The sequence below is a fragment of the Glycine soja genome, chromosome 18 (assembly GCF_004193775.1).
Source record: "Glycine soja cultivar W05 chromosome 18, ASM419377v2, whole genome shotgun sequence".
Taxonomy (NCBI): Eukaryota; Viridiplantae; Streptophyta; class Magnoliopsida; order Fabales; family Fabaceae; genus Glycine; species Glycine soja.
The window spans coordinates 5,669,451-5,741,539 of NC_041019.1; the positions used below are offsets into that span (position 1 = coordinate 5,669,451).

Sequence of the window (72,089 nt, forward strand, 5' to 3'; positions counted from 1 at the left end):
CCATAAATTTTAGAATATGTTCTACGAGGTATGCCTTTGCCTTGTTGCCATTTAACCTTAATATATCATACCATATATTATAATTTATACACATTGATTAACGTTTCATATTAAGAAATATGACTCAAGCACTGCTTGTTATACAGCTTTTGTGCTTTCTCCGAAGCTACAAGTAGAACTGTTTCTCCTTCAATTCGTTTGTCTATTTCTACTATTCCACTATTATTGTCGTAAGCAATGTTGTATAGTCAAATGATCCACATGGAAATCACGGGAAGTGGTCATGTTATTCCGAATAAATCAAGGCATGGAATTAATTGGACTACAAGACCAAATTTAACAAACCATGTTATAGAGCAATTAATATTTGATATTTGATAAGTACAACTCAACAAATTGGAATTCATTGTCAACTAATTTTGTTCCCTTCCATTTAAATTCGTTTTAATAATTCTTTTAGCTGAATGTTTTGATTGGTGCAAAATTGTTGTGGTTCGCAAATCGCAAGTAGGAATTTTTCAGAATACAAGTTTCGGTTTAGTATTTAGTATTTTCTATTAAGATTCCATAAAATATAATAAAAAATAGGGAAAATAAATCTATAAAAGCGAGTCAAAAGACTTAACAAACCATTTTGAAAATTGGTTAAAGATCACAAATAAAACATGTAACAAAAGGGTTGCCGTTTTTATTCCTAAAATATTGAGATATAAGACCTAAAAGAGTTTTTAGATCTCTTATTCTAGCAAGAAATGCAATACAAAATATCTTTTAAATAGGAAGTTGAAAAGAACGACCAACAACGATAAATGATGTGATTCGTGAGACATTGTTGACAATAGATCAACAATAATAATGGAAACAACAAATGAGGATTAGAGTTGAAACTTTTTTATTGGAAAATATAGTGAATTATTTTTAATGAATTCTTCTTTTTAATCATTTTTTTTGTCATAAAATTTGAATCTAAAACCTTTCTTACAAAAATAGATCTTTATACCTACACCATCATAATATTAGGTTATGTTTCAAAAGTTATTTCAACTAATTACAATTTTTTTTATTTGTTAAAAAATTATTTGACTATTTGATAAAGAATTTTTTTAATAATTTTTAATATTTTTTGAAATACTATTTAATTGAGGTAATGTTTTTTAAACTACATTTTTATATTTTATTTCCTTTTTTATCTTTAAAATATTTATTAAATTTTCTTATTATACCCTTTTAAATAAAACATTTTTATTATGTATTTTTTTTTACTCAATCACCTTATACTTCAAAAAATTGACATAAACAAATGTTCCATTTAATTATTTTATTTCTCTATTATTTTTTGAATAATTTTACATTAGATAATTTATTTTAATTATTACACTAATTAACATAATAAAAGTATAATATATGCGTAAGTGTATTTTTTTTATCACTTTAAATTGTTTTAAATTTGATTAAAAATATTTTAAGATATAATATTAGATTAATAGTAGAATACATAATATGAAAAAAATGTAATTGTTGAAACAAAAAAATTAAAATAAATTGATTTACCTGTAAATAAAAATTACAAGAGTTTAAAATTAATTAAAATAAATAAATTATAGTTCTATTAAACACTTATATAATTTAATAAGTTAACTTAATAACTTTCAACTATCAACTATAAACTAACTTTTCTATTTCTAGTTAATTTTTTAACTAGCTAGTTTTACCAAACATAATTTTAGTAAAGGAAACTTTGAAAATGAAAATAAATTAACCACTCAAAACAAACTCAAAAAAAGTAAAAAAATATGCTTATTTTGTCAAGAAAGGTTGGTCTAATAAGGATGGAATCTAGGTGTCAATGTGAGGACTTTGTTAATGAATAATATATATAAGTACCTCTATAAATACTATTTGAACCTTGAGGGCTGAGACATTCCTTGATCCCAATGAACTTTTAAAACCCAATTGACCTACACTTTTTTTTTTTTTTGTAAAAAGAGAGAGATGCTCATTTTGGTTCAAATTTCACTAGACATTGATTTTATGAAATTTAATACCCAAATTGAATGTCTTAAGTTTGACATATGATTTAGTGACCATAACTAACCTAAATTTGTAGGTTCAATTAGTTTGAATTTATCAAATTTGTAAGTTGATTCTACATATCCATAATTGGTTATAAGATTTTCTTTTTATATATAAATGATAGTAGTAAAATATACTTCTAATAAAAAATATGATTAAAAATAAGTCGAATTGAGTTAAATTCCTTTCAATTAACACTTGACAATAATAACTTCAATTCCAACTTAATTTAGATTTGAAATTAGCCATTATTATTTTTTAAAAAAAAAAATTAGGTTCCATTCAATTTAAGTTTACAAAGTATTTGCATCAACTCACAAGTTTAAATTAGACAACCAAGAGTCAAAATAAAGTAATTTACAAAAATGTCATAATACATATTCATATATTTACATACTTTATATATGCATATTTTAGACATGTATATCTGTATATAATAAGCTAGTTCATGAACAAAATTAATCAAATTAAATAATATTTTATTCAAGTTCTACTCATTCAATCAATGAGGTTAATTTTAAGTTTTACTTCAACTTTTTTTAGTTAACATCTCTCAATATATTAAATCAGAGACTAATTTCATTCATAATATAGGACTATTGTTGGCTTAACAAAATTTTGTACACAGAAAAAATTAAATACAAATTTTTCTACTATACAAATCATTCTTCACATATACAAATCATTCTCCAGATATGAATCAACCTAATGAATAACCTCGTTTAATTTATGAGTCGATGAAGTTTATTATTGAATCTTTAATTAATTTTGCTTTCTCTAGGACTTCTTTATATATTTACTGTTGATGGATTGAATCCCATCTTATACCAAACAAAATTCCATCTTATACCAATAAGAAGGCGTTTGCTTGAAGCTTTACTTTTATATATTCCCGAATGAAACATTCCTACGTTTTATTTTATGTTATGAAAAAATATTCCTGCATAAAATTTATTCCTAGGAATATTTTTTTTAAGGTTATTCTCATGTTTTGACTTTCATCAATCAAGTTGGGACAGTTGCATTCCCAATTCCACCGTACAGGAATAAATTTTTTCCTATTAAACCCCAATCGTACCCACCTCTGCAATTGCATTCTTTTGGAATTTAAACAATAAAGCATCGACTATTTTTGAATAGATTAAAATAGAAAACGATATAATCTACCAAACGATATACATTCCCAATTGATCGAATCCTTTTAGTTTTTCACGAAGAAAATAGCACAAAGCCTTAGAATTAGTTAGTGAATAATATTTTAAGCAACGATGGCCGTTTGGCTGGGGAAGTGAAAGAAATCAATAGGCAAGAAGGCATGGTAGGAAGGCATAAATGTATCATAGAGTGAATATACAGTTAATTAAGTTAAATATTCAGACGAAGAATTTTGTCATTTATAATAATTATATTTCATTTAACAAAATTGTTTTTTTTTTAAATACTTTTAATCTCTAAAAAGATGTGAGTGAAAGAGGTTATCACAATGCAATTGATATCAATAATTTCTCATATGATAGCTATCCATTACTTCCTTTTTAGGAATTCATGACAATTTGACTTGAAAATTGCTTTCAACTACATCCCATATTAAGGCTTTGCTTCTGACTTTTACTTCTTCCAAATTGATTATGGTTATAAGACACCTTAGGTCTATTTGTGTTGGACCCTAATAAGTCATTTAAAAAATGAATAAATCAATCATTATATCTTATATTTGTATCCTTGAGTCCCTTATCGAAATGTCTTTTGCCTCCTATTCCAAAACCAAGTTACTTTATGAGGCATTTAGTTATCAATCAATAGGTGTCAAATTCTAGATGTTGAATATTGGTAATTAATAATCACCTATCAATTAAGCATTAATTTAATGTTTAAATATCTTTCTTGGTAATATGTTACTTTTTGTTTTAATATTTGTATTTCTTTTTAGCCTTTACAAATATATCTTATATGTTGTTTTTAATTAGTCCTTGAAAATATAACACTTCTAATTTTAGTCTTTAAAAATATGGCATTTTTTTATTTAAGTTACTAATAATTTCATCAGGATAACATAACAATTTTTATTACATCATCAAGTAACGATGTGATCATTTGTTCATATCATTTTTTGTTTCGTATTTATAGTAATTGTTTATTATGTATATCATTATAAAAATATTAAACTAAGTAAAAAATTTGATAGCATTGTAACATCTTGTTCCAAAACATAATCTTAAGCAATATGCAAATTATTGTCCTATTAAATAATCATTTCTTTACGTAAAAATAATTATTTTATTAAACATTGGAAAGACAATAAAATAAAAACATTTTTAGAGAAAAATAAATATTTTGTTTGCTATAAATCACATTTATTCTTCACAAAAGAGATATGGATTTTTGTTCAAGCCAGATACTTGAACTCAAAATCTTTGATTAAAATAAAATAATCTTATATAAGTTAATTCTCATGCATTATGGTTGAAGAAAAAATGAAAATAATAATGATACGTATATAATATGAGAACTGAAAATCAAAATGATACAAATTATTATTATTGATATCTTTAATATTATTTTTGTTTATTTGATTAAATACTCAATGAACTATAATATAATGGATGCTTTTTTTAAAAAAAAAAATTATTACTAATCAATTATATTTTGTATAAGCTTTATAATTTGATTGTGAAATTTTCAATAGTAAAAAAATTGATTTTTAACATAAATTTGAATATATTGAGTAGAAAATTATGAGTATACACCATCTATAATTTAATATAATTAATACAATATAAATTATTATTTATACCTTATACTTCGAAGAAAAGTGATATGTATATATATATATATATATATATATATATTATTTTTAGTTTAATGTAATTTTTGTCTCTAATATAAGTTGAAACAAATTTAAATCACTTTAATCTAATCAAGATAATTTAAAAAATATTTTTTTCATAACTTATTTGTTATGTTAAATTTCTTAATTTAGGGGCATATTGAATATAATTAAGATTTTTAAAAACTTTTTAACCATAAAAAATCCTGTGTATTTTAAAAGATTTTGTGAGAATGTTACGACTTCAATAATTTTTTAAAAAGTTTTTTGTCATTTAGATTTTGTAGTTTAGATTTTAATGGATCTATAAAACATGAATTCATATAATTTGGAAGGACTTTATGACTTTGCAAGATTTTAAAGGACTTCATGAATTTTTAGAACATTCAAAATGATAAGAGTCTATTAAAAAATTTATAATATGAACATCCTTTTTTTCACTCATAAAATCCAACGAACCTTCAACATCGTTAATTTTTCCATGAAAATAAATACGTGAGTCACACATGATCATTTTTTATCTTATTTGATTCAACTTTTGAACACAATAAATTTTATTTAATTAACAATTGAAACTAGTAAATTAGGTTTTCATAATCTTATTTTCATAACAAATGATTCTTTTTAAGGCAAAACAAATAAGAGTGCTGGTTATCAAAACAAAAAACAACAATCATAAGTCATGAGAGAAGACACACTCAAGGACAAATAAATCATGAGGAATACAAGATTTCTAGTTGAGTTCCAAATTTGTATAATAACCACTTCTATGAACAATTAAGTTGTAACAGAGGAGATGAGTGTCAGATAACTCGACCTACCATTGTCAAAAATGACAAATTTGCCTCTCAGTGTTAAAGTAAACCCTCATTTAAGTATATATATCATTAGATTTATATTAATAATGAAAAGTTAAATAAGCCACAAGAAGTGTCATAAATAATTACATATACAAAAAGATAGAGCCCTCACAAGCAAAATGTTTATGTGCCCATAATATGTAGTAAATGATTGTATTTATATTTTAATAATAATAAAAAGTTGTTATGAAGAAACAAGAGAAAGGAGAAGCAACTTGTACATAAGAGTGGTAAAAACATGCGGTTATTGAATATTATCATAATATTGAAGGTTATAAATTGTTATATATAAATGTCTATATTGTCTTTAAGGAAAGAAGAAGGAATTATGAGAAACAAGAGAAAAAAAAAAAGAATCGAGTCTCAAGAGTATTTATGAGATTGTCTAATATATATTTTTTATTGAAAAATCAAATTAAAATCATCAAAATTTATACTAACAAAGAATCCATCAAAATCTTTATATTTTTGAATATTGGATAACTTTTTTTAAGTTGTAAAAAATCTTAATTAAATACTATTAGATTTCATTATACTCCTAACAAAATCTTAATAATTTTAATTAAATACAACAAAACTTATTCATGTCATTTAAAAGTCTTGATTGAATACATCATATCAACACTGTTTTTATAATTTTTTTTTAAATCCTTCAAAATCCTAATTCAATATACCTCATATATATATATATATATATAATTGTATGAGACTTGTAATTTGATTGTGATGTTTTGACTATTAGTAAATACTACAGGGCCCATTTTTTCACCAAATAATCACTTTTCTTTTAAACGAATTATGTGATTGTTAAAACATTTTGAAAATAATCGGAAGTTGAAAAGAGATAGAAATATTTTTTTTAAAAGGGGAAAAAATTGATTTTTGTTGAAACTTTTTAAAATAATCGGAAGTTGAAAAGAGTTAGAAATCTGATTATAGTCGTAAGCTATTTAAAACAACTTATAATAAAATCAATTACTTCTTAAAAAAGTGGGTTTTCTAATTATAAAAAGCATGATTTTATTTTTTTAAATCTCTAAAAAATAATCACTAGATTATTCTGTCTATAATCACTGTTTTTTTTACATCCCTCAATATTTTTTTATATATGAATCACTGATTTTTTAATCTTAAACAAATTGACACATAATTAGATAACAATAATTCGACGAAAAGAAAAGATAACAATAATTAATTATTTTAAAAAAGGAATGGTTGAATTTTCAACGCACACATATATAAATTAATGTTGCCATAACATCTGTATTTAAGGTAAATAATTACTCTAAAAAAAGTTACAGTAATAATTTATTATCATTATAATTCATATTTACCATAAATAACTATAAAATCATAATAATAAACAAAAATTACTTTAACTGTAAAAAAATTCATAAAATCTAGAAATTGATTATAATATTATATAAAATGAAAATTTATTTAAAATTTTGTGATTTAATTGATTGGTTTAATTGGAATGTGCAATTATTATAGTCACCTTTATTACTATTACTATGATTAATATAATTATATAGTTTTATGAATTAAAAAAAAAAGTGATAAAATTTGTTGCAATAAAAAAATAATATGGTACTATGACATGAAAAAATATTATTTTAAAATAATATAATTGATTAATATAAAACATTATGTTATTTTAAATCCAATTAAAACACAAGAAAACCCTTCAATTCACGTTTTTTAACGACCAGTACAAAAAATAATGAGAATAGTGTTGTTTTCATGATTTTCTGTATAATGTTTTAAAAATAATATAATATTTTTAATTATGAATAAACAGGATATATTTTTTTTTTAAAAAAAAATCTGAATTAACACTCTTCTGTAAAATATCCAGATTAGTGAGAGGCCAAAGTAATCGAACTAGCTAGGTACGACATTCGTGGTTGTTAAAATTATCACTAATCTAGATCTTTAATCATATAACTTTTTTTTTTGTTAGGGCTAATAATATAAACACATAAATTTAATATCAGAATTTTCAGTTAATTAGAAAATTATCATGTGTTTCGACATGGACAAAAATCTTTTGATGTGTTGGGCTTGGATTTGGACTTGGGCTTGGGCCTTTTTTGGTTCTGGATTGTTCAGTGAAGTTCCATTTCCTTCTCCGCTCCATTCTTCTCCCTCCCTTGCTTCTTTCTCTTTCGCTTCCACCGTAACACAACCCTCGTTGTTCCGTGTTCTGGCACAGGTTAGCTTCTCAATTGTTGTGATTTTCTTCTCCGCACTTTTTTTTCATTTTTTTTTTATCTTTAGCTTTTATCGTTTGCTGAATAGTACATAGGAAGAAAGAAAACGTAACCCTAGAATCGGTCCAGTATTGATCAGTTTCTTGGAATGTGGTTTTAATTGAGATTTGTAGGAAAATTTTTATGGCAATCCTTGGCATTTTGGATAACTTATTAGTAGCATTGTTGGGTGGTATTCTCATGTTCTATGTAAAACCCTGAAGTAATTTGAACTTGATGTTTGTATATTGCTGTTATTGTTATTGTACTCAAAAGGAAAAGATACCTTGTATGTTTTACCTGATACAAAAAAATAGAATACCAATTTCTCTCAGAGTTGGTTATCTGCATCCTTAAAAACTAGGAAATTCCATTTTAATTATTACTATTTACTAGTATCTATGATCTTAACCAAAGTCCTATTATATAGGACTTAGAGTTCAGAAACACTTTTTATTCTTTCAAACCCCCACCCCCCTTCCAAAGTTCTTATTGGACAGTCCTCTGGCGAGAATGTTTACCACTTGCTCTTCTGTGAGGACATAGGGCATGCATATCTGTCCATTTTTCTTTCTTGTAAAATTTTTATCTACTTCCAATTGATTCATTCCATCATAGAGAACAGGATTGTGAGCTATGGAGGTTGCTGACCTTTTGTCACTGTAGAGCTTTCATTCCATCACAGCCATTTTCCAATTCGGAGGTAGAGCTTTTCTTGGCATCAAACAGATTGGAAATTCTAGGGCAAAATCTTTATGGTTACTTGACAGATTTTTGTAGGACATATATTTTGAAATGGAATAAGGAGCACAAGTCCTAACTCTTTCCTAAGGCCTATAGGAGTGTTATTTTACTGAAGTCAATTTAGGGGCACAATCTCTATTGACTATTGTTATTTTCATATCAATTTGTCTCAGTAAAATATTGAAATTCATATTATGTCCTTTTGATACTTGTCTATCAACTGTTATGTCCTGCACCACATGATATCTCTATTCTTATTACCTTGATGTGTTCATTTCTGTTTCTGTTTTCTATCAACTGTTATTTCTGTTTTCTTAAGTTAACTTTCTTTTATGGAATATAGTGCATCATTATATTTGTCAGAATGATTGGTCAGGATCCCATATAAGTCTATGTCAGGTTTTATCAGATGATAATGGTCCTTATTTATGCTGAATCACTTGTCAAGATAAATATTGAATGTTTGCTTTTCTCTTTTTCCAGCTACGTAATTGTTGTTGAACATGATCTCAGTGTCTTGGACTGGCTTTTGAATTTCAGTTCTAGCATGAGTTCTAGATTTGTTATGATGTTAATTTCTGAAGATTATGAAGACTTGAATCTCTTACATCATGTTTCTATGCATCTATCCCTTGCATGTCATAATTTCTTAGAATGATTGAGTGAATATATGTTGAGTCATTGAGTGACTTAAGACTGAGAACAGCTATTAGCAAATAGCAAGTTTAATTGTTATATATCAAGTACAGCAAAAAATAAATTGCTGGATATCTGGAGTTGATATGTGAATAATATTGGATAGCTTCCTTTGTATACCTAATAAGTTATTAAGTATACAATGAAGCTATCCAATATGTGTTGTGTAATTTTGTGCTATAACTTGATTTGATAGAATCACTGGTTTACTGTGATAGGAACTGGAATTCTCTATAGAAGTTATAGTAAAATTCAGAGGACAGACCTCTGTTTTTAGTATTAAAATGTAGAAAAAGAAAATGTCAGAAAAGGTGCCCTTCCTCCATCATCCCTATCTTTCCCTTAATCCTTGCGTCTAACTGTTTCCCCTTCCCTCGCCACCACTAGCAAGGTTTTTACAACCAAAATCTCTCGCCTGCCTTTTACTCATATTTCCCAGTTCCCACATGGCCTAGCATGAGTGCCTAACATACTGATTTACTTTATATTTTGTTCAACTTTCAAATGTAGACAGTACTTACTAGTTATATATGTATGTTCAGCATCTAGCAGGTTGTTGAAAATATGGCCAAGCATCATCCTGATTTGATTATGTGCCGGAAGCAGCCAGGGATTGCCATTGGACGACTGTGCGAGAAATGTGATGGCAAGTGTGTGATATGTGACTCTTATGTGCGTCCTTGTACACTTGTCCGAGTTTGTGATGAATGCAACTACGGATCATTTCAGGGTCGATGTGTCATATGCGGAGGAGTTGGAATATCTGATGCCTACTACTGCAAGGAATGCACACAGCAGGAGAAAGATAGAGATGGTTGCCCCAAAATTGTTAACTTAGGGAGTGCCAAGACTGATTTATTTTATGAACGCAAAAAGTATGGTTTTAAGAAGAGATGATGAAGGTAGAATACGGAGGCATTTGTATTTCTCTAAAACTTTTTTGTACGTGTATTGTTTGGATATAAGAACCATAGGATGTGAAACCTTGAGCTCGTAAACTTTTTTATGGTACAATTATGATATAAATGCTTGACTAGTTTGCTACTGATCAAAGAATTAGCCAATAGCCATTATGGAAGTATCAACTTGAACTATAATGACAACATCGATTGGTAATCGTAGCTGGTTTTGGATTATTACAACGAATGGCCGTTAACATTGAAATTTGGCTAGCATTTGTGCTTGTTGAGGGGGGCAATTGTCCAGTATTTTATTTTCTCACCTGGTGCAGGGTGAATAGTTCTGTTCCTTAGTCATAGTGTGTGGGTTGTTTAATTGGTAACAAGACTAAATATTGGTTTAAGAGCCCATTGAGTGTATGTTTGAATTCACATTGAGTAATCCAAAATTATTTTAAAATAGCAGCTATCTTGTTTTTATATAAGTTAATTGTATATTTGTTCCTATTGATTTGAAGATTGGAATGCAATGTGTTTTGTTCTGTGAAGTAGGGTTTATAGAGATGAATTTTAAAGTTGGGAAATGACTTACGCATGTATGGTGTTTGATGAAATTCTTGACCCAAAGCTTATGCTTAGTCGGTGTAAATTTTTTGTTCCTCCATGTGATACTGCGCCTGAGATAAGAAAGGGGATTCTTTTTCTTCTATAAATTGCGTGTTGCTGAAAATGGATTAATGAATTTGTTAGCGTGGTTAGTTCTTGAAATTTTCTCCAAAAGGATGCTCAACTCAGAATTGAGGAAGGAATCATTTTTTTTATGCTTCATATTAAGTTAACTATGAATGATAAACACAGACTAAGAAATTAATACATTGGGTTTCAATTGTGAAATTGTTTTTCTTGAATTGATGATTAGCTTTTAGCTTTTGTAACTCTAACTAAGTATCCTTCAATTCTATGATGTTGTCATTCCAGTTGTAGAATTTGTTAATATCGGTCAATGAGGACACAATATACTTTACTTTAAAATATACTTTTAATCTGTTATATATGTTTTCAATTATTATTAGTTTGATGTTTTATTTTCTAAAAAGTTCCATTTAGTCAATTATAATTAGTTTGATGTTATTGATCCTTTTTTTTTAATATATCTCTAGTCAAGTGATCCTCATCTGACTTCTCTTTTGTTCTTAATTAAGTAGGACATGTAGATGTTGGTGTTACCAACTTGGTTTGAAATTTTAGTTGCTTCTTCTTACTTATTTTGTTGAGGAAGATCGAGTCCCTCTATCCATCCAGATTATAGCACCACATGTGGGGTCAATATTTAATTTAATTTGACACAAAGACCATTAATAATTTTTTTATTATTTTGCATTAGACTTAATATGAACTTGCTAATGCTGATTTTGCAAGAGCAACAGTACCCTAAAAATATTTCTTTCCTTGTTAATCATGGTTAGTTGACTACTGGACTTTATTTCCAATTATTGAAACACTTTTTATTTAAAAAAATTCAAATTTTTTTATTCATTTATATGTTAATTTAATTTAAAAATTAGGATTAATATATCACGTATGTCAAGTCCGTTGAGGTCAACTTTTCCTTATTTCAATTGGTCAATACAAATGGTAATTTTTTATTGTAGCGTTCAGTCATTTGATTATTTTTAAGCCACTCGTGCACACATAGGCACGTCATTTTAGTATGTAGTGCCGAAAAAAGAAAAAGATAAATTTAATATAATAAAAAGGAAATATATATACGAAACATGTTTAATTATAATTTTTCTTAAAAAAGACTTAATTATATTTTAATGTTGAGGAAATTCAAACCAGAGTAGTGATTTTAGTTTTCCATACGTGATTGATATAGTACACTTGAATTGAATTCTTTAGAGAACATTTTAAATTTAAACTTTATCAATTAATATATATACATATATATATTAATATGATTAGAAAAATATTTCACTAAACATAATTAATTAATTTTTGTCGAAAATTACTAATTGGCAGTATGAGCAAATATATTTGTCTATGTAACTAAATATAAGACTATTTATTCAATAAATGTATCAATTCTAATTTTTACTGTCAATAATAAAAATACAAATAATTGCTAAATCAATTGAAATATTAAATTACCTATAAAATGAGATTTTCTGTGAGTAATTTTTGACCAAAAAATTTGTCGAAAATAATCCATAAAAAATTTCTGACAGATTTTTCAGTCAAATGTTTGCGACGGAAACATCCATTGAAAATATTTTGTGGGAAATTTTTGACGGCCAGTATCCGTTAGAAATTTTCGATAAAAAATATCCGTTGAAAATTACCCACAGACGATATCCGACGGATAAAAAAAATCCGTCAGTTAAAATTTCCTACGAGCATTTTTTCGATGGATTTTTGTTTGTCGGAAATGTTCAATAACCAACGGATTTTTAACGTTTCCAATGGATTTTGGACGTCAAAAATATGTTTTTTTATAGTGACCCAATCTCGATTACAATGTTTTAATCTCAATGCAATATGTTATCACACCTCATGAATCATATAAACATCACACGGTATTAATATTTACATTGCACAAAACATGTATATATTAAATCGAACTATATTATTTTCAATTAAAAAGAGTTAATAAATAATTAAACTAAAAATGCATTGAAAATATTTATGTGTTTATGTGTGTTATAATCATCAACACATAATAAGCTTATGAGATCAAAATATGACAAAGAACGTTTCCAATAATTTAATTCTCATGCTAATCTAGTCAATCTTGTCCAAAACACAAACAACCTATACAGAAATGCTTCTCATAACATGGGGAGTAAAATCCCTCAAACAATTTCACATAATCATATCAAAATAAGAGGAATCAAAATCATAGGTTCAAAAACACGAAAACACCAAAAGCACTCAATTTTAGCAACCAATTTGCATTAGGACATCAATTAACCTGTCAAACATAATAATATCGTGATTATAGTTATAAAGGCATAATTACAATACAATAAACATCATAAAATAAACTCCAATTTGATCCTTTAAAGATCTCTACACATGTTTATTCTAATCCCAGTTGCGATAAACTCATTCTTTATCTCTAAGTGGGCTCACGTGTGTAGCCGGATAGGGATAACGACGTCTCTAGGAGTACCCAAAGATTCCTAAGCTTTTTCCTCTTGTTGCTCTAGTAGAGTTTTCAAGCGCTAGAGAGAATGAGAAGAGATTAGAGCCTCAATTTCACTGTCTTTGTGCGATGAATATTTCTCTTTTTACAGACATTGTTTCGCAAATCCAAATGATGGAAATGTGTAAAAATGAGTTTCGAAGGTGTTGTCTAAATTTCAGACAATCCAACGGTCAACGAATCCAAGATCGTAGTTTTACTGGGATATGTTTAGGTGTATACGAGAAAAAGAGGATTTTTGGAGAGGAAAAACCATATCATAAACATAAAAATTGACCTAATATGTCTCTATTTATAATTAGGGTACTTTAAACATATTATTTAATTTATTTTTATTTATTTTATTATTGTATAAAAATGAACTCTATTTTACTCCCTGAATAAATAAAACATCTTTTTTGTTTTCTAAAAACACATATTTATTTTGTTTACCTTAAAACCATTATTTTAATTAATAAAATTATTTATCTTTATTTATTTAATTACAAAAGTCTCATTATTTTTCTAAAAATCTATTTATTTTTAAATCTTTTTAATTTTTTTTAATGAAAAACGGGGTGTTACACACAAGTATTTATTTTTTTAATGAAAATTGAAATTAAAGAGTGGACCCAAGCATCTTCCCACATAAGCTTCCATTTATCATTGGTCAGCATTCTTCAATATGGTCCGGTTGCATTCTGAAAGAGCAACATTGTAATGGGTTCATTACATGTTAAGTTACGAGTTAGAAAGTAAAAAAAAAGAAAGTAAAAATTTATTTTACATGAATTTATATATGTAACACATCAAGAAAAAAAACTAACAACTAAGAAAATAATATTTTCTAATCATATTTCATGTTTTAAAATTAGATATTAAAAAAATATAAAAAAAACATGAAAGAGGACAACTATTTCAATCAACTTATAATAATTGGTATAAAATAATATAGAAAATACTGTTATGTAGTTAAGTATATATATATATATATATATATATATATATATATATATATATATATATATATATATATTTTTTTTTTTTTTTTTTGTGAAAGTTTTTTTGACCCTTCCAACTTAGAATCCTAAACCACCGCTCCTTTGACCTAGGCCTAGATTGATCCTTACAATGTGTTTCGATGGGGATTTAATTTTTTTTAGAAAATTCAAATACACAACATTTTGATTGTCTTAATTTAAATTCCTTTCATTTTATAAATATTTTGTTTGGATGAGGCAATTCAATTTCTTCTATTTTAATTTCCTTATTTGGATAAAGTAATTTAATTTCAATAAAATTCAAATTAAATAGGAAATTATAAATTGTAAGGAACAAAAAAAAAAGTAACATTATTTAATTTAATTAATGGGTATTGAAACAACAAGGATATCACCATGTTGATAGCACTGCTTCCCATGGCATTAACATTCATCAAATCAGTGAGAGTGATGAAGTACCTAGCAGCAACGACAACGAGGGTATCAACGGGGCGAACAACATAAGAGAGGTAAATCGCAGGGAGAGAGTTATCGGAGCCGTTGAAGCAGGTGCAAGGGAGAGGAACGATGAGATTTTGGCCCACATCAGGATCGAAAATGGAGTTAACCTCGCGGAGCTGGTCGGAGGAGACGAGGCCGGCGTAGACGACGTCGACGATGGAGGAGGGTGTCGGAGGGACGGGTCTTGTAGTGAATAGCGACGGATTTGCAAATATCGTTGACGCAAGAGTAGGAGATGGGAACTTTGAGGAAGAGCTTCGAGGGGAGAATGTGGTGCTCCACGTCGGGGTAAGAGATGTCGATGGCGTTCGTGGTGAGAAGCGCGATGAGATCGATTTGGAAGAATGAGTAGGCTCTGAGAAAATTGAAATTCTTTGATTTTTAAGAAAATTTCATATTACTTATTTTTTGTTAATTAAAATTTCCTATTAAAATTTCAGATATTCAATTTCTCTTTAAATTATCATCCAAACATTAAATTTAAAATGACAGATATTTAATGTCTCATTTAAAATGAATTATTTTGTTAAAAGTAGGATTAAAGTATCCTATGAGCGTGATATAATCAGATTGAGGGATATTTTATCAAGGAAGGATTTGAGACACAGCTATGCGCCTAGCTACTGAAGAAATATGTGAAATCCTTGTTGTAAGCCTTTTTGTTGATGACGTGATATTTACATTGAATGATTTTGGCATGTGTTAATGTGTTACATGTTAAAAAAAGTTTATGAAACTAGAGTAATGCGGTAATTCGTGCTTCTTTGACATGAAAAGTACATGTTTCAAAATGAAACTAACTTTATTTTAAAATAATTATTCAAATTATAAAATATAATTAAATATAAAGCCTATATTAAAATTGAGTTATAATGTTTATTTGGTGGTGCATGGAGAAGGAAGAGAAATGGTAATTTCAAATTCTTTTATTAACAAAATTAATAAAAATAATATTATTTTTTTCACTGCATACTATTGACCTATTGGAATCACATTTTCAATGATTATTAAAAAAATAATCAGATATCTGGTGTCAGGTTTTATGCAACTGAACAAGTAATTAAGACGTATATATATTATTGATCAGGTAGTTGGAGCCAGCTGTATAAGTTTGAAGTCCCAATTCAATTTGAGATAAATTCGGATTCCATGACAGTATAAATAATTTATTTTCGTTTAAGTATATATTTGAAATTTGGATTTAATTGCTCAAAATTGAGTAAAAGTAAAATAAGTAATTTAGGTATTTTATGGAAATGGTTAATGATTAATATTTTAAGACGTGTATAGATAATGTTATGTTATGTTTTATAATATTCAACAACTGAAATTATTAATTTATTTTCTAAAATTAAACAAGAAACTTATTTTGGAAGAGTCAAATATATAATTTAATTATGCTTATTTATATAAAAAAGTATTTAGTGTATGAAAAATATATTTAAACATTTAATATTCTTAATGATGAAATTTCAAAACATTTAAAATAATATATTTAAAGTAACTTAATTTATTATGTACCTAATGTATAAGATAAAAAGGCCATATATTTAAGATCATCATAATATATATTAACAAGCAATAGAAATCCAATCACACAAAAAAAAAATCAAAGTCTCTCATTTCGAAAATAAAAATTCAAGTGCTAGAGCAATGTTATTTTTTAAACATAAACATTAAGATCGATTTCTTAATTTTTTTAAACTTTTTTTGGATTCACATCTTAAATATGTATTTTTAAATTGAAACTAACTTTTTATTATCTCACTTTAACGTTAAAAAAATATTTTCTGAACAGGAATGCACCTTACGTGTGTTGTGAGCCCGTTGACCTTACGTGAACGTCGTGTGATATTGTCATGTTTGGTAGTTTGTGAACCCAACGCAACACAACTTGTACATTGTAATTCGCATTAAGGAGAGTCAACTTCTTCCTCCAATAGTATTTATACAAGTGTCCCGAAACTTTAGGCATAGTTTTCTCTCCTCTATAAATAGTTAAATACAACGTTGGACTAGCACTGCCCTTCACTCAGTTGACCTAATTAATATAGGATAGAGAGATTGGAAAGTTAAAATGGCATTTGGAGCTAAGAATGGCGTGTGTTTTCCCTTCTTTTTTTTCATAACTTTCTTGGTTATATGTTCTGCCACTGCTCGGAGCCCTATTTTCTTCTCAAGTGAGTTTCCTTTTCATTTCATCTTATTTTGTGTATCTCCCTTTAATTTTTTAGGTAATTAGTAATATCTAGCTAGGAGAGAAAACACTAAATGGAAGACTTTGATATATTTGTTCATCATCCTTTTTTTTTTGTGGTTGTTATTAGTTTAAAGAACTAAAGTCTCGTTGGAATATTATATTTTGCCTTTGAAAGGATAGATTTAAAGGAAAGAAACTAACCAAAGCACATAAACTTCTCTTGTTATGGCTGCCCCATTTTCTTTTTCTTTAACAGTTTTAGTAGTGTTCTCTCTTTTCCTTAACAAGCAGTTTTAGTTGTGATGTTTAGAATATATAGAATTTTCATGGAAGAAATTTATCACATTGGTTTGTGCTAAATTTGGCATGTATAAAAAAAAGAGAAAAGTTTAAAGGGACTTTTTAAGCTTTACATCTATTATTACAATATTATTACAACAATGTTTAAAGATGAAATAGAAGGTAGGCAGTTATTACTCAATTATTAGGAGTGTATACTACATATATCTCGAAGCTTCGTGTGTTCATGTTGCCACGATTTATGACCTCTCATTTCCAAGTTTTAGATTATGTCTTATTGACTTTTTGCCAAGAGACAAAATTATATATATTATAAGAGTTTCTCTTAATGTAATTCTTTTACTGCATCAATAAAACCAGTTAAAAATATTTTGAATATGAATTTTAAATTAATTATTACAAGATCAATATTTTCTATTATATGACAATTTAAATGATACTATAAAAAATCTTTACTTGTCATGTATTCCAATTAAATTTTAAAATTAATTGTGCGGATGTAGTTTTAAATTTTTAATTTTCCTTATACTGTTATATTAATTATCAATACTGTCAACTAGAAGTTTGAAATTCTGTACAAAAAAATAGTAATTAGAAATAATCTTATATGCAACCTTTTAAATAATTACTAAAAAAACAAACAATCTTTCCTTGTACATGACATCTTATAATAATATATATAAAAAACTTTTATATTATCAATACATTATACTTAAATTCTAATTTTCAATTATTTGACTTTTATTAATATCACAATAATAATTTCTTGGTTAATTTTAATGTTGTTTATGAGAAATGATAAACATCAAAGTGATTAAATTTCATCTCTCTTTTCATATGTTTTGTGATAAGCAAAATATTGTTTTACTTGGGATTATTACACACAGATGATGAAGCTTCGAGCATGGTGGGGAGGTCATTAAAGGTAATAAACCTTCAAGACTATGGTGAACCAACTGCAAATCATGGGCACGATCCATGGAAGGGGGCTAGTTGGGGAGGTAATGGAGGGCGAAAAGGCTGAGCCATGAGAGATTATTGGAAATGCAATACTTTATAGTTTACATTATTTCAGTTAACGCAGTTAATGCAATATTTAGCCTTTCATTTTATAAACATATGTATCTTTTAGAGGAAGAACGAGCAAAGTTGCTAAGATGAATGAGAAGACAAAGAGAGCTTTATGTATATATGTTGATCATTAAAAAATAAAAGTCACGTGCACTGTCCTGTTGTATTTGTAAATAGCATCGAAAGAAACTACATAGACAGTGTTGACAATACAATAAATGAGGGAATACATAAGAAGAATAAATTAAATTACTACTATCGATTCATACGCGTCTTTTTCTACATGTCACGTGTATGAACCAATATTAGCCAACATCAATTGCTTAGAGACTCGTTAATTGATCAGTAGCTGCGATTAACATAAATAAAACTACTTACGGTTGAGGCCTTTGCAATGATCTTCTAACTTCTAAGTGTCTCTTTGTTAATTAGCAGTCTCAACATGTGATTCGTGTCCTACCTCATGAGGTTCTCTCTATTTTACTACTTTTATACATAAAAGAAATTACTTATATCTACCAATCACGATTAATCAGTAGCCTAATTAGTAATTATGCATGATACGAACAAAATTTGAGTCAAATATAATCTCCATAGGAAAAAGAATCTTGATCCCACACTCTGCTCAGCAGCTCCGAAGCACAGTTGATATGCTTTGCAATTTCATTACATTTGGGTTTTCTCACTCTTTCTTATTGTTTATTCATTTTAATTTAAAAATAATTTATATTAGTACAGGTTAACTCCTTGTGTATATATATTTAAGAATTTTCGTGTAGATAATTCTTATTATCCTTCACGAAAATTCATATGAAGACATTTGTCAAATAACATGAGGTGCCAATGCCACCTTACTTGCTACAAGTCTACAACTAAATCCAAACATCATCAGCACACAAACCTGTCCCACCTTATATCAAGTTAATAAACTCAAAACAAAGCCCACGTGCATGGAACTTAATTTCTTACACTTATTTCAGTTTCCACCCCAATCTAAATTTTGTGATGCATATCTACTTATACATATTCTTTCAAAAAATCCACTGAAACCCATTTGAGGTCGAGACCAAACTAACTAACAACAAGGATCATTCATGGCTTGGTTAAGAAACCTCTCAAAGTTTGCCACCAAGAGAGCATCATCATCTCAAAGACCCAAAAACACTGACCCATTTTGTCTTTTACCCTCCTTCACTTTTCTCTCCCACTTCAGCAGCACCAACACCATTGAGGAGAAACCTTGTGTGAAGCCTGTTGAGTACAATTATTCGGGCTTGGAGCCAACAAGGCCCCATGAGAAGCCACGTGTGGTGGTGCTGGGTTCTGGTTGGGCCGGGTGCAGGCTCATGAAGGGCTTGGACCCTCGTGTGTATGACATTGTTTGTGTCTCACCTCGCAACCACATGGTCTTCACCCCTCTATTGGCCTCTACTTGTGTTGGAACTCTTGAGTTTAGATCCGTTGCTGAACCCATTGGGAGGATCCAACCAGCTATTTCTAGAGAGCCTGGTTCTTATTTCTTCCTCGCCAATTGTACACAAATTGATGCACATAACCATATGGTGTGTTAAGTTATTTTGTTTGGTTGCAAGTGTTTTCTTTTTGGTTCAATAATCACTCTAATTAGGATTTTTTGGTTTCTTGGTGGGACCCAAGGTTATTCCACAAGTTTCATTTCTTTGAATTGACTATAAAACTAATCATTTAACCACACTTAAAATTCATCATCACTTCTCAAGAGTGTATTATGCAGGATCAAATTCAATTCCTGTTACAAGTTTTTCTAGCCCTAAAATATTATCCGATTTCTAAGTTTGCACATGAAGGGCATGTGCACACTCCTTTTTGGAAATGTTAACATATGACATAATTTACAATTATTGTTGGATTGATGTACCTCAAACAAATAAAAAATAAAAAGGACTTTGAGGGGGGTGATGAATGATTTTGGAGTGGACATGTTTAGATGACTTTAGAGTGGACATGTTTGCCTATTTTTTTTTTTATTTTTTTTTATTTTGTGTTCACACCTATGTGTACGTTACAACTTCGGGACTAGCAGTGTGAGCTACACTCTACTTTTAACAAGCAACTTCATGATTTTGTTATGTAGAAATTTTCTAAAACTGAAAAAGACAATTGACTTATAGGATATACAGAATTTGAAATGTCTGGAGTATCTTAAGTGATGAAGAATTTGTCACTTCTAGATTTAATTTTTTTGTGCCATTTAATTGGAATTTGGGACTCAAATTAACTTTCTAAGGCAGTGTCTATTGGCCCGAATGAAAAAACAATTTGATACTATTATTGGTTGAACTTGGAAGATAGGTGCCATAGCAGTGTGGCTTAATTATGGAGAATTTGGCGCTTTATTTTGAAGGTGCACTGTGAGACTGTAACCGAAGGAGTAGAGACAATAGCTCCCTGGAAATTCACAATCTCATATGATAAGCTGGTAATTGCATTAGGATCACAACCTTCCACTTTTGGAATTCAAGGAGTCAAAGAACATGCCATCTTTCTTCGTGAAGTTCACCATGCACAGGAAATTCGTAGGAAGCTGCTCCTGAACTTGATGCTGTCAGATGTTCCAGGTTTGCTAAACAATAATAGGTTTACTAAGTTCCACAAATATTGAGTCATCATAATTTTTCTATTTTTAGACTTTAATTTGTATGCAATGTTAGTCGTAACTAATTAGAAATCATGTTGGTATGATTTTTAAGATAATTATTATAAAAGTTAACAAACTTATTATACATATAATGATTTTAGATTAGATGACAATGAAAAAACACTTTACACTAACGGTGCATAGACTATTGACTCTATTTTTTTGGTTGTGCATCACTTTTGTGCTTTATTTGTATGCAGGGATTTCAGAAGAGGAGAAGCAAAGGCTTTTGCACTGTGTGGTTGTCGGGGGTGGTCCTACTGGAGTAGAATTCAGTGGTGAGCTTAGCGATTTTATTACGAGAGATGTTCGTCAAAGATATGTCCATGTAAAGGATTACATCCGTGTCACTCTAATCGAGGTATGCTAAGTGCCATCAGATATGTGATATGTGAACTTATGAAAGCCAAAATTGTCTATTAAGGTAGTTTATGTTGTTAAACAAATTTATTCATGCCTTGTTAGGCAAATGAGATATTGTCTTCCTTTGATGATCGGCTTAGGCGCTATGCTACCAAGCAATTGACAAAGGTGAGTTACATATTGATCTAAAGGCATTTCATCTTTAATTTGGAAATTTTCATTTACAAGATGACACTCTTCATCATTGTTGTATTGTCTGAAACTGGTTGATAAGCTAGCTAGCTGTTAAAACTTTTCTGTATTAGTTTCGTTATATTTTGCCAATGTTGTAGTCTCTCTCAGTCAGGAGTTCGTCTTGTTCGTGGCATTGTGAAAGATGTTAAACCTCAGAAGATTGTCCTTAATGATGGTTCTGAGGTTCCATATGGGTTGTTGGTATGGTCCACTGGTGTTGGTCCATTGCCTATAATTCAATCTTTGGATCTCCCCAAAGCTCCTGGTGGGAGGTTAGTCTTGTTATTCAACATTGTTACATTCACTTCCCACGCCCTGTTCGGATAATCTTCTCCGTTAGTACTTATAGCTGAAGAATATAAGAAAGTAAAATGAATTCTCTCATAAATTAAATCAACTGAGCACTTTAATTGAAGCTTTCTCATCTAACTTCTTGAAAAGCTGAGGTGATAAGTTGATTTTAGCTTATTAGAGAAGTTCAATTCATTTTACTTTCTTTTTCTATTAGTGCTTATAGAGAACTTTATAAACCAACAAATTAGAAGCTGATTTATGAATAGGCTGAGTTTTTTTTTTATCTGTCATATAAGGAAATCTGGATCAGGTATATATAAGTTCTCTACAGTAAACTATCCCAAAGAAAGTTCTGAATGTTTTTGTTTCATAGGATTGGTGTTGATGAGTGGCTCCGTGTTTCTTCGGTACAAGATGTGTTCTCTATAGGAGACTGCAGTGGATTTGTTGAAAGTACTGGAAGACAAACACTTCCTGCATTAGCCCAAGTAAGTGATATTAGGTTCATTAATTTTCTCAGCTCATTTCTTGATTCCTATTTGGTTTTCGGCTAATAAGAGACATTTCATAGTGACTTTGTTTCTTTTGTTCTTATTTGTAATGGTTCATCAGTGAAGTAGTGTTGCTTGTTTCTTCTTAACCAGAAAGCTTGTTATTGTCCATTTGATACATTGCCATTTGAATTCAACAGGTTGCAGAGAGGCAAGGTAAATATTTAGCAGCTCTATTAAACAAAATTGGTAAAGCAGGTGCAGGCCATGCGAACAGTGCAAAAGAAATAGAGTTTGGGGATCCATTTGTTTATAGGCACCTTGGAAGTATGGCATCTATTGGTAGATACAAGGCTCTTGTTGACCTTAGACAGAGCAAGGTAATATTTATCATTCCTGAGATACTACTGGTACTTCAAAAACATAGTGTGATTCACTTACCATGCTCTTACAGGAGGCAAAAGGGTTGGCTCTGGCAGGATTTCTGAGTTTTTTTATTTGGCGCTCGGCATACATCACACGTGTTATCAGCTGGAGGAACAGATTCTATGTATTTGTCAACTGGATTACAACTGTGGTATTTGGCCGTGATATAAGCAGATTATGAAAATCTTAAGGTAATCTCTTGCAGCATGATTAATTGTTGTTCCCCAAGGTTTTATGGAATTTTATTCGGGTTTGGACTTGTTGGTACTTGGTAGGATCTTTATATGACAGTACTTGTGCTTGGTTTCATTGAGGGTTCTTCATAGAAGCAAGTAACTATCATGAGATGAATATAGTGGACTTGGACAGCATGGAACTGCATTAGTTCATGACATTTGCCGCATGTTCCATTTGATAAAAACAGTGGCAGATAAAGGTGGATATTGAGGAACGGGCCAGAGGGACAAGGCAATGAAACTTGCATCTTGAAACCAATGCAGACTATTTGTACACATTTTTTCTCCTGTAGCTTCTCTCATCAATTAGAAATGTAGCCATCCTAAGTCTTTTTGTACATATTGAAAACCAAGAAAGCAATTTTCATTTTCATCTACTGTTCATGAGCATCTTTATTGCACACAAAAGTTTCAAAACAATATTGAGGGAGGTTGTTATTAGTATTGCCTACTTGGTTAAAATTTACCCTCTAGACTCTTCAAAATAACAGTCCCATTCAATAGTCCCATTCAATTTCTCTCCAAGTTTTACCCACACTTTAAAACTTTAAATAATCTATAAAAAAATATGTTGGTTAAACAAAGTTGAAATTTATTTATTTTTAACATTAATCTGTAAAAAATATATCTCACATCAACTTTAACTATTACAAATATAAATTTATTTACTATCTTCAATATTACATATCACAAAATGCAATTTTTTAACATTAAATTACTTTAAACAAATTTTGTATTGATTAAATTTATTTAATACTTTTAATTTTAATTCGATTTGCACTTTTAAATATATTGCAACAGGAAACTCCACTACATGTAGGGATACGAGATAATATGATTTCAAAATTCAATAATATTTTACAAGAGGAGAACTTATACACTATACATAATTTATGAATTGTCTCAACAAATGATGTACACAAACCTATCAAAGAAACATTCAAAGGATAATGTATAAAAGCTGAGTTCCTCACTGTTACGTCGTCACGTCAACAAAATTGATGATTTGGAAAAGAGAAATTGAAATTATTTTTTAAATTTAATTTTTATATTAAGTTATATATATATATATATATATATATATATAAAATCTTTAAATAAAAATTGATCCATAATTTTCTATCCCTTTATTTTTATATTAGCATGTTTATTTAATTTGATATTTATTTATTTATTTGAGATATTTTTTTACTATCTTAATTATTGTTTTCAATTCAACTTATTTAATAAATAAATAATTCTAATTCAATTAAGTCTCTATCATACTTTTTGCTTACAATAAATTTTTTATATTTTATTTACTGTAATAATTTTAATTTACTAACAATTATATTTTAATAATTATTTTTCAGATGAGTATTCAATCAACTCAACTTCAAGTATAAGGATTTATATCAACCTAGACAATTCTGATTTTGCAAAGTTCAAGACAGGATAAAATGAACTTCATTCTTTTATTTTATTTTATTATACATATTTTGTAACATTCAACAAACAAAATCGTTAGTTTATTCTAATTCTTTGATTGATGTAGTTAAAATATATATATATAAAAATAGAAGATCTTTGCAAGATATAATATTCATGAAATGAACATGAGAATCACAGGTATGCTAACCTACCATGACTTTCGTATTCATAATATTCAATAATACTTTATTATTTCTTAGTTTTAACATATGTAAAATAATAGGATATTGTGTTCACATTTCATGCAACAATCAATGAGATCAACGATACATTTGATTGGAATTATGTTGCATGTAAGAAATGCCAAAAGAAAGTTACAAATGATGGAAATTATTACACCTCTATAGAATGCAAACAGTCATCCAAGTATCCAACAACAAGGTTTAATGTTTTGTATATAATGAATTATTTTTTGTAACATAATTAAATAAATATTAAAAAATTTAAAATCTTTTTTAGATTCAGGATACAATTGAAAGTCTCTGATGACATCGGTGTAGCAACATTCATAATATTCGATCGAGATAACTCTTTCACACCCAAAATGCAAATAAGGCTGACATACCCCAATATTATATACCCTTTGCAAACACACTTTTGTTTTTGAAATCATTCATGTTCACAGCTCACAACTTGAAGGAAGGATTTCAAACCTATACTGTCACAAGGACTTTTATTCAGCATGATCCTCTCCTCAAAGAAATTAAACACATAATCATGTTTATAATTTATTTTTATTTTTAATTCTTGTACAAAATATTAATAGTTTCATCCACTAATTAATATTTTTATTAAAAAAAGGAGCCCATTTCACCACAAAAAATATCATATCAGGTGAAGAATCAATTATAAGTGAAAGTCTAAAGTTACAAGCATCCAACAAGTCAAAAGGTGCATTTTCATTGTAACATCTGTGCCTTTTGGGTTTTTCATTTAAATAAAATAAATAAATAAATTAGGTCATCAATTTCCTCATTATATAAATTAACTTTTAACCAAGAGCAGCTTTTACAAAAACATCTTGTGTTCTTTTTTTTCTTCTTTTGATGCACAAAAACCCTAACAGAACAATCAGAGGATGAGCTATAGAGAATACTAGAAATGTCACCATTGCTAACGGAGAATGCTTGAGCAACTACATTGAGGTAAGGAATGAGTTACTCAAGCTTGGGGATTAAACTGAACATGTATAGAGATCTCTAGAGGATCAATTTGGGATTATTTTGGGTTGTTTTTATAAATTTTTAATTCATTACACACACACACACAATGAAGTTATAGAAATTATTGCTTAATAGTGATTATTTTTGCTACATTTTAAATTAATTGTTGTAGAAGTTCTTTTTAATTGAAAACAATATAGTTCGATTTAATTTATTCATGTTTTGTGTCACGTAAATATTACTATTGAGTGATATGTGTATGATTCATGAGATGTGATAAATTGTTTTATTAGGATTATGAAATTGTGATTGAGATTGTGTGTAAGTGATAACCATTTGGTATGTAATGAATTGTGAATTACACAGGTGTTGAGATGTTGTATGTATTGAGTTGTGAGTTATGAATTATGCAATTACACAACTGTAAGACCCTTGCGATGAATTAATGCGCGATGAGTTGTGGTGGGTTCCACGGTGGGAATCCAACGAGTTTAATCACTTAAGGCACGACGAGTTAAAATAATTTTGAAAAATAATTGAGATTTTGTAAAAAAATTGAGTAGTTGTGTGTATTGCATAATTCATAGGTAGAGTCTGTGTGTTAAAATATTTTTTGGGTTGGACTTGAATCAGGAGAGAGAGGCCCTGATGGACTCCTTGGAGTCTAGGCCTTGAGGGTAAATACACTCGGTTTGAGTGCTTCTTTAAGCCCGTGTTAATCCCACATGGTTGGAACATTCTCGCAAAATAGAGTCACCCTAAATGGTTTCCTTATGATTTCATTTAGTGAGAGTGACCTGACTTACCCATTGTGAGGCATGTCCCGTCATGTACTCTTAGGCACCCGACAAGGTTTTTCATTGAAAAATGGTACCACATTACATCTAGGTTTGAGTCTAGTGTATTTGTTACATAATGCTTGTGTTTGGCTTTCATTGAGTTAACAATTGCGGTTTGAGGTTATTTTCTGGAGTGTGTGAACTTGAGTGAGTGTGAATAATGTGTGTGATTTTGTGAAGTGATATTTTTTATATAAATTTAGCTCTAAGTATTATATGTTTCACATGCTCTAGTGTTTTATTATATACAAATGTGATAACTCATTCCCGGTGAGTGCTTGTGTTTGGGCTGAATGTCATTTTGTTTCAGGTGAGTCAGATGAGTTTCATACTAGAGATAGAGTGGTTTAGTCTGTGCCAGGGAAATGCTCTGATAAATATGACATCGGGGCATATGATTTTATTTCATATTTATAATTCCAAGAATAATATAGTTATTTTATGTTTTCCTCTTTAGTGTGTATTCTTTTCATTTCGAAAGAACGACCTTGTTTTGAGTGAAGATGATTTTATTAGATGAAGAAGTTGATCAAATATCACAAAGTCCATAAAAAAAGCAAATAAACAAATTGTCACACATCAAAGTTCAAAGTTACAACTATCCAAGAAGTCAAAAGATGTATCTTCATTATCATTATCAAAAGAAAGTCCATTAAAGAAAAATGTGAAAAAAAATCTGTCATAAATAAAAGCTCAAAACTACAAGCATCCAATAAGTTAAAAAATGTATCTTCATCATCAAATGAAGTTTATTTAATCTTAGAAAGTTTATTAAGGAGAAAGGAAACTATTCTGACATCCTTTCGTGAAGAGTCAATCTTACTTCAAAGTTTAAAAATGAGTATACCAAAAAAAACAAAATTCAACAATAGGTCACCAGCAAAAGAAAATAAATACAAAAAATCTATTTAAATGAATAATTTTCGGTGTTTTATTCACATCATTTTTATATTTTTAACCATTATGGTTGACTATTTTTCTTTCATTAAATATATTTCTTTGGTTACTTTATTATGTCAATTTCACTTTATTCTTACATTGTTTTTAAAAAATTTATACATAATGTTTATTTTCATCTTCACGTTAATCAACTTTAGTTGAGTGGTCAATCTCCAATTTTAAAATATTCCTTATAAATATATTGATAAATAAAAATATCTTAATTTATACCTAATTTTTTTATCTCCTTTTACAGAAAATGATATAAAATATCATATACAATTATATTTTTAAATTTAATTTATCAAACAAATAATTTATATAAATTTCTTTAATTATTTTAAAACCGCACATCACGCGAATCTGTGTCTAGTTACACTTTAAGTTTAGACTAAAGCTCTTTCACTTGAACGTGAAGTGATGCATATATATGATTGACTCAATGCAACATGTCAACACCATTTTAATAAGCGTTCACCAGAAGTGGAAGGAGACTTACTTTTTCAACGTTACGTTGAAAAGAATCGAACAGAGACTAACTACTGATATACTTAAAGAGTCGATGTCAATGAAATGTATAATGTTATTAATTAAGCATGCTTGGTTTCAAATAAATTAGTTATAGATAAGTTAAAAATGAAATAATTCACATTTAATAGGTAAAGGCAGAAACTAACTTCTCTAGCAAAATTTTGAGCATCATTTATATATTTTTGTGAACGCTGTCCAACTGTGAACTTCAAGACAAGTTTACCTTCTATTAAATAATGCAACTTTTTATCACTCATATATCAGTATAAGTTAATATAGACACATTCTATAGTAATAGATCATTTTCTCTTTTACCATAGCTAGCGAAGTGTTGGTATGGAGAGGTTAAGTTTAACTTTTCTACTTTTATAGTATTTTAAAGATTGAAAATTCTTAGTTTTCCTTTTTAAAAGGGCAAGAGTAAACAAATTACGAAACATTGTTGTTAGTTTCCTTTATATAACTGCTTGTAAGACAGTGAGATTGAACTGATACTGATTAAGAAATTAACAATACATTTTTTTAATGAAAACCACATTGCTATGTATTGAAAATCGCCGTGAGATACATATAATAACATTTGTTACTAAAAGTTTTTTACTTTTAATTTCTTAATCAGCTACCTTAGTATTTGCATTGAAAATATATTAAATGAAACCAAACCTTGAGGTGAAAGAAATTAACACCAACATTATTCACATTGTGTAACAAATCTTACAGTTGGTTAGAACATTCACCAAACATTATTTAGATAGTATACAAGTAATCATGCTATATCATCTCAGCACTCTGCACATTCATTATTGTTCTTCACAAATCAAAATAGCTTGAAAAAGGATAACTTTGAAGTTTTCTGAATTCCTCCTAGCCAATGTTGCATATGGACCCCAATGGCATCCAAATACATGCTACTCCTCCCATGCAAACCGACCACCTTGCCCTCTGTTGTGGTTGAAGTGAAGTATTTCCCTACTTCATCACCAAATGGACCATACTGTCCTCGACTAGTATGGAATGTGAGTGACTTTATGATTATAGGTTGTTCATCAGCAGTGACTGAACCATAATAGCCAGATATGCAAGTGAGAACCTCATTTGGGTACTCCAGTTTTATCTAAAATCACAATAAGCATGAGTAAGACTCAGAATGCATAGTCTAGAGCATTTTTGTGTTAGCAATCATGCATGATCCAAGAAAATGAATGTTAAGTATGAAACCAAAGGGATGTGGTTAAAACATGAGTTGAATATCTATGCACTCTTAGTGTAAAAATATTTATATTGTCAATCAATTAGGAATCATAATAAACATGACTTAGTAAAAAAACTTTGGGGTGGGGGGTGGGAAGGAGAACCAATTCATATTCATACCCGATGCATGGTATTTCCTCCATTACCACCATGCTTTACAGACCATACAGATTGCTTATATCTATCGTACTCAATTTGAATCGAGCAAATGCCTTCAGGTGCTTTTGTCAAATAAATCTGCTTAATCCCTGAAAAGACTCCATCATCCCAGGGTCTACCTCCATCCCCACCCCATGGACCTGGTCCACATGGAGCTGGTTCTTTAATCACACAACGTGAAGCCTTTGATGTGAAATAGGGAGCAAAAGTGAATAGAATATCCTCTTCAACATAATGCTAAAAGGTGATGAATCAAAGAGTAAAATATAGGTTAAAATATTCACTTGGTTTCTTTAGTCGTTTTCATTCTGTCTTAGTTCCTATACGAGAAAATTGTAAGTTTTAGTCTCAACACATGCATAAAAGTTAACTTTTGGTCTCTGCCATTAATATTAGAGAAATTTTTTTGGTGGTGATAATCCACCACAAAAAAATTATCTAGGGACTAAAATAGACTTAATAGTTTTTTCGTATAGAGACTAAAACTGGGGACAAGACTAAATGAATAGTTTAACTTAAAATACAAACTGATTCAAATACCTGTTCAACTGGGGCTGGTTTGGCAACAACTAGCCATTGAGGATTGTCTATTTCCGAAATACTTGGTTCTCTTGAGATGATTTCCATGGAAGGAGATGTTGCCACTGGCACAATTACTTTTCCTTCTATTGCATGCACACCGAGAGAATCTAGAAATAAGCCGCTTCTACCATGAATACCAACAACCTTCCCTTCTCTCAGCTTTGTTGTGAAATAAGTTCCATATTCATCTCCAAATGGTCCATAGGACCTTTTGGTGGTGTGGAAAGTAAGTGACCTTATAACAGCTGGCCCCATGTACATCAGAGATCCATAGTAGCCAGATATATGTGTGAGAACTTCATATGGAAAATCAAAGATTATCTGCAACATGATGCACAAAAAATGGTAAAAATAAAAAATAAATCCCATTGTCTAGTTTATTAGGTAAAAGTAGACTACAAAGGCTTGTTAACTCAAAAGTTCACCTTTTCATGTTTAAATCCTCCTGCCCCACCATGTTTGTATCCCCATACAGGCTCCCCATCCAGATCATACAAAGCTCTAATCCATACAATTCCAACATTGCGGGACAAGTCAATTTGCCTAACTCCTGTGTATGGTCCATCATCAAACACATATCCACCAGTGCCACCCCAAGGTCCATATGTCACTACACCTTCAACCATTGATGGTGCCTTCTCCACGAAAACTATCTGAAGCAAATAGAGATTCTCAGTTTCATTTGATGCAAATGCCAGCTATGTTTGGACCAATGGAAGGTGTAAAATTGAATGGAATAGAATGATACTAGCTTTCATTGTTTGAAAGTTTTAAAATAGAATGAAATGAAGCAAAACCTGATGAAATGCATTTCATCACATTCCATCTAATACTCCTCTTTTCTCACCCTCCAACTGGGAATGTATGTGCTGGATTCATGGAATCATTCTGTTTTTCTCTGTTCTATCATAAAAATCCCAAACAATTAAAGGAATTCAGAAGCTGTTCTTTAATATTTTTGGTGTTGTCTCCGATTAGAATTAGAGTTTCATCTTGATAATATGTGTAATCAAGGTTTGTATTAAAAGTCAACACATATATAATGCCAAGGTAGAGCCCTAATTTTGATTGGAGAGTACTATGAAACTTTGTTCCATACCACTCGCTCTATTACATCTATTCTCATGAGGAGTGCTAGTAACATGCTCTCTTCTATTGGTTGAAATTTATTGAAGACCATAAGATCATGAATGAGACTTATCAAATGAGAATTGAGTCTCACAAGATTTTGTGATTTTCAATAAATTTCAACTAATAATAGAGAGTGTATTAGTGGGTATGCTGCTAACATTTGTCTTCATTCCATTCCATTTTACTCACAATTAGATATCCAAACATAGCTAAAATTGAGAAGAAAATTAAGTAACACTTTAAAGAAAGAATATTCATGAAGGCTCACTTTATCTTTATTACCTTTTCTTTTGGTTCAATATTGTTTGGTTCTTTGAAGCTAGAAATCTTGACAGTTGGAGATTTTCCAAAATCATCTTTCTGTTTTAAAGCAAGAACAATATCATAGCCTTGGCCAACACTTCCTTGTATTACAGAATAACGACCATTGTCAGTGGCGTTAGTCATGTTGTTCTGTGAATAAGACAAAGCTTTGGAAGGCTTTGGTTGCTGAGATGACTTCAGATTGACTCCAATGGCATCGAGGTGCCAACCATACCTGCCATGGAACCCAACAATCTTGCCACCAGTCATTGGCAACGAAAAATATGTCCCTTGTTCAACTCCAAATGGTCCATAGAGTTTCTTGTTACTCTCAAAACTTAGTGACCGAATGAAGATTGGTCCCCATTGACTTAAGCTACCATAGTATCCCTCAATTGATGTTAGGAACTCATCTGGGTAATCAAGCTTGATCTGCAGCACAATCATAAATATTTTATCAATATAATGCACGAGTTTGATGAGTAGCAACCAAAGAAGCACAGATATTTCATGATTGTAAACACAAATGTGTTGTAACATGTTAGATATGTATCTATGTTGGACACTCTACGGACTACAAAGTACAGACACTTTGAACACTTTGAATACTCTCAAGTCTTAACCATGTTTTGCAACTATAGGGACCAAAAGACCCTAAATTCTTTCTTTTTCATTTAAGATTGTCTTATGTTAATTTTATACTTTGTATTATAAGCGTGGAATTTGTTGTATACGCATCTCCATGTTGTGTCATATCTATGTCACATTTCTAGGAATCAATTAGCATTCTTATTCTTTCAACAAGAACAGCTAAGGGCATGGAAAATTTACCTTGTCAATTTTATACCCTCCACTTCCACCATACTTCAATGACCAGATAGAACTCCCTTGCTTGTCATATTCAATCTGGATGGAGTCAATTCCTTCCCCATGAACTATCACCAATTGCCTAACCGTTGAATATACACCATCATCCCAATGGTATCCTCCATTCCCACCCCATGGTCCAACTGATACAGGTTTCTCCTCAAAACTCTGCACTCAAAACACCATTTAATTCTAAGGTGTTAGTATTGTAAGGCAAAAAAAAAAAAGTAGTTGAACACATACTTTGCAACCAAAAAAAAAATGACTTCATTCATAAGTAACAAAAACTTCTTTAAGCATGAAGTACCATCTTCTTGTGCTTGTGTGAAGAGACAAATTATGGAAGTTGGAAGGAGAAACCTGAAGTGCAAGTGTAGGGAGAGGCTTACGAGTTACCAGGAATTTATTGCACCAAAAGGGTATGTTTAGGGAAATGCATGAGAGAAGTTTATGGAAACAAAAAGGTGTATTTGTGCTTGACAGGTGACTATGTAGAAGCAGCTAATTGGAATCCACCATGGAGGGGGAGAGTTGAAAGGCAAGGGAATCAGGTTCCCCATAGAAATCAAGTCTCATGTTTTTACACATAGACAGTTTCATTTCATTAGTTTGTGACAGTCACATTCACATAACAGTGTTTTCCCACAATATTATTCTCCATTTTCACAACAAAATTCTATATGTGAAATTGATGGAACTTTCTATGTTACATTAAATTTCATATTAGGAATAATATTTATAGGAATACAGGTGTGGTCCATCTATGATGGAATGTTTACTCTGCCTACCTAATTTCCAATGACAATTGCATTGCATATTCTGCTCTCTTCATGCTTTGTCGTTCAAGAATCTAGTACGCTTTGTCTTGAAATTCACGGTGGTCAAGTTGATAAAAAACTAATTAACTTTTTTAGAAGAAAAAAAAGAAGACAAACTCCCTTGTACAAACTCCCTTCTATTTGTTAAACATTAAGACAAACTTAAATGTTGGAAATTAATCAAGGGGTATACTGAATAAAATACTCAGGGTTCAGAAAATATAAACGAAATCTTTGTGCTATTTGCTAACCTGTAAGACAAACCTAATAGTTGGAAACTGGAAAGTAATCAAGTTCATGGGGTATACTGAATAGACGTTGAAACTTGTTGGCCAAAGACATCTAATTTATAACTTTTTGATATCGATGGTCAATGGAATTATCAAGCCACTGATAAAACCGCATGATTGTGTACCTTTTCATGGCTTGAATGGTGCTAAAGTGGTTGTCGTTAATCCATATACTATTTAAAATTGATATTTAGCATTATGCAAATATTACTAGGGAGAATTATTTCCAGATGCTTAAGTGCTTGAATTTGCAAGTTGAAACCACCAGCGTGTAGATCTACTAGCATGGTATTTCTGCTAAATAAGTAATTTTGAGTTCCAATCTCGTTTAACCTTAGTATAAGGACCTTTTTGGTCTAGATCACATTATCCTCCCCCGGAGGCAATCCTCAATAAGGACTTTGACCCTCCTTTTCTTAAAAAAAAGTTTTAATCTTGAATATTTGTATAAAATATTCGGAGAAAATTTTTTATTATGTTCTACTCGACTTAAACAGACTTGCCTCCAATAAAGGATATATGTGATTCATACAAAAAAAAAAAAAAGTGCTTGAATTTGTAAAGGTATCAAAGGCTGTTTGTCAACCCCCCAGGCACTGTCAAGGAGTTAACACCAGATTGATTGTAGCAATAGCAACTAGGATAAGAATTTCAATTTTTAGTAGTTATTAGTTTTTAAAATGCAATTTAACAAGGTTGTTTAAATAACCACCAGTGGAGATGGTTCAAGATATAGTCCAAAGAGAAGTTGAATTAATAAGATGAAAACAGAACAAAAAAAAATAAATAAAGAAAGCATTTTCTAATGTGTGGTTTTTAAAATACTTGTTTTAGAAACAATTCTCAGAACTTGATAGATTCTAGATGAGAAATTGATTATTTAGTAGTGTGAAATTGTTTTAGAAATCAATTTAAAGTGAGAAAGAAACCAAATAGAACCTTAATTTTCATTTTTCTGTATCTGGAAGCAGTCCAAGTAAGATTCAGGTAAAATACTGCAAATCTTATGCAGAATTCTGCATTCAAATGTTCAATTAGTCTTCAATTTTATTTTATTTTAATAAATTCAGTTCCTACTTAGTAGCCCCAATATTTTTTTCAAAAGGATTTCTTTTTCCCTTTCAGTAGTGGTTCTTTAACCATGCCACCACTCCAAGAGCTAACAAAAAGAACTACGAATTTCAGTCAGGTAAAAAGAACTGATGTAGATGTGGTCCCAAGTTGTGGTTAGAAGAAAAGGATAAGAAAATATAAGAAATCTAAATTTTGATTCCTTAGATGTGGTAGCCTTTCCTGGATTCAAATACTGATTTTGTCTAATGAGAATCCTCTTAAAGCAAGATTTTAATCATGTGCTTACTAGTGCAATTGCAATTATCCAATGGTTTTCATTTCGGATCACTGCCCTCAATAATGTTTCGTCTAAAAGTGTGTTTGGAAAACAGTTAAATCCAAAACAAACCAACGTTTAAGCCAAAACTACAACATAATTGCTTTGGCGTTTTTGTTTTAGAATGTGTAATTTTGTTGTTCAATGTGAGTTTAACGCATATCCAAACACAGTCTAACAAATTGATATGTCATTGCAAACGCATGGAAGCTATTATAATTCATAATTGTTGTTTGTATTTCTTTTAATTGAGTGTCAAGTTGCTAATTATTGAAACGCCGTTATGATCCAAAGGGTTGAATTCTTTGAAATCTTGCATTGATGCCACTTTAAAGAAAACTACTTTTTTATTGGAAAAGCAAGGAGGAAAGATTAAATGAATTGCTCAACACGCAGTTCTATTTCTATTTTCATATTTTCTTGGGAGGCTACTTGATTGCCTTCTAAAAATAAAATAAATTGTACCTTTTAAGGCCAGCTTAGAAAACTAATGCAACCAACACAATGCACGTTGCCTAGACATCTTCAAATTTGCATTTTGCAAGTGGCCATAAAACACTTTGCCATATTTAGTTGGTTTCAGTTTTACTAATCCCAAAAGTTTGGAAAAACACTAGAAACGTGTTCACTTGAAATAGGACACTTTTGTCTCGCTGCATATGCGTAGCAACAGCCTGGAGAATGATCTAGTCACAACCATTCCTTTGAAATTCACAATTTTGTTTAAAAGAAAGAAATGGAAGTCTCGTAAGGTGGTATTAGAGACCACATCCTCTTGAGTCTTGATGGTTGATCCCAACTAAACTAAGTTATCTTAATTATATTGGTTCAGTTTAAATTGATAAAAAAAAAGTTAAATTTAAATCAATTGATCAATTTAGATTTAGTTTTATCCTAAATTTGAACTAATAGAAACCACAAATACCTTTATTGTCAAGATATAAAGTCAGATTTTTGCTTATTTTGTTTCTTATATTATAACCTTTCATATAAATTTATCCATTGTAACAGGAAAAAAATAATAAATATTTTTTTAAGTATATTCTTTTTACATTATTGTTGGATCACCATTGAAGTTTTATTTCTTATATTGCCCTTTCATTCAAATTTTAGTATTGTACGTTTAAAAACTTTTACATCATCAACTCATCAGAAATTATTATTAATGTCAATTTTAAGATAATTATTATAAAAATTAACAATTTTATTATAATAATTTGTGATTAAATCCAATATAAAATTGTTTTGCACTGCATAGTCTATTTTCTTTTCACACATAAAGTACTAATTCTAATTAATGAACAACTACATTCAAGTTTAATAAGTAAAACAACCTAAAAAAAATTAAAGTGTGTTTGATAGAAAGAAACAAAAAATAGAGTGGATTGAAATTAAAAAAATGTGAATAAAAATAGGTGAAAATATAGTAAAGATTATAGATGTTTTGTTGAAGAGAAATAGAAGAGAAAAAAAAAAAGATAAGTAAAAAGTAAAAACATGTGAAAATAGAGGGAATAGGAGTAATGAATCCCACTCTATTACTATGATACCAAATAACACATTATTTCCACTCCCTTCATCTTATTTCCATACAACCAAATACAATGTTAATAAAAAGAATATAATAGACAAATATAATTTGGATAAATAGTCCTTTTGGTTTTTAGAAGTGTAATTCACTATCACCTAGACCCATGAAAGTATTAAAATTTAAAAATATTTTTAAAAGTATAATTTATTTGTCACTTTAATCTTATCATTAAAGACTTTTGTTAAAATTAACAATCATGCCTACTTCACACATTATTTACCTGTGGAGAAGTTGACCATGCACAAAAATGAATTACACACGACAAATTTGGCATGCACTTAACAGCTGAAGGTATATATACATAAGTAATAAGAGATGGGTTAGTCATTATCATTTTGGTCTATGATTGAATTTTCTCACGCGCGCATATATATATATATTATCACATTTGAATCATATTGTCACTTGTGTTTACTATCATCTATCATAGGAGTGTTGGCTTTAACGAAAATATTCTAGGGACAAACAAGTTAATATTTCAAGGGTATTTAAATTTTAATACTTTCACACACTTCTAATGTTTGGTTAGAGAAAAAATAAAAAAATAAAAACATGAATAATGTTACATTTTCTTTTATCTGATATTGAAGAGTGAAACAAAATTTAATCCCTTACTGATTTTCCTTCTAACCAAAGGCACCAATTAATGTTGCAGCAAATAATTACACTCTTGAAAACCAAAATACTATAATTTAGAAAAGTCAACTCTAGAAAAGTAGTAATTTAGTCCAAGTCTGGCTTCTTGCTCATATTCTGTAATGTATACCTCTCCCTTCCATTCTAACACAACCATGACACAATGTCCATCCAGTATTCCCCGCCCCCGCCGCCCACCCTCCACTCCATCCGCATCTCCCTCTCCCTCTCCGACATCTCCACTTCCCCGCCGGACCGCCGCCCCTTCGACACGCCCCGCCGCTTCGCCGCCTTCGCCCACCGCCTCTCCCACCTCCTCCTTCTCCCGCTCCCGCACTCCCCGCCCGTCCACACCGCCCTCAAGGGACTCTCCGCCGAGCTCTCCAAGGCCGCCGAGACCGTCTCCGTCTACAACAACGGAAGCAAGATACTCGTCCTTGTCACCTGCAAAATCCTCTCTTCCGCCCTCCAAGAACGCGCCGTCGCCATCGCCGGCTGGCTCGCACTCCTTGCTTCCGCCCTCCCCGCCGCCGGCGATGACGACGACCTCCGCAAGAAGGTGTCCGACCTCGCTAGGGACATGAAGCTCGCACAGTTCAAAGTAACTTCTCTTTCTCTATGTTTCTGTTTTTTTTTTTTTTTAATCCAAATGAATGGAACATATTTTTTTTTTTTTTTACCAAAGGAAACTCAGGCCAATACCTGTGAATAAAGAAGCGTTTAATTTAATTCTTCAAATTGCAGAATGATTATTTTAGTCGTTAAAATTATAAGGCAATATAACATAAATAAAAAAAGATGCAATATTTAATGGCCTTTTGTTTTCTTTTTTCTAAGAGTTTTTAAGTTTTCTAAAGTTAAAAAAATTGTTTGATTTGAAAATTCTTTCGGCAGAGTCTGTTCCCACTTCCTTGCGAATTTGTTTTTGGCAAATTTTCACATGTTTTAGATCAGAGAAGAGTTAAAAATTGATCATGAGTCCATTGATTCTGACCTAAAACATTTTTGAGTAATTTTTATATTAGATCTAAAATTTTATACCGATTTTTAACTTGATTTTTCATCAAAAAATCCAAACATAAATCAAAATCAATTTCATTTAAGATTAATTTTGTTAACAATAATTCAATCACGCACAAATCATCCCGCGCAAAATTTGTTTGCACCATTCAAGAGTTTTTCACTGAGAGCTTGTCGTTGTTGTGCTCTTATGCAGTAGCAGCTACCAGCTGCAGTAAACTTTTAAAAAAATGGAATTTTGGAACATCTCGTACCTATTTCTGTTTTTCACTTTTTAAAGCACTTGTTTTCAATTGATGAGTAACGTAAAACTGGTTTAGAAATCAGTTTATACAATCAAAATCTGAATAACAGGCCCTAAGTGATTTTATTTTCTAAACTAAAATTAAAGTCTAATATACATGTATTACCAACGTAAAAGCTGTTACTCTATCAAACAATTAAAAATCATATTTGCTATGATTGATTGACGCTATTAAAAATAGTACATCAAATTTTCATTTCAGAATCAACATATATTTGATAGATAATCATGTCCCTTTAACATATTATTTGAGGTTCAATCTTTAGATCCGTCATCCGAGATTATGGAAGAACATTAGTTTGGATAGGACCCATAAGTCAATTCTTTAAATGGATGTCTGTACCTCAAGGATTAGTGTCTGGTCCTTGGGGATACCTTGGACTCCTAACTCCTAAAAAAATGTTTCATCTACAAAATGCCTCTAATGTAAATTTTTGTTACATATATTATCTGAAACTTTAATTTTGGTTTGTATCTAAGTTTTGATGTTAATTTATCCTAATATTGTTAAATGATAGTCGTTTTAATTTTAAAATTAAAAACATAAACATTAAAGTAGCAGATGGACGGTAATTTCAGTGAAGGATTAAGCTTAACTTGTGCTTTGAATTTTAAGGATTAATGTAGTCTATTATTCTGGTTTCTACCGTGTTTTAGTGGCTAAGGTGTTTGATGATAGGTCTCAGAGAACGAAGAGAGGGTTTGGTGCACGCTGGAAAAGGAAGGGGAAGGGAGAGAGAGCAGCAAAGCAGTTCAGAGTGGTATTGTCATGGATTTGGCTCGTGCTTTGGGGTTTGAGCCTGGTGATCGTGCTGAGTTTTGTAACCAAGTGAAGCTCTTCAAAGGTGATCCTTTTAGATCCCATTCTGTGCCTGAGAGAAGGGTATTGATGTCCTTGGAGAGGATTCTTAGTAACTGGTCTGTGGAGCCTGTCCCTGTGAGCCCTAATTGGGACTTTGAAATTGTTGAAGATGCTGCTGCTCCTGTTTTTGCATTTAAGAGTTTCCTCTGCCCCTTGACCAAGGAAGTCATGAGGGACCCTGTGGTTGTTCTGGAGTCCTCTCAGGCCTATGAGAGGACTGCAATTGAGTACTGGTTTGAACGGTGCATCCAGGATGGCCGTGACCCCACTTGTCCGGTCACTGGCAGGGTTCTTAAGTCCTTGGAGCTGAAGCCTAATATTGGGTTGGCTGGAGCAATTGAAGAGTGGGTTGGAAGGGTTGTTGAGTATCAAATCAAATCTGCAGTGCAGTATCTGAGTGAGGATCCCTTGTCTGTTGATCATGTTGAGCGTGCTCTGGATCATGTTTTTAAGGTTTCTGAAGAGCACCCCACTAGAAGATACATAATCAGGAATGCTGGTGTTGTGCAGCTGATAGTGACTGTGCTCAGTAATAACTCCAAAACTATTGGATCGCATTTGAGAAGCAAAGCTCTAATGACTTTACTTAGCTTGGCAGAGGATGAAGAAAGCAGGGTCAGTTTTGTTTATCTTTCTATGCTTATTTTCGAGTTTTTGCATCTTTAATTCTCTCAACAAATGAACAAAACAAGATTATGCAAGTCTCACCAACCAATATATCAAACAGTCAAAGTGTCATGTCAAGGTATGGCAAGAGAATTAACTTGGTATAGGAAAACTGTGAATTGATGGGTTTGTTCAAAGCATACAAAAAAAATTGCTTGCTGCAGTTTTTTTTCCTTCTTTACTAGAGACTCTGATTGCTTTATAATATGCTTTGTGTTGAAACAAACAAATTTGTTAAATTTGGAAGAATATTTTCCCTTAGATTCTCATACTTCATTTCAAGTTATGTAAAACACTCATTGTCTAGAACTCTCGTAAACCATCTAGGCATCTACATGTTATTTTCAAGTGCAAGCATGCATATTAAATTAAAGGCTTAATTATTCATTTGATCCTTCAGTTTGGACTGAATGCAATTTTGTCTTTTGATTTTTTGAGCTAATTAAGTTTTCTATTTTTAAAATTAAACGATATGGTTCTGTAGTCATTTTTTTTCTATCTTAAACTCTCAAATTATTATTTTACACTCAAATATTTGGGGCTATTCAACAGATTTGAGATATGAAATGACATTAAAAGTTTTAGAAGTCAAATTTAGTGAAAATTTGATAAATTTGAAGGATTTTATAGAATATAAGATTAGGGTTTGAAGAGAGAAAAATTTGAGGAATTCTTTTTGGATGAAATTTTATATTTTGATTGACAAGTTTTGAGCAAAAGAAAGTTTAAAATAATTTAATTGTTTTAATTTGTGAATATTTTTGTGTAAAAAAATGAAAATTTGAGGGATTTAGGTAGAAGAAAATTGACAACAGTATCAAATCTGCTAAATTTTAATAATAGTCTTAATGGACTCAAAACAAATTAAGAGACCAAAATTGCACAAGTCTTAAAGAAAGGGACTAAAAGTACAATTAAGCCTAAATTAAATCTAACTACTTTGCTGGATGACTGCATTAGAAAGTGAGAAGAAAACATTAACAGATAGCTGTTCTTCTGATTTTAGTTTCAAATATTCTTCAAATTCTCTTGCCAAATTTCATATTTTCACCTTTTTCTTTTTCTAGTGGAAAACTGTACTGATTTTGCATTATCAACGACAAAATCAAATTATCCAAAAACAAAACAAGGTGTAAGGAATTATTTACATCGACGTTGATGTCAACCCTTGCCTTTTGGGATATATGATTTTTCATTGGTTTCTGGCACATATGCCTTTTTGCTACATACTCTGGCTCATGTACTACTACTGTTCCTGATGCAATTTTTAACTTACTGCTAGAAAATAATGCTTGAACGGGGCACTACTAGATTGGCCATACATAGTCTTATTGGGAACTCTGAGAAAGAGAGAGAACATGCTATCAAGTTATTACTAGAGTTCTGCAATGATGAAGATTGTTGCGTAAGAATTGCATCAGAAAAAGGTGCATTAGTTCTTCTCTCAAGTATAGCAGGAAATATGGAGTATCCATCCTTGTCCAATTTAGCTGAGGAAGTCTTAAGGCAGATGGAGAGGGTAGAGGATAATGTTCAATGTTTGGCAGCAGCTGGAAGATTTGGACCATTGATTTCACGGTTACATGATGGTATGTAGCATTTATGTTAAAAATATAAGCTTAAATATGTTTTTGATCCCTAATAAATATCCGATTTTTGTGTTTGTTTTTTAATAAATTTCTACTTTGTGTTGAGTCCCTATTAAAACAATACTTTTGTTTTTGGTCCTTGATTTTTTGTTTTAGTCCCTGATAAATTAGCGAATTTTGTATTTGTTCCTTAATAAATTAGCGAATTTTGTTTTAGTCCTGTCTAATAATAAATGGAAAAAATTTATCAGGAGACAAACACGAAATTTGTTAATTTATCGGGGACTAAAAATAAGTGTTAAGAACCAAAAATAAAATTGTTGTTTTATTAGAAACTCAATGCAAAGCAAAAATTTAGGGCCTCAAAATATGTTGGTGATGTTTGAACGTGGTTTTTGGTAAGCCTTTAAGATTAAATACATCAAATTGTAATTTGTCTGAATTCTGGAGCAGGCTCTGTTGGTGTAAAGATAGAGATGGCTTCTCTGGTGGGAAGGATGACCTTGACAAATAGCTGTAAAGAACAAATTGCAAGGCAAGGTGCCAGAGTATTTGTCGAACTTTTGTCTAATCAAGAAGGAAGCGGACCAAGCCTTCAAGCATTGTATAACTTGTCAGGGTTGGATGGCAATGCAACCATCCTTATTGAATCTTCAGTCCTTCCATCTCTTATAGAAGTTTTATTTGATGAGAAGGATCCATCATATGAGCTGAAGTCATTAGCTGCTTCAACAATTGCGAATATTGTATCTAAGCCAGGGCATTGGGAATTAGCATCTGCTGACAAGAAAGGAAACCCAATGCAGTCAGAAATTGTTGTTTTAAGACTTTTGGGGCTTTTAAACAGTTTGCCCTCTCAGTGTCAAGTGATAGTTCTTCGCATTCTTTGTGGTATTACATCATCTCCTCAGGCATCAGGTAATTTCCATTAAGTAGCATTACGTTAATAGGGTGATTGTGATCTAAGGCATTTCTTCACGAATTCATTTAACTCTTTTTTGTATTCTATGTCAAGTTGACTTCACAACCTCAATTTGAGTTGTTTAATTTGGTATTAGGTTTCAGTTTCTTCATTAAAATTCAGATATACAAAAGAGGTGGATGATGTTGCATTGTAATTAAATGAGAACTGCACCATTTGGTATTTGCTCTAAAATTTTATTTTTTACGGCTCTACAATCAATGAATATACAGGCTGTTTTGTGCCACTTTCTTAGATGTTAGCATTCACAGATTATATCATTGGAAAGAAACCAGTTACTTCTTTTGAAGCAATGCATTTACTTTTTGGTGTGTTTTCAAGTGGTTTTGTTTGAATATATTTGGCTTCCCTTTGATATCTATTTTGGTTTTTGATTTGTTAATATCAGATTAAATGTAGTAATCATTAGCTCTTTGTGTCAGAAAAATTTGACATTTACAAGAAAATTATCAAGTCACAGTTTCATAATTTCAGCAAACCAGAAGTTTATGTTATAGTCCTGAGTGTGTGTGTGATGTGGCTTTGTTCTAATATATTTAGGTTATTAGGTACATTTTATTCCTTTTGATTTGTTGATGTCAAAACTCAATAATTATAGTAATTATTAGATCTTTATGGTTGAAAGGTTTCAAGTAACTCAAATTGCGTTATACCTAAAGTAATAGTTTCAACTTTTGACAAATGCAAATATCTGAAGTAATATTCCAGAGTTCTAGTTTCTTGAAATTATTATTCTTTTTCCCCCTCTTTTCTTTTTCTAGATGATGATTTAATAATTTTTTAGTCACATTTTTTTCTGGCCTTTAATCTTAAGCAAAATAGTTTTAGGTGAGACTATGTGATGGCCATCCTGCTTTTGTGATGGAAAATCAATTGTATTACAGTAGCTATGTCCAATAGAAGGATCCATTTTCCATCTTCACACTGAATAACGACGCGTGATGTTTTACATTTGTTTATCTTATTCAGAGTTAGTAGCCAGTCATATCACGTCCAAGGGTGGCTTTGGATCGGTCATACCATTTCTTGAACATCCAGAAGTTGAACATAGAGTGTTTGCTTTCAAGCTAACAAGACTAATATCTGAATGGTTTAGTCAATATATTGCAAATGAGTTGAGACTGTCAAACAAACTTACGGTACTCAAAGAAAAGCTGTTAAATAACCAATCTACAAGTGATGAGAGATCAGATGCAGCACAGATACTTGCAAATTTTTCCCTCTCAGAAGGTGAAATACAGACACTTTTAGGAGGTGATTTTGTGGAATGGACTGCTGTTACTCTTAAGAACCAGCGGCGCATTTCCAATGCAAGGTCTTCTTATACTGCATCAGGCATGCAGGAAGGTCTTATAGGTCTCTTGCTTCACTTCACAAGGAACCTTGATCAACAAACTCTTAATATAGTTAGAGAAAATCGCCTTATGGGTATTTTCTGTGAGCAGCTGGATTATACTTCAAAAGCAAAGGTGAAACAACTCGCTGCCATTGGATTGAAACACCTATCAGAATTTGGAAGGTCAGTTACTGCTAGGGACTCTAAACCACCATCTTCCAGTGGGTTCTGCTCTTTCCTCGTGCTCATGTGTGGGAAAGCCTCTAGTCAACCTTCCATGTGCCCCATTCACAACTGCCTGTGTGACGAAGATAGTCAGCTGTGCCTGCTTAAGAGCAACTGTATCAAACCCCTTGTTGACATCCTCCATGACAATGACACTGATGTTCAGCTTGCTGCAGTGGATGCACTATCTACTCTAGTACTAGATTACACGTCTTGCAGTTTCAAAAGAGTTGTGGATGAGCTTGAGCATCTGGGTGCAATTGATTCTCTTATCACTCTCTTTACAGAAGTTAGATCTGAGGAGCTTCAAGAGAAGACAATTTGGATGATAGAAAAGATATTGAGAGTAGACAATGTCAGCGATCGGTATGCACTCAATCATTCTCTTGTGCGAGCTTTGGTTGAATCCTTTAAGCATGGGAATACCAACACAAGGAAACATGCTCAAGATGCTTTAACCCTCCTAAAGCAGTTATCAGGAGTTAGTGGAAAGACATCAAGTCAAACTCGAGCTAGAAGATAGCAAAAAGTTGTTCAAATATTGTATAATCAAACAACAATCTTTCCCTATTGTTTGTATAGAAGTCAGAAAGAGTTAAAGGGCAAGATTAATTGTACACATCAACCATGTAATGTCATTATTGTAAACATTCATTTTGGAAGAGTTGCCGTAGGGCGGAAGCATTTTAACAAATATGTGCTTGTTTGTGATCACTTTAGATCAGGATAAATATGTGGTACTCTATGTACTTAGCAACTAAGTTGGTTAGATAGTGTTGAATAAATATTGCAAACCGATACAGAGAAATCTTAACCTTAACATATGACTTTTATAATATTGTGATTCAATGATTGATAATTTAGCAGCTAAATGGCTAGAATTGATTTTCTTACATACCAGTTAAGATCAATGTTTGTAGTTGGTAATTATCATGGAATGAAAAATTAAATTGAAACATTTTCCTCGATAAGAATAAGCCTTTATAATTCTTTGTAGGTTAGTATCTTATTGTCTATCTACTATAATATATAATTTCGTGAATTATATTATCATATCAAAACTTTAGTAAGTACTATTGTTTTCATTTACCAACAAACTTCAACACAGCTGGTAGATAATCATATAATCAAATTCTTTAATATGTTGTTAGAGGTTTAATTCTTAGTCTTGCCCATGAAGAAAATTTTGTTGGAAGAAACAATAGATACTTCAATAATCTCTACTTAAAGAAATTAATTTTCAACTATCTGAAAAGGATATTCTTTTGCATAAATAAAAAGAGTATTATTTCCATTATGTCAACATTTTTAGTGAGTATTATTCTTTGCATAAATAAAGAGTATTATTTCCATCATGTTTCAATCAAAAAATTTCCTTCACTTATCATATTCTTTCTATTTTAAAATATCTTTTTTAATTTCTTTCTATTTGAAATAGTAATAAATCTTTAACTTTTTTTCCTTTTCTTCAAAACTACACATGACATTCTAATTTTCACTATTACTGTTTTTTCAACTATTTGACTCGTCCTTTACCTTTTTTTATAATTAGTTACCTTTTATTAGTGGCAATATATTAAATGTGTGTGAGATTTACTTTTGTTGTCATTAAAATAATAATCTTTTGGAGTATTATCTTATTCTACATTGTTTTGATTTATAAAAATTATTACATAAATAATAAAAACAACATTCACGACCCTTTCCCCCCTTTATAACAACGGTTATCAGTGAAACGCATAGACCCAATGAAAATCCTATTTGCAATTATTAAAAACTAGTGATGTTAAAATCAAATACATTGCAATTTTCTATCAAAGACATGGTAAAAGCTACATAAGGAACACAAAAGGAAAGGTAAAAGGGGCAAAAGATGATTGCTTTGGTCTGATTAAATACTTTCCCTCAATAAGCTGAATTGAGTTGATATGATTAAAAAAAACTAGAGGAAAAAATAACGTGGAAAATTAAGGAAGAGCACATACAACCCCCCAAAGTCACAAAGTGAAAACAAAGATAGCTTTGGTCTGTTAATCTCCCCACAAAGTTTGGCATTAGTGCCAACACATTGCTTCACTTTGTGGATGAATGCATGTAGCTAGTACAGCTATTAAAAAGAAAGAAAACACGGACACTGCTCTTCTAGAGGGTAGCAGCCGCCGGACAAGTTATAAAAGAAACACTTGTTTTGCTTTCTGGCTGCACCGATTAGGTATCAAAGACACTTTATGTTCCAAAAAGGAAGCTGATTTTATTGAATTGGAGTAAGCAATGAACTATAAAATAAAACAAATTAAATACTTAGTCCTGTTTATTTCACCATTACAAAATTAATTATTATACTTTCTAATAAACAAGATGCATCTAAATAGTCCTGTTTATTAAATTGGAGTAAGCAATGAACTATGCAATTAAATCCTTAGTCCTGTTTATCTTACCATTAATTACAAGATTAAAGTGAGAGGGCTAAGGATTTTTTTTTCTTAAATAGTATTTAGTCCAGCTTCTTCTTTTAAGGAGAAAAAAAGTTTTTAAAAAAATTGGACCAAACACTATTATATTTTCGATAAGGAAACTTGTTCCTACAAATAGCGAATCCTAATTTGAATTCTTATAAACAACTATTATATTTTTGTTATCTCAAGTAGAATTGTCACTTATTTAAACAAATTTAGAAATTAATAAGGGGAATAAAAAATAATTAAATTTCAACACACTCATACACATATTTTTTTTCTACTATTTTATAGGTGCTAAATATTTACCAATTTTATTTATGATTAATTTCTACCAAAGAACCTGATGAATTATTTTTAATGGAATCTTTCATTTTGATCACATTTTTTCTAGTACCATTGGTTGCCACCACTAATACCGCTCATTATTATCGTCGTCACCTACAGCATTGCCCGCGCCACCACCACCGCCGCCATCACCATTGTCACTGCAACCACCATTGATATTTCTACCACTTTTACTGCTAACACTACCACCATCATCATTTTTGTTACTCTCATGTAAAAGTACTCTTAAACTAATTTTAATATAATATAAAACTTTTATGATGATTTGAAACTAATTATATTTTAAAAATTAATTTTAAACTTTTTTGAAATTAAAACTAAAAATTAATTGTTATTTTTAAAATTTTTGAAACCCAAACATAAAACCAGCCCCAAATAAGACCTTACTTAATGGATCTGAATCCAATTCCAGTGAAACCAATATAAATGTTGGTCCCCCCATTTAATATGTGCAGCATCCCAAAATAATAATAAGTTTTACTTCAATCAAATAAATAAACTAATTGGTTCCATTAGGGGAACTTATGAGTTATTATTAACAGTTGATTAAAATATTAAGGGAAATGGACCACTAGAGCCTAATAAGGAAGTAATATAGGTAAACTCTAGGTCATCCTCAAAAGGTGGTTCGAGCAAGAGGACTATAAGTGTGTGTGTGTGTGAAAATGTTTTAGATTGAGCGTATTTGTGGAACCCTTGAATTATACATGTGTTTTGATGGTTGGATTGCTCGTTTGCTACATTTTGTTGAGAGAGAAAATTGGAAGAATTTTTTTTGGGATTTCAGTCTTAGATGGGAAAAGAGAGAAGGAAGTTGAAGAAATGAAAAAATTGTGACCATTTTAAGCCGCCATTAAATGTGGTAGTAAAACATTTTACATGATTATTGTTCATTTTTTAACAAAGTTACTAGCTGAAACTAAGAGAAGGACAAATGTGCTCAAGGATGGAATAATGTACTCAAGGAGGAAACTTTCAGTGACCATTTTACTTAAAATAATCTTCTAGGGGACCAAATTATTATCACCTATATATTTTAGGGACGAAAATGGAGATTTATTCATTAAGAAATGAAAACTTTCAAATAACTTCTTCTTTATTTTTGAAATATTGATCTTTAAATTTAATTTTGATTTTTTTTTTAAAAAGGTTGGACAAAATATAGCCTTAATTTATTCATAAGCTTGTTGTTGCACTTCTTACATATTTGACGGGAAACGCGAGACACGCATACGCATTTTCATTTACGAAAAGGATGGAAACCAAATTATATGCGTGATTTTTTTTAGATTTTCCGTGACCAAATTCCACTCCTTGTATATAGTACATACATCAAGTACGAATGAACTTATTAATTTTCAATAACGTGAAAGATAACCAATTTATTATATGACCAAGTCTCCACCAATTTTCTCACTTCTATTTCGTGTTTGTCATGTATTAAGAGACATACAATGCACATGAACTGATGGACTTTACAAATTTATTTCTATCTATCTATCTATCTTTCTTTTTCTTTCTTTCTTTTAACCAAAACCATATATTTTTCCACGTAAGAAACATATGTATAGCATTTTGCAATAAATGCAAAGACTTATTCAAAACTATTAAGACTATATATAGCTCCTACTGTGACGGGTTCTCATCACTGCAGCCAAAGATTTGGTACCCAAAATATGAAGGAGTATATATTAGTATTAAGCTATATATAGTTTGAATCAAATTAAATATATAAAGACTTCAAGGTTTTAAAATAGTTAGTGTTCATGAGTTGGCATATATACCCATCTGCATGACTTGGAATCACATCGAACTGCATCCATAATATTATATGTGCATATGTTGTTTCAGCTTTATAAGGGGTGTGATAACTACCTACCCTACCTGAGATTAATGCAGGTGATACTCATTTATTTGCTATAATTTTAATTATACAAATATTAATATTTATCCCATGAAATGCATAGACTAAGATACTAAACTAATATTAAAATGAAAAAGTAGGAAAAAAAAAATTAACATTAAAGAATTATATTATATGTTTAGCAGATAAAAAATTTAAATAAATAATTTGATAATAGTAATCCATATATAAACTCATATGTGAACATGTATTTATTTTAAAGTATTTTATAATATAACCATTTTTTATCGGTATTTTTCTCGATTCTTAATCGTTTTGACTAGTTTTACCAATTTCTTAAATTGTTGGCTCTAATATCTAACTCATTCTCAGTTTAAAATTTAAATAGTAGTCAGTGGAACTGACCGATCTGATTTTAAAAATTAATAGAAAACAGCACCGATAACAAATTAAAAGTAATGGAGAAATTTGGATCTGTGCTTGATGGTTTTGTCCTTCTAATTAATATTAATAGTAATGCTTGTTGAAAGAGTAAACCTAGGAGGCGTGATATTCTTATACGTATTGATAATACGAGAAAAATATAATTCTCCTTCATTTGTTGACAACACTAAGGTAACCGATCGTTGGATTTGCTGCTCTCAACCACATGATAGGTTTAGATATGAAATCTTAATACGAAAGAGTGTTCAAATTTATTTTTTTTTTTGTTCAATGTATTCATTTCTCTAAAGTGAGTAATTTTAGAAGATAAAAATTATTGATGAAAAATCAACTATTGATATTATGTATATGTTATATATAATAAATTATACATGTGTTTTTTCTTTGCAAAAATTATACATGTGTTACAATATTAATCATTGATATTTCATCAATAACTTTTTTGAAACAGTAATGAAGGGAAAAGAGCAAACAGCTAAAGCTAAGGAATCAAAATAAAAGTCATGCAGCACAAAACCTGATGGTGCATCAATAACTAAAATTAATTACTTATTTTTAAAAAGTCAAACTCTATACAATAGAATGCGTAATTTTTTTGTTGCTTATAAAAAATGTGTAATTTTTCTAACATAATACTATTATTTTTTAACACCAAAAAGACCACTGTACTCTTCATAAATTTGTTTGTGCTCAATTATATTTTAATTCCTACAAATATGGTTACATTTAACTTTGGTACTTTATTTTTTTTTTAATTTTAGTTCTTGAATGTTTTAAAACTTTTGAAAATAAATTTCGTTACCATTTAACGATAACATGACATGTACAATATATAAGAAATAACAAGTGATATGTCATAATTAAATAAATATCACATCATAACTAAATAATAATCGAAATTATTTTTAAATATTTTTAACTTATAAGAATTAAAACTAATATCTTTTTTGAAAGGATTAAACCACATCTAGTTATATTCATAAAAACTAAAATTATATTTTACCACTTATTTAACATAAGACACTAATTCTCTAAAAAAACATAAGACAATAATTTGACACTTAAAACATAATTAGTACGCAACTTAATTTTGAATAGTAATAATGATATGAAATATTGTAATATTAATAAAAAAAATACTATAAGAATAGTAATAATGTAGTGGTTAGATTTGCAAAATTCTATGGCATTTTTTTAAGTAATTTCCATAATATTTTAAATATAATTAAGTATTAGGTAAAGGCTACAAATTTTTCAATAGATGGATGATGAATCAATAGCTAGCTCCATAAGTGGTGAATGTTGTACCTTGCACGACAAAAAGAACTTGTTTATCAATTGTTGCTCGAAATTTTAGGTGTTATTCTTTTTCAATTTCCTTAATTATCGACAGATTTATATTGCTTTTACAATTACGTGAGTATTTATTAAATTGTGTACGTGTCTCTCGTTGCATCATGCTTCTGGAGTGAAAAGTCTTACCTACGTACATAGCATAACTCTATCCTTTGTAGAGGGTACAGAATAAAAATAAGTATTACTAGAACTGACGAAAAGTTTTTTAAAACACGCATTAAACGCTGTAGATAGTGGTCTTTTTTATTTTTAATCATGCAAGAGTTAGCATCTTCCCATAATATGAATATGAATACAGTAAATGACAAGTTCTGCTTAATTTATATATATATATATATATAAATTAAGCAGAACTTGTTATTTAAAATTAATACACATGTTGTTTACAATTTAAAAAAATTGTCCAAAAGAAATGAATTAAACTTCACGTAACCATTCACCTGGCTGCATTAATTGTTGCAACTGATTGGATTGGCTTCTGGGGTTAGATCAACTTAATTACTTGGTTGAAGTCAGGATTGTTGTTTGTTTAAAGCTGAATTTAATCCCATTTTCTGAAACACCCAAATCATTAACTTAGGAAAAATAGCATTAAACACATGGATTGTGATGTTGACGAATTTCACTGTTAGACACAAATCATCTTAGAACATCCTATTGCTATATATGACAACAGCAGTGTCTTGCCAAAATGATAACTTTGTTATTTGATTTAGCTGTTGTTGAAATTAGGCAAGTTTATTTGAAGAATTATATAAATATGTTTTTGAACTTTTGGTATTCTCTAAAAAGAATTTGTAAGTTGTATTTTATTTCATTTTCTTCTTGCGTCTTTGTGATGAATCTATCTACCTCCGATCCCATAAACTCTTTCGTCAAATTTGTTACCTTTTTACAAAAATAATTTATATGGGTAGTAATTGGCTATCAATTTTTAAAACAAATTAAGAAAATTCAGCTTGGAGTTTTAAATATATTATTTCATATTATAAGTTAGTAGCTTGAGATTTAATAAGAAAATTGAGAAAAACTCTTCCAAGGTGATATAGTCTCAAGTGATTAACTCAGCAAAAAAACAGTAGTCTGAAGTTAAAGTGACTTTTTAAGTTAAAATGTTTTATTACAAACTTTAAAGAATGTAAAATGCATATATAACGAGAGATTTTTTTTACATGCAAGTGAGAGAAATAAATATTAGTTGTTAGTCTAAGTTAAAGTGTTTTATTACGAACTTTAAAGAATGAAAATGTGTATATAACGAGAGATTTTTTTTTACATGAAAGTGAGAGAAATAAATATCAGTTGTTATTTTAAATAATCGACATTAAAATACATTAAGTCATAATTTTAAAAATACATGACTTTTAAAGTTATTAGATAGTTTTAGATCTTTATCATATATATTTATACAATCTAAATTTAATCACTTCCCTTTCATATTAAAAACAATTCTCACATTATAATATGTCCCTAAAAGTGATACTCAAAAACTTGTTTAGTTAAAGATGTTTTCATTTTAGAGAAGCCTTATTAAAAAATATCATTCTAAACATCAATCCTTAAGGTTGATTAAAAATACAAAATTTTTATTGTAAAAGATATTTATTACATAAAAAATATAAAATCATATCAAATTCTTTCATTCTTAAAATTAGTTAGTCAAAATATTCTTAAGGACCAGTGATAATAAAATAAAAAAATTATTTTATTTGTGTGTGTCAAAATATTCTTAAGGATCCGTGATATCAAAATAAAAAAATTGTGTGTATGTGCTTTTGTGTGGGGGTGTGGGTGAGTGTGTTTTAATCTGACCATGAGTTTTAAAAAAATTCAAAGTTATAAAATGATATAAAAATTGTCAAAAATTACATCGATATAATTTGATCCTTCTTTTAAATATATATATATATATATATATATATATATATATATATATATATATATATATATAATTTTAAACATCCAAAACAAATTTCCTTGTTTTCCATGTTTCTATAATTAGCAAATTTACATCCTTGTTAGTTTGTCCAACTTATGTTATATATTTTTTTAATTCATAAGAATCGAAGATAAATGTTAAGAAGTTTACAACAACAACTCATATACATTATTCAATCAAGTGAGGTAGACTATGTCGATCATTTATAGAATTATAAATTATTATTCTAAAATAAAATAATCCTCATTAATTATGAGTGTTTTTTATGGTGATCTATCTATAATATTGTCTCTCTATAAAAATAAAGAAAAATATTAGAAAAGTGTTAGGAGAAAACTCTCTAAATGTACACTATTTCTAATATATTTTATTATTGATTAAAATTTATTAAAAACGATAAAATCAAGATAAAAAAAACATTAAATAAGAAGTAAAACTCAAAAAAATATAAATTTCAATAAATTTTATTTAATAATAGAAAATAAATTCAAAAGAGTATATTATTGTTAACTCATTAGCAAGTGTACTAATTTATCACAAGTAATAAAGTAAAATGAAAGTTCGAGTGTTAAGTTCACATGGACTTTATTTGTACTTTAGATGGATACAAACTCAATTTTCAAGCAATTGATAAAGTAGAAGAGATAAAGAATTGTAAGTGAAAAATTAAAGGGAAAAGTAAAAGGTAGGAAGACAAGAAAAATAAACAATAATTTAAATGCAAAGGATGAATTCAGAATGTAAATATGTTGGGGCCTAGCATGCCAAAACTACTTGTGATGCAACTTTAATAATTTTTCTCTATCTAATGGTATTTCAGTTTCCACTCACATCTACTATGATACTCTATCTTTGATTCTCCTATGAAGAATCTAATTTATCTATATTTTTCTCCCAAATTCCTTTGCAAAGATAAAATAGTAAATCATATTAACATTAAAGATGCATGAAATAGGCTAAACAAACATCACTATATTTCTAGACATTATTTCATTTAGATGGTTTTTTCCAGTTCTCTAAAAAATAACCATTTTCCAATGCATTACCTCCTAAACAATACATGAGCATGATTGATCAGGTCACAATCAATAAAAATAAAGCACATAAAGGAATAATAAAAATTGGAATTACATTAAATAGATAGTAAGGAAGAGTTACATTACAAAAGTTTGGCCTGTCAGGCTCCCAACAATGGGGGTTTAGCCTCTCGTTGCCATGAGAGAATTTTACACTTTAAGGATTGATGTGGATAAAAGAAAAAGAGGGATGAATAAAGGAAGAGAAGGGAGAATGGCTAAAGAAAGAGGGTTTCCCCTACTAGAGATGTTCATGTTTTGGGTGTATTCGATAAAGAGCTATGAGTCTCGGTATATCTTTCCCCTTTGCCTCTTACTCCTTTTATAGGCCTAAGGTAGCTTAAAATACATGCGATCTTGTGCTATCTTAGTAGGTCTTTTTCACACTAAGCTTGAGTTGGCCACTAAACAAGGAGACTCGATGGGCCTATCTTGTGTGCTAAGCGAACTATCCTAATTTTCAACTTTTTCTTCAAGGCTTTTTCTTCAAGTTTTTGTGTTAACTTTTCCTCCAAAGTACTTGTAATTTTCTTCTTTTGAATCCTCATGGTCAAAATTTAAAATGATATTAAAATTCTCATTATTCAATTTAAAACATCAGTAAAATAGAGAAATTTTAATCATTCTTAATCAAAATTAGCTATCAACTAAACCCAAATTTTGCAATTATCAAATACTATCGTATCTTTAGTATAAAATAAACTGATAACAAACTGCAGAATAAAAATTAGTTGATTTTATAGTGAAAACCCCCATTATGTACCTTGTTCAACATATTAGTAGAGATTTCATAAGGATATAAATTATGAGAAATGATTATTGATACTAATTTTGCAATACAAATCTTATGCACAAAGAATTTGAGATTGTCATTTTTTCTGATGTTATTTATTTCCTAAATTACCCGCTTAACAAACAAAAGATGAACAACATAAATTTATATTTTTGATTTAATTATCAATTTGGTCTCCTAATCATTTTAAAATGTTTAATTTGATCTCAAATTTTTTAAAAGGTTCAATTTGATTCTTAAATTCTTAAAAAATAATCAATTTAGTTATTTTCATTTTCATCCAATTGAATTGACACATTTAGAATTATGAATTCTAACAATTTTCTTTTATTTCTAATCATGATTTTTTTCATCACAACATTTATTTATTATTTTTAAAAAGCTTCAGATCTGGTTCCCCTAATCACCATCGCAACACCATCTCCATCTTTCTTTAGATCTGGTTCACCATCACCACAACACCACCTTTCTCCTCCCTAGATATCACCACAATTGCCAACACCACCATACCCACCCAGATTAGGCTCGCCATGGACCATCAAGCCTCAACCCCACACTATCGACACTGTTAGAATTAATGTTCCATGTGAGAGATATGTGACTTATGTAGGAACTAATAAATAAATAATTAATAATTAAGGACTAAATTTTAATTGGGTTAAATAAGAGAAATTTCTAGAGATAACTATTACTTGATAGGAGTAGTGGTTATAAAGGGGTTAATACCCACTAACGTGAGAAAAGACCTTTTTCCTGACAGAAAAGTGTTCTCTTTAACCTCTAGTCATCATGAACATAGAAAAACAAAAAGAATATTCAAGAAAGCGAAAACTTGTTTCTCTTCTCTTCTAGGGAATCAAAGTGCACCATAGAGAACCCTCACTATGGAGAAAGGTACGTGTTGTTTATCTATTATTTGTGAGAATCATATATTTCAAGATCCTATTGGTTTCCTATAATTGTTAATCTAAGAAACCCTTAAGTTTTACATGTGATATCAAAGCATAGGTTATGAAATTTATGATTCTCCAAGAATGATTTATTTTCTCCCAACTATCCATGAACCATAATTATGAAATTTAGGGATTTTATTTTTCTGTTGGAAGTACATGTATTTTCATTGTTGCAACTTATGCTAATTGATGTATAATAAAGAGAAAGTATTTTAATTTGAATGGAATGAAAGGAATTTGATAGGGGTAATCTCTCCATGTACGTTTAACAACAATTCTCATTGAATTGAAAGGAATTCTTTTGGAATTTCTATTCTCAGCCCACTTTTGGTTATTCTCAATCCCATGTGTTCTTTTTTTTTTTTTTTCAAATATTGTTGTTGAACATGATTAAAAGATTGACAGTTTATGCCCTGGAATTAAATTAACGTGAATGTTTTGAAATTGTCAGTAGCATTAAATATGTATATGCTATATATATTTTCTTGAATGTGTTTGAATATATAAAAAAACAAATAAATGTGAATATTATTTTATGGCCTGGAATGAAATTAATAAAATGACTATGAATTGTTAATAGCAATAAGTATGTGAATGTCGTATATTTGATTAGAATTAAGTGTATGATGGATTTGTTAGTCACCAAAGTGGCCAAATCAATAAGGTTATTTAATTCCAAATTAATGATTACTTCAATTACTTATAGAATAATGGATGCTAAATTATATGATTATTGATTTGTGGGTAATTGAAATTCATTGTTATAAGGAATTTATGGATCTCCCCAAGGTTGATTAGTTGTTCTTATAATCAATGAATATAATTGTAGATAATTTGTGTGTACCATTAGTTTATTTATATACCCAAATATAATAGGTACTACTAATTGGTGCATATTTAATTCCCAAATAGCGTTAAGAGTTTTATTAGCATCATCATGTTTATATGTTGTGTGTTGGTATATCACCCAAAGGAGAACATCAATATACATTGATTTTATCTGAATGAATTATATGTATGACATGCGTTTTATGTCTCAAAATGCTTATGTGAATTTTATTATGCAGTACCTATTCCCAATTCATTGAACTCTCATGTATCATTTATGCCAATTTTTAATGAGCTTAACTTTTCTAACTGGAATGAGCAAGTCCAATTTCATTTCAGTGTTTTGGATCTTGATCTTGCTATATTGGAAGAGAAGTCTGCTATTATTATTGATGCTAATAGCAATGAAAAAAAAGCCCATTATAAAAATTGGGAAAGATCTAACAGACTCGGCCTAATGTTCATGAGAATGACTGTTGCAGATAGTATTAAGACAACTCTTCCTAAGATCGATAGTGCTAAAAAGTTTATGGGGTTAGTGGGAGAGCGCTCTCAAATAACTGATAAGTCTTTTGTTGGGACATTAATGAGTACACTGACCACCATGAAGTTTGATGGTTCACATACTATGCATGGAAATGTCATTGAGATGACAAACATTGCAAAAAGACTTAAGACCTTGAGAATGACTATGAATGAGAACTTCCTTGTTCCGTTTATTCTGAACTCATTACCATCTAAGTATGACCCATTCCAAATGAGCTATAATATCATGAAAGATAAATGGAATGTGCATGAATTGTGCAATATGTTATTTCAGGAAGAAATGAGGCACTTAGTCCATTATGTAAGCCACCAAGGGAATCAAGGAGCTGAAAAGAAATTAGTGAAGAAGCATGATAAAGATAAAAGGGTTATTAAAGATCAATGAAAATCTTGTGAAAATCCAGAAAAAGGCATAAAATGAAACTAATTGTCATTTCTGTGGGAAATCTAGACATTTCCAAAAGGAATACCCAAAGTGTAAGTCTTGGTTTGAAAAGAAAGGTGAGTTTAATGCTCATGTTTATTTTGAATCAAACTTAACTGAAATTTCCCATAATACATAATGGGTTGATATTGGATGTACGACTCGTGTTTCTAATACTATGGGATTCCTTACAATCCAAACCAAAAGCCCAAATGAGAAGTTTGTCTTCATAGGAAATAAAGTGAAAGCTCTAGCGGAAGCAATTAGGACTTATCATTTAAAACTCGACACTGGATATCATTTAGATTTATTGGAAACTCTTTATGTACCTAGTTTATCTAGGAATTTAGTTTCATTATCTAAACTTGATGTTACTAGATACTCTTTTAATTTTTGGTAATGGATGTTTTAGTTTATTTAAGCATAATCATCTCATTGGTACTGATCTTCTTTGTGATGGTTTATATAAATTGAAATTAGATGGTTGTATGCGGAAACCCTTTTAACTCTGCATCATAATGTTGGCACTAAACGTAGTTTAGTGAATGAGCGATCTACTTTCTTGTGGCATAAACGTTTAGGTCACATTTCTAGAGAAATGATTTATGATCCACAAGAAAGAAAATTGAATGCAAGAACAATCAGTGGATATTTCATTGGTTATCCAAAAAAGTCAAAGGGGTATATGTTTTATTGTCCTAATCATAGTATAAGAATTATCGAAACTGGAAATGCAAAACTCATTGAAAATGGTGAAATCAGTGGGAGTACAGTTTCACAAGATGTGGAAATTAAAGAAGTTAGAGTGCAAGTCCCTTTAACTTGTGCCTCTAGCAGTAAGGTGATTGTTCCTTTAGTTGTTGTTCCAAACAAAAATGAAGAAGAGCAACACAATAATGAGCCTATGATACATAATGAACATATTGGGAAAGAACCACAAGAAGTAGCATTAAAAATGTCTCAAAGAGAAAGGATACCAGTTATTTCGAATGACTATATGGTATACCTACATGAAATAGAAATAGACTTAAGCATTAATGATAATGATCCAATTTTGTTTTCGCAAGCTGTAAGCTGTGATAATTCTGAGAAGTGGTTAAATGCCATGAAAGAAGAGATAAATTCCATGGAACATAATGGTGTTTGGGACCTCGTAGAATTGCCAAAGGGTTTTAAGAAAGTTGATTGTAAGTGGGTCTTCAAAATTAAATGTGACTCTCATGACAATCTTGAACATTACAAGGCTAGACTTGTTGCTAAGGGATTTACTCTGAAAGATGACATTGATTATAAAGAGACATTTTCACCAATCTCACGAAAGGATTCTTTCATGATTATCATAGCATTAGTATCCTATTATGACTTGGAGCTACATCAGATGGATGTGAAAATCATCTTTCTTAATAGAGATTTAGAGGAGAATGTTTATATGGACCAACCAATGGGCTTTTCAATTGAAGGAAAGGAACACATGGTGTGAAAATTAAAGAAATCAATATACGGTCTTAAGCAATCTTCCCGCCAATGGTATTTGAAGTTTAATGATACCATTGTTTCCTTTGGATTTAAGGAAAATACTATTGATCGATATATATATCTGAAGGTTAGTAGGAGTAAGATTAATTTTCTAATTATGTATATTGATAATATCTTGCTTACAACTAATGATCTTGGTCTTCTTCATGAAACTAATAAGTTTCTCTCTAGCAACTTTGAAATGAAAGATATGGGTGAGGCAAGCTATGTGATAGGGATAGAAATATTTCGAAATAGATCACAAGAATTGTTAGGCTTGTCTCAGAAAGCATATATCAATAAAGTACTAGAGAGATTAAGGATGGAAAAGTGCTCAGCATCACCTGTTCCAATTTAGAAAGGAGACAAATTTAGTCTCGCACAATGTCCTAGAAATGATCTAGAATGAAAACAAATAGAAGAAATTTTGTATACATTAGTTGTTGGGAGTATTATGTATGCTCAGATTTGTACTTGACTAGAGATAAGCTTTGTAGTTGGAATGCTAGAAAGATACCAAAGTAATCCAGGAATGGAACATTGGAAAATTACAAAGAAAGTTCAGAGATACTTACAGGGAATGAAAGATCACATGCTTACATATAAAAGGTCTGATCATCTTGAGGTGATTGGGTATTCAAACTCAGACTTTGTTGGATGTGTGGATACGAGAAAATCCACTCTTGTCTATGTATTTCTTTTAGCTAAAGGAGCAGTATCGTGGAAGAGTGCAAAGCAATAAGTTATTGTTGCATCTATCGTGGAAGCTGAATTCATAGCATGTTTTGAGGCTACAATATAGGCTAATTAGCGGCAAAACTTTATTTCAGGGTTTGAAATTGTCGAAAGTATTGTTAGGTTGTTGAAAATGTATTGTGATAACTCTGCAACAATATTTTTATCTAAGAACGACAAGTAACCTAAGGGTGCTAAGGATATGAAACATATTAGCACGAACCTTATGATAGCTGACCGTTTAAAAAAGGGTTACTGCCCAAGATATTTATAGAACATGCTAAAAGTATGAGTATTATTGCTATTGATGATCATTAAATGTAATTTAACTTATGCATTTTACAAACACTCTAAGTTCATTTATGATATGTTTTTTATTACATGTTCTCTATGTTTGCATACATATTGGTATTAGAGTAATGTTAACAAGTTTTGTCTTGAATAAAGACATTATGTTGGACTAATTATGTACTCCTAACTAATGATCATATTGAGGAGAAGACTAATTTGTAATACATGAAAATGACTATATTGATTAAGTGATGTACAATCGTCATGACTCGAATTAGTTCCTATTCTTAATCATGAAAGTATGATGTACCCAATGTATAGAACGATTCAGTCATTTTAATGCGCATTATGTTAGTTTAATCTATTTATTTATTTTAGTCCAGAATGTTTGGTAATGCCACATGAGCCAAGTGGGAGAATGTTAGAATTAATGTCTCATGTGGGAGGCATGTGACTTATGTAGAGATTAAGAAACAAATAATTAATAATTAAGGACTAAATTGTAATTGGGTTAAATATAAGAAGTTTCTAAAAATAACTGCTACTTGATAAGAATAGTGGTTATAAAGGGGTTAATACCCACTAACGTGAGAAAATATCTTCTTCATGAGAGAAAAGTATTCTCTTTAACTCCTAGCTATCACGAACGTAGAGAGACAGAAAGAATAGTCAAGGAAGCGAAATCTTGTTTCTCTCCTTTTTCAAGGAATCAAAGTGCACCGGAGAGAAGTCTCACTATGGAGAAAGATATGTACTATTTATCTATTATTTGTGAGAATCATATATTTCAAAATCCTATTAGTTTCCTATAATTGTTAATCTAGGGAACCCTTAAGTTTTACAGGCGTCGCCACCCCATTGATGTCGCGTGCCGCTTATCGCGCAGTGTTCTCTCACTTCAGACTCGCACGACAGGACCACAACCTTTGCGTCGCACACTCCCTCCTCTCCCAACACCCCCTCGTTGCTCTTTCTCCCCCACTTGCACTTCGAATTTGCTTTCAATATTGGCTCAAGTGAGCTCCATGTATGTCCATGACAACACAAGCCATTCCTCCACCACCAAGTTTGAATCAACTTCATATGAGAACACACCATAACCCATACCTTTTAAATGTTGAGCATCATTGTTTCCTCGTGATCCCAACACCTAGATATGTTGTTGTTGGGGTTGGGTTTGGGTTTCCTGGAAGTTATGGTGGGTGCTGATGGAGGTAACAGGGGAGAAGGAAGAAACTTTTGTTTACTTTTCTTGTATTTTTAATTTTAAAATAAAAATAAATATAGTGATGGTTTTTTAATCGTTACTATTCATAATTTAAACCACCACAAATTATGATTTAATGTTATGAAAATAATTAAATTAATATATTTTTAAGAATTTAGAAATCAAATAAAATCTTTTAAAAATTTAGAGATCAAATTAAATTTTTTAAAATAATTTAAAGACTAAATTAATAATTAAGTCTCTAAAAACTTAAAAAAGCTGGCTTAGAAGTCAAATATAACTGAATTTGGTATAAAGATACATGTGCTCATTTATTGTGATACTAAAAAAAAAATTACGAAGTTCATTTATTTTACTTGTTAAAAAACATGAAACAGAAGCAGAAATGAGGTAAAGTTGCAAAAAAAAGTCATAAAATAATATGATATGAGGAAAAAGTAACATGTATGCGTTAGGAAGGAATAATTAATCAGTTAAAGTTCAACAACAAAAAAGAAAAAATAGGTATTTCAACAAGAAATTAACCGTACTTGTGAAATGCTAAGTTTGTTCAATATAATAGTAATACTATGTGGACAGTACTAGCATTCAACTTCAGGGAAACGATACAGGAAGTCGAGCTGTCGTGATATTAGATTGGTCAGTTTCAAAGAGAAAAAATGTTTTTTTAGTAAAGAGAAAAAATGTTCGAATCAATATAATTTATTTTCTTATTTTATCATTCAATTAACTATAATTGGATATGACTTGACTAAATCTAGTTTAAAGTTATTTAAATTTGAATAATTTTTTTTTTAGAATGTAGTAAATAAATCTTTGAAAATATAATAAATATTATAAAACTAATTTAATAACAAAACTCTTATTCCAGAAGTCATAAAATAATCTGCATTGGTATATATTTATGTTATTCATCAGAATACAAAAATCATAAGTCCAAGTTATCAATTAGTAATAAAAAAATTCAAGATTTCCAGGTATAGAAAATGAACTAATGTAAAAGAACTTAAGGAATTATTTTGTCAAAATTAAAATTCTTTCTTCTTTTCTTGATTATAAAAAAACATTCTTCATATTTATTAAAAAAATTCGTTAATTTCATTAAATTACATAATTTTTAATTGAAAAATAAACATATTCCTAAATTATCTTTTATTTTATTGAAATTTGATATCAAACATAAAAAAGTCTGTTTAAATGAAGAATATTTTAAAAAGAATCTTATTAAATAAAATATAGATAGTTGAGATTTATTTATATTTGAGATAAAAAAAATAAAAAACTTTTATTGTTTGTATTTAAGACCAAAAAAAGTATATTTTTGATACTAAAATATATATTATTTTTTTAATTTTAGTTCTTATAAAACTTTCATTGTAATTTTAGTCTTTTATTAAAGACTTTTGAGTGTTACTAGATTCGAAATTCTTAAATATGATTTCAAATGTGAATAAAAAAAATATAAAAAGCGATACTCAACCAAATAAATCTGGTCAACCACGATTTTTTCACAAAATCAGTGAAATATTTTGCTCATGTAACGTGTTAGTCCTACTCGTCCTGATATAACCAAGGCATTGAGGTGACATGTATGAATGATGTATCTTGTATTTAGGAGTTTTTCATTCTCATAGTTACGAAAGCAATGCAATACAAGTAAAGGGTATAAAGGTAAATTAATTAATAAAAAGTATTATGCCGTTACTATTAATATGATTACTGTTACTTTATGCTGTTACATAAATGTGACCCCATGTGTCCTTCTGAGAGAATTCACCACCATCTGCTCTACACTCATCTTATATATAGCTATCACCCCTCTCCAAAGCAGCATTGTAACAGAGAAAGAAACATTTGAGCAAAAATGGTTCAAGCACAGCCTCTACAACATGTTGGTAATGGTGCAGGGAAAGAAGATCAAGCTTATTTTGATCCAAGTGCTCCACCACCCTTCAAGATTGCAAATATCAGAGCAGCAATTCCAAAACATTGCTGGGAGAAGAACACATTGAGATCTCTGAGTTATGTTCTGAGGGATGTGTTGGTAGTGACTGCATTGGTAGCTGCAGCAATCGGCTTCAATAGCTGGTTCTTCTGGCCACTCTATTGGCCTGCACAAGGCACAATGTTTTGGGCACTTTTTGTTCTTGGACATGATTGGTAACTAATTATTATTACAAATTGTTATGTTATGTTATGTTGTTGTGCCTTTTTCTCAGTGATGCTTTAGTCATTTCATTTCACTTGGTTATGCATGATTGTTCGTTCATATGTTCTGTCATGGTGAGTTCTAATTTGATTGATGCATGGAACAGTGGTCATGGAAGTTTTTCAAACAGTCCTTTGTTGAACAGCATTGTGGGCCACATCTTGCACTCTTCAATTCTTGTACCATACCATGGATGGTCGGTTCCTTTTAGCAACTTTTCATGTTCACTTTGTCCTTAAATTTTTTTTTTATGTTTGTTAAAAAATCTTTGGTCTGATTTGACAACCTAACCATTTTTACAACTCATGGATTTTTTGCAGGAGAATTAGCCACAGGACTCACCATCAGAACCATGGCCATGTTGAGAAGGATGAATCATGGGTTCCGGTATTACTATGAGTTTGCTTGATTAATTTCCACATTTTTTCTTTCTTCTTAATTTTAATCAGTGGTTAGATTTGGTTGTGTTCCAATAGAAGAAAAGGGGGTACCTAGAGAGATGTGAATTTCATGAAGTGGTTCATGATTATGTGTCTTTATGCCTTTATGTCAGCTTACAGAGAAAGTTTACAAGAATCTAGACAACATGACAAGAATGATGAGATTCACTCTTCCTTTCCCCATCTTTGCATACCCCTTTTATTTGGTGAGACCCTCTTTTTCCAGAATTTACTATATAGTACCTCAATTTTTATATTTCTAAAATTTTGAATTCTTGAAATTGAAAGGAAAGGACTTTATTGGGTCTAGCATCTCACTCTCTCTTTGTGATATGAACCATATATTTCAGTGGAGCAGAAGCCCTGGAAAAGAAGGCTCTCATTTCAACCCTTACAGCAACTTGTTCTCTCCTGGTGAGAGAAGAGATGTGCTAACTTCAACTCTGTGTTGGGGCATCATGCTTTCTGTGCTTCTCTATCTTTCCCTCACAATGGGTCCACTTTTTATGCTCAAGCTCTATGGGGTTCCCTATTTGGTAATCTCACTCTCACACTTTCTTTATACATCGCACACCAGTGTGGGTTATTTGCAACCTACACCGAAGTAATGCCCTATAATTAATGGGGTTAACACATGTCCAAGTCCAATATTTTGTTCACTTATTTGAACTTGAACATGTGTAGATCTTCGTCATGTGGCTGGATTTCGTCACGTACTTGCATCATCATGGTTACAAGCAGAAACTGCCTTGGTACCGTGGCCAGGTATCCCATTTAACACAATTTGTTTCATTAACATTTTAAGAGAATTTTTTTTTCAAAATAGTTTTCGAAATTAAGCAAATACCAAGCAAATTGTTAGATCTACGCTTGTACTTGTTTTAAAGTCAAATTCATGACCAAATTGTCCTCACAAGTCCAAACCGTCCACTATTTTCACCTACTTTATAGCCCAATTTGTCATTTGGTTACTTCAGAAAAGAGAACCCCATTTGTAGTAAATATATTATTTATGAATTATGGTAGTTTCAACATAAAACATATTTATGTGCAGTTTTGCCATCCTTCAAAAGAAGATAGAAACTTACTCCATGTTACTCTGTCTATATGTAATTTCACAGGAATGGAGTTATCTAAGGGGTGGTCTTACAACAGTAGATCGCGACTATGGTTGGATCAACAACATTCACCATGACATTGGCACCCATGTTATCCATCACCTTTTCCCTCAAATTCCACATTATCATTTAATCGATGCGGTATTAATTCTCTATTTCACAAGAAATTATTGTATGTCTGCCTATGTGATCTAAGTCAATTTTCACATAACACATGATCAAACTTTCTTAATTCTTTCTTCTAAATTGAAAAAGTCGATTATATGTCAATCGAAAATTGGTCAAGACCACAAACATGTGATGATCTCCCACCTTACATATAATAATTTCTCCTATTCTACAATCAATAATCCTTCTATGGTCCTGAATTGTTCCTTTCTTTTTTCATTTTCTTATTCTTTTTGTTGTCCCACAATAGACTAAAGCAGCAAAGGCAGTGCTAGGAAAGTATTATCGTGAGCCTCAGAAATCTGGGCCATTGCCACTTCATCTAATAAAGTACTTGCTCCACAGCATAAGTCAGGATCACTTCGTTAGCGACTCTGGCGACATTGTGTACTACCAGACTGATTCCCAGCTCCACAAAGATTCTTGGACCCAGTCCAACTAAAGTTTTTGATGCTACATTTACCTATTTCACTCTTAAATACTATTTCCTATGTAATATGTAATTTAGAATATGTTACCTACTCAAATCAATTAGGTGACATGTATAAGCTTTCATAAATTATGCTAGAAATGCACTTACTTTTCAAAGCATGCTATGTTAGAATTGAATCTACTTTTCAATACCCAGATCATCAATTAGTTGACTTCTATAAGCTTTTATGTGCTTTGTCAGAATTGCACGCGTCAAGAATCCTCTTACGATGGCTTAACCAACTATTGAATGAATTTTAAAGAAAAAAGTACAGAATAATAACTATTAGTTGAATAATTAATAGTTAAAATTATGATTATATATATGTATAATAAATTATAAAATTGAAGTTTCAACCGTTTCAAAGTAACAATTATTGGTGAGATTTTTACTCTTTAAAGTATATCTTGCTCTTTAGACTTTATTAAACTGGAAATCAAATTTTTTTTCTCCTTATTCGATGGTGTTCGGAATCAGAATGTTAGCATAGTTTAAAAGCAAAATTACAAAGGAAAGCCATACATAACCCAATCCTTTTTGACATTGTCGTTTTAACAGTACAAAGACAGGTTGTGAGATGACGTTATAACTAACATAGTAATTCATGTCTGCATCAAGCTCTGCCATGAATCACGTTACAGCAATGTCACTTTTATTTCAACCACACAAAGTGCTCGGTTGGGATACCAAGTGTATGTTTTGTTATGTTTGATTCAGGAAAGGAATCAAAATGAAAGAAAGAGAGAAAAGAAAATGAGAACAGTATTATAATTTTTAGATTATTTGATCAAAAAAAGTTAAACTTTTTCTTATTTAATTTATAAAAAGTAAAAAAAAAATGTATATTAAAATAATATAAACATCTCTCATAAAATAGAAAGATATGCAACAATAAATATTTTTTTGTCTTTTTATTAGATTTTTCTCTTCTTTCCATCCTCTCCTTTTAAAAAGATACCAAAAGGCGGAAGTTCGCATTTTTCTACCTCATCTCCATCCTTTCTCATTCACGGTTAACAACAAAAAAAAAAGCATGCATTTTGTTTAACTGTTTTTGGTCTCCATATTTTTTAAACCACTTTATTCTTACTCTTAATAATATTAAAGTAGTAATAATTAATCTTCTTTAATTACGTAAATTAAAACTGACCCATTAATATAAATTAGATAACCACCCACTAAATTACTCTTCACTTTTATTGGACAATTTTACTTTTAAATTATTTCTTAATTTTTTAATTTTTTTAATTTTTTTAATTTACATTAACTTCTCATTAATTTTATATTATTAGTTTTTTATTCTATTATTTTTTTTTATTAATTATATTTAACTTCTATTTTTTTATCATTTAAAAAATTTAGAGAGGCAAGAACTTCCCCTAGTGTCCATAATGTAAAAACAAATAAAAAAAATCAGGACCATAAGTAATTCTATTAGTTGTAACAGTTATTTTTTTTGTTTTTCTTGTCATATGTTGATCTCTTTTGACTTCTTTAATAATTTAGAATAAATACTTTTCCAAAAAATATATATATTCAACCTAGTTTAGTTCTTAAAGGAAAAATATCAAATAGTCCTTTTAATTATTTCGGTGCTATAAATTAAAATGATACTTTAAGTTATAGTATCAAAATAATTAAGTTTTTATAGTATTAAATTAAAATGTCTTATACTTATAATCTTGAAGGATTGGTTAGCTAATTCTTTTAAAGATTAAAAGTCCCAATATTTTTTTTCAGGGTTCAGTATGGGTATTCACCCAAAAAATTACCACTATGCTTCTAGTCCTCTCAAGGCTAATTGTTAATTAATGACCTAGGTGTCAGGACCTAACTAATGATATATTCTTGCAACTTTGGATGAAACAAAGATCACAGGTTCAGAACTAATTAAGGATATATGCTTTGGTGGGATTCAACACATGTTGTCAGTGTCTCCATTTTTTTAATATTAAAAATAGAAAAAATAAATGTTGATATTTTGAATTTCCTGATAATGGTATGGAGTATGGACACAGAAAAAGTGTGTGACCACTTACCCATTAATTCTCTCTCGTTGGAGAGAATCCTGATATGTACCCTACTTTCTTTTTGTAGTTATGTGGAGTTAAAACTACTCTTACACAGAGGGAAGAAGAAAAACAACTAAAATAAAACACTTATGCTAAAGATCATTATTGTGCATATAAGGAATAAATATTGGAAATTTTTTACCAATATAATGGATTACGAGTCCATTACATGAATGAATTGACACCCCATTTTTAATTTGAGTTGTGGAATTTCACCTCATATTTATGCATCATTAATAATTTCATATTTTTTTCTTTCTTGAAAATAACTAGTGTATATTAAACAACATAGGATATTAATATCCAAATTTAATAATCAGTTAGTTCCTAGCAATAGTTACTAGCTACTAGGAACAACTAGTTAGAGTTTAGTTTTAAATTGCAAAGGTAACATGGATATAGGGATTAATTAGAGGCTATTAATATAGTGGATTGGTTCTGGTGAAGAACACATGGGCTGTTTTTCGACAAAATGTTGGCACAAATTTTAGCCCTTTGCTGTATCTGATGTCATGCACAACATGTTGCTGTTGGTTGAGTCTTTGAGCAAAAGACAGGAGTCTACAGACCATAGTATTCAATAAGTCTCTATTGAGCATAGGCACAGTACGTGTTTGGTTTCGTGTGCAGGACATCAATTTGTACCTAAATAGTAATTAATATGAAAAGAAGTTAGAAATAGTTGTATATACTAAATTTACTAAAATCGATCGGTCTAGTGTCATGAAATTTTGGATAACAATATCCTAAGTTCAAATCTTATTATTATTATTATATAAAAATTATGTATACTGTGAACATGAATCTAATTAATAAGATGCATGCTTACCTGCGTTGGAGACGTATAACCAAACATTACATAGTACACTTTCTCAAGCATTTTTTTATATATCTATTCATAATATATAAATTAATTCTTAAGCACGAAATATGAATATATATATATATATATATATATATATATATATATATATATATATTGACAAGTATTCTATTCGTAAGGATATAAATCATTTATTTATTTTACTTCCTATACTAGTCTTTTATCATTTCAACTATATATCTTAACTTATTTTTCACAATGATATTCATCTAGATAAGTTATTTTCTAGTTAATTCCACATTACTTTTAAGCAAAATTATCCCAAAAATAAGCATATTAAGAATGTTATTCCAGAGCTTAGCACATTTGTCCATAATACATATATAGCTTTATATACCTATAATACAGTCCTTAACTTTTATTATAAACTTTCCTTACAAGAGCACCATATATATATATACCTGCCATATTGGAGGCACCTTCAACCACCTTATAAAATAATGTGCACTCTTATCTAGAATAAGAAAGTTTTATTACTAACTTTTTTGGTTAATTAGGCTCCTGTTGATTACAGACAGTCTCTGGACTGTTAGCATCATTTGTCACCAATAACTAAATAAGATAGCTATTCGCATAAGTCATCCATTTCTGTGTGTAAGTTTCTGATGTAGGTACATGTCCCATATATGTGGAGAAAAATAATGTCATAGATACCAAATTAATGCATGACTTAAATAATATAATGCACTAGAATTTGAGTTATCAGGACTCTTCTGCAGCATAGCTGGAGCTTCAATTCGTAGTGGTAGACTGCATTTCTTTCATATATGTTAAAGTAAGCTGAAGGTTAAGCAACATGCACATTGATAGATATGCGCTAACTATATGTTTATGAAATTTGGTCATGAGGGGACTTTTTAGGTTTAAAATATTGTATTTATTCAAAGTAAATTATTGATATAGGGAGAACAGGTCTGATAGAGCCAAAAGATAATGTAAAGTACCATCACTGGATTCAGAAAAATCAGAAGAACGCATGTTACAAAAGTTTGCACCAATGTGTTGGGAGAACAAATCAAATTTCTAAATAAATGTAGTGGATGGAAATTCAAGAATTATTTTTTAGGAATTTGTTATTTCTGTTTCAAATAGACTACTAGTTAGGATAGTGTTTAGATTTAAATATATTATCAATTTGTTTTAATTTATTTTAGGTCATCTCCAATGGCCAAAATTTAAGATACTCACTTTGAGTATCTTAGAGCATATTAAATTAATTTTGACCTGAATTTTTTTTTATTCTTAAGAAATTTTAGAGATGGGTAACTCAGGTCTAAACTTAAGAAACCTATAGTGCTAACTAGACTTTCTCCAAGAAAAAAAAATAAAAAATCATTTTTTATTCTAAGAAACTCATCAAGCATCTTTCATTAGAGATGGCCTTAGAATAAACAAATTCATTTAAGATTAGGATTTTATTAGTATTTGAAATTTATTTATTACAGTTTAGCTCTACATGTATAGACAAATAAAAAATACAGTGGTGTTTTCCACTCTATAGAATGTTCCATCTAAAATTCTTTGAGCATGTGAGTAATTGTTGTGTGTGAGAGGTTTTCCCAATAAGGCCTTCCCTCACAAGCAGAGTAGCTGTGGGAGATAACTACAAACATTTGAAATGTTACTGATTCTTTCATTATACCAGCCGTAAATATGGTATATATATAGTATATTCAATATAAAGTTTAAGAAACAACGTACAAGAGTATTTTCAGTTCGAGAACAATTAACCAGATAATTGATTGATTGTGTTCAAAATGAACAATCAGTTATTGATCACCACTGTTGTGTGGTTGGTTGTTATTAAATTGAAAATAAATTTGTCAAGAACAATTTTACTGTTTCTGATGAAGTTTTCTTAAATCTATCCCACGTGCCCAACTAAAGGTTAACTTTTAAAAAAGAGAAACTTCTGTAAATATTTATTGTATTTCCTAGAAATTTGAGTTTGTTTTTTCATAGTGGTTTTCTTTTGAAAACATTCTATTTGAGGTACGATTGAGAACTAAATGTATGAAAATAGCCAATTCTTCTGTAATCAATTTTTTTAGAATCTCTTCTTCATCCACTTTAAAATTTAAATTCTTGTCCACCTAAACTAAAAGGTCACTTGGTAAAAATAAATGTATTTAATTTGTTGCTATTTAGAATTTTTGGGCCCAAATTTAACCATAATCAATTAGTGAATATTTTCTAATAAAAATAGTGTTAATGTTTCAAAAAAAAAAATTTGCCAATGTAGGCTTTGGTTTAAGTGAATTTGGAGTTAGGTGTGCTGAAAGTATTTTGAGGGAACCCAAGTAGGTAGGTTTAGTGTTTGGGCCACATGGTTTCACTTCAACCTTTATCATTATTTCCTAATAATTATTTGAATGATATTGTATGATGATATTGGTGATATGAGTGCAAATAAAGAAGAAATTAAATATTCTAAAAATAACTAAATATGAAACAAATTAATTAAGACTAAAAATTAGAATTTAAATTTTTCAAGGATTAAAATAGATGAAAGGAAATTTTGCAAGGAGTAAGATTGAAAGATGAAAATGTTATAAGAACTAAAAAATGAATTTTAAAATTTTTTAGTGACTAAAAATGTTAAAGAAAACTTTGTGTCACATGACACCACATGAAAGTATCATACAACACATCAATAAAGATGTCATGTGACACTTTCGTGTGATACCACATAACACCTCTAGGTGGCGTCATATGGCATCCATATCATATGGTTGTCATGTGTCGTGCTAACGTGGATTTTCATTTAACATGCAAGCACTTAACAAGTTTAGTTTAACGTCAAAGATTAAAAATGTCAACCAAAGATTAACCAGAGACTAAAAATTATCAAATTCTTATGAGAAACTAAAATTTAAAATTTGAAAAAAGTTGAAAGATTAAAAACTTAATTAATCATATAATACATGAATAAGTTGGAGATAATGTATAACAATAAAGAATTCTTGAATTTGGTAATAATGTATATATTAAAAAAAGAAATATTATTTAATAATATAAAAACTTATATTTTAAATATGAGAATTGATAATGCACACATATTCTTTTTTCAATGAGTGTATTACCAACTAACACCATAAATATTTGAAAAAAAAAATCAATAAACTCTTTTGTGTTAGTAAGTTTTAATGTAACTATATTGTAGTAATCTAAATAATAATAATAATAGCTGTTATACTTAAATGAATTTGAAAAAACAATTATTTTTAAAAACAATTATAGTAAATTATGATTTTTTTTTTAAAATTCAACCAAATTATTTCTCTCTTTGAGCCACAATTTTTTCTTTAAAAAATTAACTCTTTGTAATCTTAATGAAACAATTATTTTTAACTACTTTTTTTTTAAAAAAAGGTAATCATTAAAAAAATTACTTTATCATTTCTTTATACTCAAATTGTATGTTTATCGTGTATTATATAAAAATCAATCTTTTCATATTAATTTGATTTATTTTTGCTAAATATGTTTCTGAAATTATAAAAAAATAATATAATTAAAATATACCTTTATTTTCGTGATAAAAAATGTCATAATACATTAATTGGTTATGAGAGAGGAGAGAGATTGAAAATTTAATGTTTATGAGTCACAAGAAGAGTATATAAAAATTTAATGCTAGTTAAAGAAGAGAGATAAA

General features: G+C 29.9%; 5 protein-coding genes and 1 long non-coding RNA gene across 9 annotated transcripts; 5 read left to right on the forward strand and 1 right to left on the reverse strand.

Moving 5' to 3' along the window:
• Positions 1 to 7,847: 7,847 nt before the first annotated feature.
• Positions 7,848 to 10,530, forward strand: LOC114394869 (PHD finger-like domain-containing protein 5B). 3 transcript variants are annotated; one of them, XM_028356542.1, is made up of 3 exons: positions 7,879 to 7,975; positions 8,638 to 8,715; positions 9,995 to 10,530. In XM_028356542.1, exon 3 carries the CDS (start codon positions 10,017 to 10,019, stop codon positions 10,347 to 10,349), a length of 333 nt encoding a protein of 110 aa, XP_028212343.1. In that variant the 5' UTR covers positions 7,879 to 7,975; positions 8,638 to 8,715; positions 9,995 to 10,016; the 3' UTR covers positions 10,350 to 10,530. The 3 variants fall into 3 exon arrangements, with proteins under 3 accessions (XP_028212342.1, XP_028212343.1, XP_028212344.1); XM_028356543.1 differs by having other exon boundaries at positions 7,890 to 7,975; positions 8,631 to 8,715; XM_028356541.1 differs by lacking the exon at positions 8,638 to 8,715 and having other exon boundaries at positions 7,848 to 7,975.
• Positions 10,531 to 17,037: 6,507 nt separating this feature from the next.
• Positions 17,038 to 18,782, forward strand: LOC114395835. Its single transcript, XR_003663127.1, has 2 exons — positions 17,038 to 17,217; positions 18,425 to 18,782. It is a non-coding gene; the product is annotated as an uncharacterized LOC114395835 (long non-coding RNA).
• An 814-nt stretch (positions 18,783 to 19,596) lies between these two features.
• LOC114395025 (internal alternative NAD(P)H-ubiquinone oxidoreductase A1, mitochondrial-like) lies at positions 19,597 to 23,719 on the forward strand. 2 transcript variants are annotated; one of them, XM_028356713.1, is made up of 9 exons: positions 19,598 to 20,170; positions 20,992 to 21,205; positions 21,486 to 21,646; positions 21,751 to 21,816; positions 21,991 to 22,154; positions 22,550 to 22,664; positions 22,868 to 23,047; positions 23,122 to 23,284; positions 23,369 to 23,719. In XM_028356713.1, exons 1-8 carry the CDS (start codon positions 19,703 to 19,705, stop codon positions 23,272 to 23,274), a joined length of 1,521 nt encoding a protein of 506 aa, XP_028212514.1. In that variant the 5' UTR covers positions 19,598 to 19,702; the 3' UTR covers positions 23,275 to 23,284; positions 23,369 to 23,719. The 2 variants fall into 2 exon arrangements, with proteins under 2 accessions (XP_028212513.1, XP_028212514.1); XM_028356712.1 differs by having other exon boundaries at positions 19,597 to 20,170; positions 23,122 to 23,719.
• Positions 23,720 to 28,935: 5,216 nt separating this feature from the next.
• On the reverse strand, positions 28,936 to 33,093 carry LOC114395326 (jacalin-related lectin 3-like). The gene is made up of 6 exons (XM_028357072.1): positions 32,872 to 33,093; positions 32,529 to 32,732; positions 31,677 to 32,129; positions 30,689 to 30,916; positions 30,222 to 30,584; positions 28,936 to 29,385 (listed from the first exon to the last, which is right to left on the reverse strand). Exons 1-6 carry the CDS (start codon positions 32,872 to 32,874, stop codon positions 29,089 to 29,091), a joined length of 1,548 nt encoding a protein of 515 aa, XP_028212873.1. The 5' UTR covers positions 32,875 to 33,093; the 3' UTR covers positions 28,936 to 29,088.
• A 4,308-nt stretch (positions 33,094 to 37,401) lies between these two features.
• Positions 37,402 to 45,093, forward strand: LOC114396493 (U-box domain-containing protein 44-like). Its single transcript, XM_028358504.1, has 5 exons — positions 37,402 to 37,890; positions 39,293 to 40,090; positions 41,424 to 41,730; positions 42,184 to 42,648; positions 43,682 to 45,093. Exons 1-5 carry the CDS (start codon positions 37,453 to 37,455, stop codon positions 44,794 to 44,796), a joined length of 3,123 nt encoding a protein of 1,040 aa, XP_028214305.1. The 5' UTR covers positions 37,402 to 37,452; the 3' UTR covers positions 44,797 to 45,093.
• A 17,737-nt stretch (positions 45,094 to 62,830) lies between these two features.
• On the forward strand, positions 62,831 to 65,648 carry LOC114395027 (omega-3 fatty acid desaturase, endoplasmic reticulum). The gene is made up of 8 exons (XM_028356714.1): positions 62,831 to 63,229; positions 63,385 to 63,474; positions 63,599 to 63,665; positions 63,832 to 63,924; positions 64,069 to 64,254; positions 64,403 to 64,483; positions 64,840 to 64,977; positions 65,255 to 65,648. The coding sequence occupies exons 1-8, from the start codon at positions 62,934 to 62,936 to the stop codon at positions 65,444 to 65,446; spliced, it is 1,143 nt and encodes a 380-aa protein (XP_028212515.1). The 5' UTR covers positions 62,831 to 62,933; the 3' UTR covers positions 65,447 to 65,648.
• Positions 65,649 to 72,089: the final 6,441 nt, after the last annotated feature.

Coding starts and splice junctions, on each gene's coding strand:
- LOC114395326 (XM_028357072.1), bottom strand. Junction 32,130..32,528: donor GAGGGTATAAAATTGACAAG/GTAAATTTTCCA, acceptor ATTGTGCTGCAG/ATCAAGCTTGATTACCCAGA. Junction 30,917..31,676: donor ATATTGAACCAAAAGAAAAG/GTAATAAAGATA, acceptor TATTTGCTTCAG/ATAGTTTTCGTGGAGAAGGC.
- LOC114395027 (XM_028356714.1), top strand. CDS start 62,934: ATGGTTCAAGCACAGCCTCTACAACATGTTGGTAATGGTGCAGGGAAA. Junction 63,230..63,384: donor TTTGTTCTTGGACATGATTG/GTAACTAATTAT, acceptor TGCATGGAACAG/TGGTCATGGAAGTTTTTCAA. Junction 64,255..64,402: donor TCTATGGGGTTCCCTATTTG/GTAATCTCACTC, acceptor GAACATGTGTAG/ATCTTCGTCATGTGGCTGGA.
- LOC114396493 (XM_028358504.1), top strand. CDS start 37,453: ATGTCCATCCAGTATTCCCCGCCCCCGCCGCCCACCCTCCACTCCATC. Junction 37,891..39,292: donor TGAAGCTCGCACAGTTCAAA/GTAACTTCTCTT, acceptor GTTTGATGATAG/GTCTCAGAGAACGAAGAGAG. Junction 42,649..43,681: donor ATCATCTCCTCAGGCATCAG/GTAATTTCCATT, acceptor TATCTTATTCAG/AGTTAGTAGCCAGTCATATC.
- LOC114394869 (XM_028356541.1), top strand. CDS start 10,017: ATGGCCAAGCATCATCCTGATTTGATTATGTGCCGGAAGCAGCCAGGG.
- LOC114395025 (XM_028356712.1), top strand. CDS start 19,703: ATGGCTTGGTTAAGAAACCTCTCAAAGTTTGCCACCAAGAGAGCATCA. Junction 22,155..22,549: donor CCCAAAGCTCCTGGTGGGAG/GTTAGTCTTGTT, acceptor TTTGTTTCATAG/GATTGGTGTTGATGAGTGGC. Junction 23,048..23,121: donor TTGACCTTAGACAGAGCAAG/GTAATATTTATC, acceptor ATGCTCTTACAG/GAGGCAAAAGGGTTGGCTCT.